Source organism: Urocitellus parryii, chromosome 11 (assembly GCF_045843805.1).
Source record: "Urocitellus parryii isolate mUroPar1 chromosome 11, mUroPar1.hap1, whole genome shotgun sequence".
Lineage (NCBI taxonomy): Eukaryota > Metazoa > Chordata > Mammalia > Rodentia > Sciuridae > Urocitellus > Urocitellus parryii.
The window spans coordinates 8,100,095-8,172,183 of NC_135541.1; the positions used below are offsets into that span (position 1 = coordinate 8,100,095).

The 72,089-nt window shown below is 45.4% G+C and overlaps 1 pseudogene; it reads right to left on the reverse strand.

The window, feature by feature from the left end:
- Positions 1–3,855: 3,855 nt before the first annotated feature.
- On the reverse strand, positions 3,856–48,599 carry LOC144249164 (PRAME family member 12-like; annotated as a pseudogene).
- Between the last annotated feature and the right edge of the window lie 23,490 nt (positions 48,600–72,089).

The window sequence follows — 72,089 nt, forward strand, 5'->3', positions numbered from 1 at the left end:
GTTGTGATTGGGCAGAAAATGGAGGTTTTGAGACAGATGTGAATGGGCTCATGGTGTGAGGTGGTAGAAGGACTGGAAACATCCACCTGAGAAGCGGGTCATGGGAAGGCACTGGCCAACAGAGTAGGGGATGGCCCTAAGGTAAGGGTGAGCGTCAGGGGAGCAGCAGGTGAGTCTGCATGGAAGCAACTATGAGGGGAGAAGGAGAGCATAACCCCCAACTTTGTGAGTATGTCCCTTCCTATAAGGGGAACAGGACACTGTGGATTGACCAAAAAGGAATGAGTAAAAATTAGAGAGCCACAAGCACAAACAAGGCTAGGTGTCTATAAGGGTTGGTAGTTGGCATCCAGAACACCCTGAGGACTGAATATGTAGCCCCAGTGTCTAGGATGAAGGAGACAGGCCTACCTGAAATACACAGTTACCCTGAAGTAATCTCTTCAACACTCACAGTAGTTGAAGAGATCCCTGATAACATTGGGATCTAGAGTGCCCTGAGTTTCTGTGGAGTGATGGTAGTGGTTGGGTGATGAGGACCTGGGTTTTGTCAATCCTCTTCAGCCACTCCAAGAGTTGAAATGGGGAACTAAGAGGGCTGGATGTCTTGGGGCTCCTATGAGCTTGGGGTCAGTCAATGGCCATGTGTCCCTTTTGATGGCATTTAGGACAAAGACCCAGAGGCTTACAACTTTGTGAGGATGTCCCTTCCCATAAGGGGAACAGGACACTGTGGAATGACCAAAAAGTAATGAGTAAAAATTAGAGAGCCACAAGCACAAACAATGCTAGTTGTGTATAAGGGTTGGTAGTTGGCATCCAGAACACCTTGAGGACTGAATATGTAGCCCCAGTGTCTAGGAGGAAGGAGATGAGCCTACCTGAAATAAGCAGAGTTACCCTGAAGTAATCTCTTAAAAACACAGTAGTTGAAGAGATCTCTGATAACATTGGGATCTAGAGTGCCGTGAATTTCCATGGAGTGATGGTAGTGGGGTTGGGTGATGGGGATTTGGGTCTTGTGAATCTTCTGCAGCCACTCCACGAGTTGAAAAGGGGAACCATGAAGGCTGGATGTCTGGGGGCTCCTATGAACTTGGGGACAGTCAATGGCCCAATGTTCCTATTGATGTCATTTAGGACAAAGACCCAGAGACTTACAAGGCTTAGGACATGTACAAGCCTAATGACTCATCTGACCACATTTAAATCAGGGTCTGAGCAGACCTGAGGGACACTTCCTTAGGCCAGTGGAACCAAGCATAGATGCTGAGGCCAGATAGATGGCTTGAGGGAGCATCTGGTATCTCTACTTTCAGGCCTTCTCGTCTCCCTCATTATACACCTTAAAGGGTTCACTTCCAGAACCTCTCTTGGGGAGTCAGGAGCCGCCTCTCAATGTGCCTTAGTTTGGCCTTATTATCAGGGAAAATCTGGGAGAAAAATTATGTCCTCAGTAGTTGTCTCCCATTTGGACCCTCAGGGTCCAGATTAATATAGTGTAATAAAGCCTTGGTCAGGCTATCAAAAAATGCTGAATTTTTAAATTATTATCTTGGAATTCTTCTTGAAGTGTTTCATATTTGAAAATCTTATGGCTGCCTTTCTAAGTCCTGCCATGAGGCAAGTAATGCATTGGTTTCTACTAGTTATTCCTCCAGGAAAATTATAATCCCAGTTGGGATCCCAGTAGGGACTAATTCAATGTCAATCAGATGGGCAGGGGAGGTCTGATGTACCTCATCAGCATAATTTCTAGCTTGCTCCCAAACTCGCCTATGGTCCTCAGGCAGGAGGGTGGTAGACAAGATCATATGGACACATTGGAAGGTCAAATTATATGATTGAGCCAGATATTGAAACACTTTCATATATGTGGTGGGGATTGAAGTATGAACCAACCCACTTTTATGTCTGGGAAGGATCTGACAAATAGAAAGTCACATGAACCCGGGTTATACCATCTACCCCAGCCACCTCGTGTATCAGACACAGAGATGTGGGTTGGGCAGTGGCAGGCTGTGAGCGTGTGGCAGGAGAAGAGAAGGTGGAGGTGCCGAGGGGACAGTTGTTGTGGTAGCTTCATCAGAAAGAGAACTGTGTCATGGTGGGTGTCTCACCAAGTGGGTGAAAGGAGAAGTCCTGGATAGAATCCTCTGTCCCTTTGGAAGAAGGTGTAGGGGAGGTGAGGGCTGAGAGAACTTGTGTGGGAGAGCAAGAGCTGGAGAGAGAGGCATTAGGACATGGAAAGGAGAAGGCCTGAGCATATGACATCTCTTTCCATTTTCCCTGAACACTCACAATAGTTGAAGAGATCCCTGATAACATTGGGCTCTAGAGTGCCCTCAAGTGGCAATTAAGAGTCATCATTCAAAGGATATTGAAGCCAGATCTGATTGCACAAGCAGATAAGTTTTGTGGGGTTTAGATCTGGGGTGAGAGAGATCATAGGTCAGAGAGGAGGCAGCCTAGAGGACTCTGGGAGGGAATAGATGAGGAGCCACCCATGAGACATAGGGTGTGAATTTAAACATGGGCCATCCCCCAGTCTTGAGTATCACCTATTGAGAGCATGGTGATGCTCAAGTGGTTGTCAACCCCGCTGGGTAAGCGTAAGACCAGGATCCCATAGAGGTACTTGGGACCAAGTCAGGACAGTGTAGTTGGGGCAAAAGCCTCTATAAGGTACAGATACCCATAGATGGGAGAAAAGTCCATAGAGAATAACCCAAGGATGAGAGGTAGTCTCACCAGGAACAGCTCCCAATCATCCTGGTGGTGTTTTATCAAAACCCAGGACCCAAATATATGAATATTTATACACTGAGTCGATAGGAGGGATCATCAATAGCTGTGAATGTTGTGCCTCGGGGTGCCCCCAACCACATAAAGTGCCAGATGATCAACCATCACTTCCTGGGAACTGTAGCTCCTTTAGGTTGACTGGAGATGAAATGACTGGCAGTGGGGGCAGAGAGGGCCTTCGGCAGAATGGAGAAGCGGGTTCCATGATGGAATCCAGATTGGGGCCCAGGAAAACTCGGTGAACCTCATAGGGGAGATTTGTCACAGCAGGGGTAATCTGGACACCTGTATTGGTACACATTGCTAGTTTAATTGAGGAAAGACTACCAGCAGGATGGCAGGCAAGGTTTGGTGAGGCCCAGAGGCTCTGGCCTGTTGTCAGTGCAGTCAAAGCCCGGGACCCAAGGCTTCTGTGTCTACACGGAGACCCACAAGGAGGAGCCAGCGCTGAGTGTCTAGATGGCACTGAAGTCCCCTGAGGGATGGTTTTCCTCCAATTTCACTGACCACTTAGAATGTTCCAGGCCTGCTGTGGGCACCTGTATGCCTTAAACCACAGAATAGCTGCCACATATAATGAGCAAATTTCAGTTTGATACCTTGAGTTCCCGGGGCTGAACCTGATTGAACACCAAGAACCCAGGGCCATCTTTCTCCATAAGCACCTGGAGAATCCCAAGGTTTAAATTAGAAATCCAGGTAAATCCATCACAGAGGACATGAGAAGACTAACCTGGAGATTCCGTTCATTTCTGATATTTATTTATTTACCATCCATGAAACAAAATAGCTTCATATGTGTATGAAGCCTAAATCCCATTCTAGAAATCGAGGTCCCTAGTTTTGACCCAATACAGACATATATGGCTCTATACAGAAGGTTCAATCTTCAAGGGTTTTTTTCCAATGTAGCCCCCTGGTTCAGTTTCCTTTCCCCATCCACATTTCAAGCAGTGTCTGAAATGCTGGGCTCTGAGTTTCCCTCACAATCACACTGTATCACGGTTATACCTCCAGTTGCCTAGAAGACAGCTTTTTATACACACCCAACTAGGCAGCTGTTGGACAGGAACAGTGAATGAGGCCCTGGTTGTAGAGGAACATGTGGCCACATTGAGGACATGAGACAGTACAGAACACGAGGACGTTTGGCTGCCTAAAGTCCTTCACTATTGCTGTGAGCTCAGCACAGAGTTGGGAACATCTCCATGGGTGGATGGCACCCTGGGCATCATAGCTCTCCAGAGGGGCAGGGTACAGTTCTATGCTCAACTGACTCAGCCTGGCAGTGTGAAGCAGCAGGTCCCTCAGGGCTGACATGGAGATGCGGTTCCCCAATAAGCACAAGAACCTGAGCTGGGAGCAGCGGCTCAGGGCAGGCAGGATGGTTTGGAGCTGGGAGTCTGTGATCTCACAGGCTTCCAAGTCCAGGCTCCTCAGGGTGGCTGCAACCATCTCCAGAAGAATTTGGAGGCGCTGGACTGAAACTTGTCAGTTTGATACCCCTTAGATCCAGGTGTCTGAGCTGGCTGGTGTTTGGGTATTGGGAAAGATAATTCCAGTTGGAATCTGAGAGCGGGCAGTTGGTTATTGAGAGGGCCTCCAGGGGGGTCTTCAGGTGCCTAAGGAGAAACAAGGCAGTTAGTTCTGAGGTAGAAAATGAATTGGCCCCTATCCAATGTCACCATTAGAACATAGTTGACATTATGCAGAATCTGCCCATTCAGGTAACCCCATTTCCATCTGAGACTTTTACCACCACTTTTTGACCAGGTGGATCCACCATCTCTAAGAACCCCATCCTCAATAACAAGGGGAAAGCCACATCTCTGGTCAGAGGAGGTCAAGGGGAGTCATGTAGGAAGTTCAAATCCAGGCAAGATGTGACAAAATCTACTGAAGTTAACCACCATCAGCAAGGCCTCCATCCCTGCTCCTCACCCTGGACTGCAGAATTATTACCTGGAGCTCAGAACAATCTTCCTTACATGGGTGTAAGAGGTGGGTATCTCTGCTCCCAGCTAGAGAGCACAGAGCTTCCCTGTTGGGGGTACAGGAGTAGGGACTTCTCCTCCTTCACTGCCCTCTCCTCTACCCTGCTTTCCCCCCGTCTGCTACACAGGCCTCTCAGGAAAGGAACCTCAACCAATCTCACTAAAATCTGTCCCCATCAGCTGGTTTCCCAGCATCGTGGCACTTCCCAGACCATGGACCCTGGTTTAGCCCTTTGCTCTAACACAGGTTAGGAGATGGAGCTTCAGGATACAACAGGAAAAGATGATGGGTTATTTACCTTCCAGTGTCTTGTTCACCATGAGACGGTCAGTGGCTGGCACACAGTAGGTGCCCTTTCATATTTACTGATACTGGTCTGCAGAGAAAGCTCATCCCCCTTACTCACCCCAGCATCTGCTCCAGGTAGCCCTGGAGGATGAGAACAGCATCCACACAGAACTTCCGCAGGCAGTCCATCCTGTGGAAATGCGAGGTGAGCATCAAGAGCAGACTCTCCTGCTCCTCTGGGGAGGTGTGGGCAGGCACCCCGACCTGGGAGACAAGCAGCTTCCTCAGGTTCCTCATCTGGCCCAAGAAAGGAGCACAAGCAGCCAAGGTGGAGGGCGCCCAGGTGCAGTGCACTTCCACCTTCTGGACAGAGTTCAGCTGCAGCAGTCTCAGGACCTTCCTGGTGTGGCCAGTGGGTTTCCCAAAGATCTTCAGCCTATTGCAACACAGGTGTACCATGTCCCTTCTCTGTGTGACCCACAGGAACAAGTGGGTCAGGAATTCATCCAGGGGTCTTTGTCTGAGGCTCAAGTCTATGAAAACCTTGAAGGGTGGCTTAGCTGCCATTGTTGGACCAAGTTTCAATGCTTGATTCTTCTTAATGTCCTCTTGTGAGCAGGCATCAACCATGGCTCCAGATCACATCCTCCAGAAGTTCCCATGAACATTCTGCAAATCCAGCACCTGCAGTTTCCACCTCCTGTGGGGACCACAGCAGAGTCTCTGCCCTGAGGTCCCTTCCTTCCCCTCTCAGCTGCTGCTCCCTGCTCCACCTCTTCCTTCTGTCTCACTTTTCTCCACCCACTTCCCTCCAATCCAGCCTGGTTTCCCCCCATTTATAGTCTGAGTCAAGGACTGGTACACCCTCCTGGTTGGGTCAGCACAGTTGCCACAAGCACCTCCACGTCTGGAAGCCTTTCCCAGATGGGGCTCAGCATGGCCAAGGCCTCTCCACCCCTCCTTGCTGGCAGCACAGGAAGCCTGTGGAGCACACTTCAGCACCCACTCTCTCAGCCTATACCCATCCCTTCCCTGGCACCGAGGGTGCTCCCTTCCAGGCCACCTAAGTCCCCCTCACCTGGGGCGATCCTGCTGGGCAAGCAGCATGTCCAGCCCATCCAGGGCCACTCGGATCCTCTCCAGCTGTGACTCCCTCATCAGGGCCCCCAGGGGCAGGCAGGTGAAGGGCCAGGCCTGCACCATTTTCTTCAGGACCTCAGTGTGTCCCCTGCTGAAGGCCTCCACAAAGAGTGGTGGGAAGAGCTCTATGGGCAGGTCCTCCAGATCCAGGTTGGCCCTGGGCTTATCGCTCAGCAGGCTGCCAACTCCAGCAGTATGGGTGGGGAGTGGATGCTCATCCTGGGGAGTCTGAAAGAAGGATACTGTATAATGGTCCAAAGAAAAGGCCACTATCCCATCCATTGTCAGCCACTGGGAAGAGGGTAATGGTGAGTCCAAAAACTCACCCCATCCTTAAAAGGGATAGCCTCTGCTTATTACTTTTTTCCTTATAAAATGGAAATTGGAGTGTCATGTGACTTAATGCAGTAGGATCCTCTGATTCAATAACTACAGTGGCTCAGAAAGGAGTTGCCCTCACATGGGTGATGTTATTTTTGATTTCAAAAAATTAAACGAGCAATTATAAAGCATGTGCCCATATTATAAAACACTTGGAAATTACAAGAGAGTCTCACGGAGGTCTCTCACACATGTGAGATTCTGCCACCCTAGGGGGAAGTTGAAGAGAACAAACAGATCAGAACAGAGTCTGTGAACTGTTACATGAGATAGTTTGAAGCTTTTTGTTTAGTTTGTTTAAAAAATTATAAAATTACAAAACTACATAAGCCATAAAGTATAATCTGGGGCATGAGGCAATATTGGGGATTGAATTCAGGACACTCAACCAGTAAGTCACTGCTCCAGCATATTTTGGATATTAATCATAGACAGGGTCTCACTGATTTGTGTAGCACCTTGTGCTGCTGTGGCTGGCTTCGGACTCTAATTCTCTGGCCTCCTCAAACTCTGGAGTTGTTGGGATTGCAGGTGTGTGCCACCACACCCAGCAAAACAGTATAATTTTAAGGGCACACAAAATAAATATTTTTGTTATCAGAAAATAGAATTCCAATCAATTAGAATAAATAGGATTGCTATCCACTTCCCTGGTTAACTAATTTTAAATTGGCTTTGCCTGGAGCTCAGTGGAAGAGCACTTTCCTAGGACATGTGAGGCACTGGGCTTGGTCCTCAGCAGTAGGTACAAATTATTAAATGACGGGTTGGGGACATACCTCTGTTGATAGAGTGCTTGCCTCACATGCACAAGGCCCTAGTTCAATCACCATAATACCAAATAAATAAATTAATTAATGGATAAATAAATAAGTTATATTGTCCATATAAACATATAAACAACAATTTAGAAAAAGAAAAACTTTGGGGCATGTGTGTACAAGCCTGTAATCCCAGGGTCTCTGGAGACTGATACAGGAGGATCATGGGATCCAAGTAAGCCTCAGCAAGAGCAGGCACTAAGCAACTCAGTGAGACCCTGTCTCTAAATAAAGCACAAAATAGGGCTGGGGATGTGGCTCAGTGTTTGAGTGCCCCTGGGTTCAATAGCCCCAACCAAAGAAAGAGAGAAATAAAGAAAATTGAAAGTGACATAAACCAAGGTGGAAATCCTAGTGTTCAGAATCAAGGTAACACTACACTTAGAGGCAAAATCGTAGTCGTGAATTGGTTCATGAGAAAAGACAGAAACAAAATTGTCCCTGATTTGCACAGGTGAGGAGGAAACAAGGGTGGTGCTCAGGGCAGTGAGGGACTTACAAGTTCTGTCCAGGTGTGCAGGTTTCTTGGAGCCTCAGCAGGCCAGGCTGGTTCTCCTTGGGCTCCAGGACTCTTGTGTTTCTCTTCTGGCTCCACAGAAGTTTTATGGACCTCTCTAACCACGCCCCCACCTCCATCTGGAATCCAATTGACTGGCATCCAATCAGAAAGCAGTATCTGATCAGGTTCTCCAATCTCCACCCACTTAATCCTGATTGGATTTTCTTCCTCCAGAATGATTTATTGAATTTGATGCTCATTCATGAGTGCAGAATCAGGAAGAGGATGAGAGTCAGGGATGCATCCCTCCATGCATTCCAACCGTGGACTGAATTTTGTCCATAAGTGACCCTCCTGTTCCTCCCATGAGACAGAAAAGCACTGAATCCTTTGAGACAAAACAACACCTGAAAATATCTTTCAAAGGGATCTTTGGCCATATCAAAATTATTTGAAATATTTTTCCAAAAATTGCATAGTAAAAACAGCTTTTGAAGACAATAGTGACAACCACGAAGACCACAAAATGGAAACCATGTTTACAACAGTCACACAAGTGTTGAGTTACCTTGCAGCAAATCTGGGAACACTAGTGAGGAAAAGCAGACAAGGAGGGTGGAATCAGTCTTCTAGACTTGGGGCAAGACTTCTCCTGTTTGTCTGTCTGTACTGGGGATTGAACCCATTTGTTCTCTACCACTGAATCACATCCCCTGCCCTTTTTATTTTTTGCTTTTATTTGGAGATAGGGTCTCACTAAAATGTTAGGTCCTCACTAAGTTGCTGAGGCTGGCCTCAAATTTGCCATCCTCCTGCCTCAGTCTCCTGAGTTGCTGTGATTACAGGTGTGGGCCATTGTGCCCCATCAGACATGGAAAAGTCTGAATTCCCCTGAAGATGCAAACTGTGGGCAACTTGGGAATGGGAGGAAAAAACACAGGGTTGGACAGCAGGTGTTCCTGACATCAGGGAGGCCACCCACTGGAGACTCTTCCTGCAGAATCAAGGACCCCCAGGGCACATCTCCCAGGCAGCCTTTGCTCCAGCCAGTCTCCAGGGCTCTTTAGGCTGTGAGAAGTTCACAGGCAAAGGAAAATTTGAAGAGCCTGAGTAAAAAGAGATTCAGGAATTGAGGAAGGAGAGACGGAAAGAGAGGGAGTGCTTGGATGATGAGCCATGTGAGGGGAGGACTTACAGGGAAGATGTAGAAGGAATGGTTTGATTGGCAGCAGTTACAGAATGGCATTTCTGCTTTGTTGTTCTGTCTTTGTGTTAGTCAGCTTTTTCAGGCTGTCACTACAACACCCAACCCCAACAACTACAGAGGAGGAAAAGTTTACCTGGGGACTCATGGTTTCAGAGGTCGAAATGCACCACAGCAGATTCCATTTCCTGGGCCCTCACCTTCAAGGTGAGGCTGACCATTATGGTGGGAGATTGTGGCAGAGGGAAGGTGCTCACATTATTAGAGAACAGAGAGGCAGAGAGATGGCCCTTGCCAGATACAAAATATACACCCCATATTCACACCCCCAATGATCAGCTTCCTCCAGCCACACTCCAGCTGTTCCCTGTTATCACTCAGTTAGTCCCATTGGGAATTAACTTACTGACAAGGTTAAGGCTATAAACCAATCATGTCTCCTCCCAAACCATTGTCTCACAGGTGAGCTGTTGGGAGACACAGCATCTAAACCATGATAGACTTCTTGGGTATCTTCTTGGAAAATATCCCTGCTCACATCACAGTTGGATACTTACAGTTGGCTGAGATGATCTTTGGTTTCTGTTTCACATAATGACTTACACAAATGACCCACATTTAATCTCCTATGTGTGCTGTGAAGTAGGGCTAAGGCTATTTCAGAGGCCTCATTGCTTTTTAGGCTCCACAACATTTGAACTCCAGTCTCTGATTGAGCCCTGGAAACTGCCTGGAACAAAGGGTGCCTGGGAGATGTGCCCTGGGGTCCCTGATTCTGCAGGAAGAGTCTCCAGTGGGTGGCCTCCCTGATGTCAGGAACACCTGCTGTCCAACACTGTGTCTTTCTCTCCCATTCCCAAGTTGCCCACTGTTTCCACTCTTGGTGGATTTCAGACTTTTCCAAGTCCCCATCAGGGGCATGTTGGCCCATGCCTATAATCACAGCAACTCAGGAGACTGAGGCAGGAGGATGGCAAATTTGAGGCCAGCCTCAGCAACTTAGTGAGGACCTAAGCATTTTAGTGAGACGTATCTCCAAATAAAAGCATAAAACATAAAGGGCAGGGGATGTGACTCCGTGGTAGAGAACCAATGGGTTGAATCCCGGTACAGACAGACAAATAAGAGGAGTGTTGCCCTAAGTCTAGAAGACTGATTCCACCCTCCTTGTCTGCTCTTCCTCTCTGAGTGTGCCCAGATTTGCTGCAAGGTAACTCGACATTTGTGTGACTGTAGTAAACATGGTTTCCATTCTGTGGTATTCATGGATGACAATACTGTCTTCAAAAAGCTCTTTTTACTATGGAATTTTTGGAAAAAAAATTTGAAATAATTTTGATATGGCCAAAGACCCCTTTGAAAGATATTTTCAAGTGTTGTTTTTTCTTAGGGACTCAGTGCTTTTCTGTCTCATGGGAGGAACAGGAGGGTCACATATGGACAAAATTGAGTCCATGGTGTGCAGTGCCTGGAAGGACTCATCCCTGACTGTCACACTCTCCCGGATTCTGCGCACTTTCATGAGATGGGATTCAATCAACCAATCTGGAGGAAGAAAATCGGATCAGGATTAAATGGGTGGAGACTGGAGAACCTGATCAGATACTGCTTTCTGATTGGATGCCAGCCAATCAGATGGAGGTGGGGGTGTGGTCAGAGAGGTCCATAAAAGCTTCTGTGGAGCCAGAGGAGAAACACAAGAGTCCTGGAGCCCAAGGAGAACCAGCCTGGCCTGCTGAGGCTCTGAGAACCCTGCACACCTGGACAGATCCGGTAAGTCCCTCACTGCCCTGAGCACCACCCTTGTTCCCGCCTCACCTGTGCGGATTCAGAAACTATGATTTTCCCTATCTTTTCTCATGAGCCAATTTACAATGTCAATTTTGCCTCTCAGTGTAGTTTTATCTTGATCCTGAACTCTAGAATTTCCACTTTGTTTATGTCACTTTCAATTTTCTTTCTTTCTTTCTTTGGTTTGGGCTATTGAACCAAGGGGTACTCAAACACTGAGCCACATCCGCATCCAAGTTTTGTGCTGTATTTAGAGACAGGGTCTCACTGAGTTTCTTAGCACCTGCTCTTGCTGAGGCTGACTTTGATCGCATCATCCCCCGGTCTGAGTCTCTGGAGACCCTGGGATAACAGGCTTGTGCACGCATGCCCCAGCACTTTTTCTTTTTCTCAATTGTTGTTTTCTAAAGTTTATGTGGAAAATATAGTTTATTTATCCATTTATTTATTTTGTGATGTGGTGACTGAACCAGGGCCTTATGCATGTGAGGCAAACACTCTATCAACAGTGGTATGTCCCCAGCCCAACATTTAATAATTTTTTCCTGCTGCTGAGGATCAAGCCCAGTGCCTCACATGTCCTAGGAAAGTGCTCTTCCACTGAACTCCAGGCAAAGTCAATTTAAAATTACTTAACCAAGGAAGTGGATTGCAATCCTATTTCATTCTAATTGATTGGAATTATATTTTCTGATAATAAAAATATTTATTTTGTGTGCCCTTAAAATTATACTGTTTTGCTGGGCATTGTGGCACATACCTGTAATCCCAACACCTCCAGAGTTTGAGGAGGCCAGAGAGTTAGAGTTCAAAGCCAGCCACAACAGTAGGAGGTGCTACACAAATCACTGAGAATCTGTCTCCAACTAAAAACAAAATACAGCTGAGAGCAGCGACTTACTGGTTGAGTGTCCTGAATTCAATCCTCAATATCGGCTCATACCCAAATTGTACTTTATGGCTTATTTAGTTTTGTAATTTTATAGTTTGTGTAAACAAACTAAACAAAAATCTTCAAACTATCTCATGCAACAGTTCACAGACTCTGTTCTGATCTGTTTGTTCTCTTCAACTCCCCCCAAGGTGGCAGAATCTCACATGTGTAACAGACACCCATGAGACTCTCTTGTAATTTCCAAGTTTTTTATAATATGGGCACTTAATTTTTTTTTTAATTTTTATAATTGCCCACTTAATTTTTTGATATTAAAAATAACATCACCCATGTGAGGCCAACTCCTTTCTGAGCCACTGTAGTTATTCAAACAGAGGATCCTACTGCATTAAGTCACATGACACTCCAATTTCCATTTTATAAGGACAAAGTAATAAGCAAAGGCTTTCCCCTTTAAGGATGGGGTGAATTTTTGGACTCCCCAGTACCCCTTTCATAGTGGCTGGCAATGGATGGGATAGTGACCTTTTCTCTGGACTATTTTCCTGGATCCTTCTTCTTTCAGACTCCCCAGGATGAGCATCCACTCCCCAACCATGCTGCTGGAGTTGGCAGGGCGCAGCCTGCTGAGCGACAAGCCCAGGGCCATCCTGGATCTGGAGGACCTGCCCATAGAGCTCTTCCCACCACTCTTTGTGGAGGCCTTCAGCAGGGGACACACTGAGGTCCTGAAGAAAATGGTGCAGGCCTGGCCCTTCACCTGCCTGCCCCTGGGGGCCCTGATGAGGCAACAACAGCCTGAGATGCTCCGAGTGGCCCTGGATGGGCTGGACATGCTGCTTGCCCAGCAGGATCACCCCAGGTGAGGGGGACCCATGTGGCCTGGAAGGGAGCACCCTCGGTGCCAGGGAAGGGATGGGTATAGGCAGGGAGAGTGGGTGCTGAAGTGTGCTCCACAGGCTTCCTGTGCTGCCAGCAAGGAGGGGTGGAGAGGCCTTGGCCATGCTGAGCCCCATCTGGGAAAGGCTTCCAGACGTGGAGGTGCTTGTGGCAGCTGTGCTGACCCAACAAGGAGGGTGTCCTTGTCCCTGACTCAGACTATACATGTGGGGACACCAGGCTGGATTGGAGGGAGGTAGATGGAGAATACTGAGAAAGAAGGAAGAGGTGAATCAGGGAGCAGCAGCTGAGAGGGGAAGGAAGGGGCCTCAGGGCTGAGACTCTGCTGTGGTCCCTGCAGGAGGTGGAAACTGCAGGTGCTGGATTTGCGGAAGGCTCCACGGAACTTCTGGAGGACATGGTCTGGAGCCGTGGTCGATGCCTGCTCACCAAAGGGCATTAAGAAGAATCAAGCATTGAAACTTGGTCCAGCAACTGCAGCTAAGTTTCCCTTGAAGATATTCATAGACTTGTGCCTCACAGAAGGGCCCATGGATGAATTCCTGACTCTCTTGTTCCTGTGGGTCATACAGAGAAGGGACCGGCTGCACCTGTGTTGCAATAGGCTGAAGATCTTTGGGAAACCCATCGGCCACACCAGGAAGGTCCTGAGACTGTTGCAGCTGGACTCTGTCCAGAAGGTGGAAGTGCACTGCACCTGGGTGCCCTCCACCTTGGCTGCTTATGCTCCTTTCTTGGGCCAGATGAGGAACCTGAGGAAGCTGCTTGTCTCCCAGGTCGGGGTGCCTGCCCACACCTCCCCAGAAGAGCAGAAGTGGCTGCTTGCCCAGCTCACCTCGCAGTTCCTCAGGATGGACTGCCTGCAGAAGTTCTGTGTGGATGCTGTCCTCCTCCTCGAGGGCCACCTGGAGCAGGTGCTGAGGTGAGTAAGGGGGGTGAGCTTCCTCTACAGATCAGTTACAGGAAATCTGAAAGGGCACCTACTGTGTGCCAGCCACTGACACTCTCATGGTGAACAAGACCATGGAAGGTAAATAACCCATCATCTGTTCCTATTGTATCCTTAAGCTTTATTTTCTAACCTGTGTTAGAGCAAAGGGCTGAACCAGGGTCCATGATCTGGGAGGTGTCACCATGCTGGGAAACCAGCTGATGGGGACAGGATTTAGTGAGGTTGGTTGAGGTTCATTTTCTGGGAGGCCTGTCTGGCAACAAGGGTGCAAAGCAGGGTAGAGGAGAGGGCAGTGAAGGAGGGGAATTCCTACACCTGTACCCCTAACAGGGAAGCTCTGTGCTCTGCAGCTGGGAGCACAGAGACCCACCTCTAATGCTCATGTAAGGAAGGTTGTTCTGAGCTCCAGGTAGTGATTCTGCAGCCCAGGGTGAGGAGCAGGGATGGAGGCCTTGCTGAGGATGTAGGGTGTGAACTCTGCAGGGGTTAAACCCAGTCGGTTTTGTCACATCTTGCCTGGATTTGTCCTTCATACATGAATTCCCTTGACCTCCTATGATAAGAGATGTGGCTTTCTGCTTGTTTTGAGGATGGGGGTCTTAGAGATGGTGGATCCACCTAGTCACAAAAGCCTGAGACTAAAATGCAGTGACGTGAATGGGCAGATTCTGCAAAATGTCAACCAGGTTCAGATGGCCATGGTGACGTTGGGTTTGGGCCAATTCATTTTCTGCCTCGGAACTAACTGTCTTGTTTCTCCTTAGGCACCTGAAGACCCCCCTGGAGGCCCTCTCAATAACCAACTGCCCGCTCTCAGATTCCGACTGGAATTATCTCTCCCGATGCCCAAACACCAGCCAGCTCAGACACCTGGATCTAAGGGGCATCAAACTGACCAATTTCAGTCCAGAGCCCCTCAAAATTATTCTAGAGACTGTTGCAGCCACCCTGAAGTACCTGGACTTGGAAGCCTGTGAGATCATAGACTCCCAGCTCCAAGCCATCCTGCCTGCCCTGAGCCGCTGCTCCCAGCTCAGGTTCTTGTGCTTATTGGGGAACCGCATCTCCATGTCAGCCCTGAGGGACCTGCTGCTTCACACTGCCAGGCTGAGTCAGTTGAGCATAGAACTGTACCCTGCCCCTCTGGAGAGCTATGATGCCCAGGGTGCCATCCACCCATGGAGATGTTCCCAACTCTGTGCTGAGCTCACAGCAATTGTGAAGGACTTTAGGCAGCCAAACCTCCTTATTTTCCGTACTGTCTCATGTCCTCAATGTGGCTGCATGTTCTTCTACAACCAGGGCCTCATTCACTGTTCCTGTCCAACAGCTGCCTAGTTGGGTGTGTATAAAAAGCTGTCTTCTAGGCAACTGGAGGTATAACCGTGATACAGTGTGATTGTGAGGGAAACTCAGAGCCCAGCATTTCAGACACTGCTTGAAATGTGGATGGGGAAAGGAAACTGAACCAGGGGGCTACATTGGAAAAAAACCCTTGAAGATTGAACCTTCTGTATAGAGCCATATATGTCTGTATTGGGTCAAAACTAGGGACCTCGATTTCTAGAATGGGATTTAGGCTTCATACACATATGAAGCTATTTTGTTTCATGGATGGTCCATAAATAGTCAGAAATGAACGGAATCTCAAGGTTAATCTTCTCATGTCCTGTGTGATGGATTTACCTGGATTTCTAATTTAAACCTTGGGATTCTCCAGGTGCTTATGGAGAAAGATGGCCCTGGGTTCTTGGTGTTCAATCAGGTTCAGCCCCGGGATTTCAATGTATCAAACTGAAATTAGTCATTATGTGTGCCATCTACTCTGTGATTTAAGGCATACAGGTGCCCACAGCAGGCCTGGAACATTCTAAGTGGTCAGTGGAATTGGAAGAAAACCATTCCTCAGGGGACTTCAGTGCCATCCAGACACTCAGCACTGGCTCCTCCTTGGGGGTGTCTGTGTAGACCCAGAAGCCTTGGGTCCCGGGCTTTGACTGCACTGGCAACAGGCCAGAGCCTCTGGGCCTCACCAAACCTTGCCTGCCATCCTGCTGGGTAGTCTTTCCTCAATTAAACTAGCAATGTGTACCAATACAGGTATCCAGATTACCTTTCAGCAAAATAGTAGAATCATATACGTAGATGACACTTGCAAACATTTCTAACTCAAACTGAATAAATTACAACCTCTGGTGAGGTGGGGGCTGCTCATGACTGGCGGATCTTCCTCGAACATTTCTAGTGTCTTCCTACCCAGGGACACAAGATGGCCTCTTTAATCAGCAGATGGTGAGAGGATAAGTAAGGATAGGGTAGCTCTGGGGAAATGCATGACCCTGACTTACTCCCTGGTCTGAGACCAAGATCCCCTAAGTGACGGCTCCTGCTGAGGTCTCATGCTGGTGGGGTTGTGCAGTGACCTTAGCCTTAGCTGCCCATCTGAGGAGAAGTAAGTCACCCAATTTTTATTTGAGGTTTCCTAAAGCTGCCTGTGTGTGTGTTTTAATTTGAACCTGAAGGCTTCTCCACACATAGTGAATGGGAACCCAATTTGATGTGTAAGCAGACTGCAGCTCCCTCTAGGAACAGTCCTGGCCATGCACAGCCAGCCCATCTGGCCCCCACACAGTGATCTTTGTGCTTCACCACTCTTATGACACTTCCTTTCCTAGGGCTCTTAATCTAGCTTGCACGTGGGGCAAGTGGAAGGTTCAACAGCATTCATTCTGCACTGCTGCTGGATTTAAGATCAAATAAAGGCAAGGAAGATCTGCAGTACGAGATTTGTCATCATTTGTTCTTTTAAGGATCTTCATGACCAAAAATGGACTTGAAGATATTCTGGTGTGTGCAGACTCCTTGAATTGTATAAGGACTGTGAGGTCCATGTGTCCCCACACAGCTCTGGGGATAAAGCACCCAGACTGCTCTTTGAGCTCCTCATCATTTGACTCTAGGTTCATGTGTGCTGTGAGAGAGCACATGACTGTAGGATGTCATGAAAAACAGGATGGGTGTTTAAGGGTGGTCGGGTCAGAAGGAGACTGGGTTCCACTCCGTGGAGTGCTACTATAAGGTGCACATTCCTTTGTGCATCTGCATCAAAAGAGTCTAGATCCCCTTCTGGAACACTGGCCAATTTCACCTGTACAATCTGGGAACCCAGAACCCATGCTTTTCTACAGAAATGAGTGAACTTCATAAAAAATAACTGAGGGCCTGGGGACATAGATCAGTGGTGGAGCACTTGCCTAGCATGTGGAAGGGCCTGGGTTCCATCCCCAGAACCACAAAAAATACATGAACAAATAAATGAATAAATAAATTCAATATTGATGTGACTCCAGAGGGAAGTTTTAATTTGAAAAAAATTATGTGTGAGGAGTACTTCAAAAGAAAGAACCAGAACCCACATGAAAACAATCGAATGCATTCTTTAATTAGTATTCACAGGCATGTAAAATTGATGTCCTTAAACATTCTTTTTCAAAACAACAGAAATCCCAGGTTGGGGGTGAAGGGAAAGTGAAGGATGAGAGAAAGATAAGAAAGAAATGAAAGACAGAGACCAGGCAGAGATACACACGAGAGTTGACTTTTCACACTTGACAAGTAAAGGCCATCTCTCTATAGGAGAGGGGGGCAGAACATGCTTTAGTTCTAGGACTTTTATGGGGGAGGATCCGGAATCAGAGCCCAGTGGGTCCTCATGTAGATGTTTAAGATTATGGTTGGTATGGAGGAGTGATGAGCCTTTCTCAGAAATGCCCTTGGGCGGAAATTGAAATATTTTACTTAATATACCATGGTCATTTAAGATGGCCATCTAGGTGCTAAGCAAGGACCTTATACTGAGAAAGTGATGTGACTCCATTTTTGAAATAACCAGCCTCTACCTCAGAGCAGGGCCTGTCCAAAGTAGGTGGGAGGGTTGGATCCAGCATTGCTAGGTGCATAGCTACCCCTAACTGCAGTGACCAGATAGCCTTGTCTCAGCAACTCAAGACCAAAGAATGCTTGAGACCTGATTTTGGACCATAGCAACAACCAATCAGAGTGAGGTAGGGACCATATCTAAAATGCCAGGTGATCCTCACAGTAGTTTTGATGATTGATAACATGTTAGGAAACCATGTAGTTTAGTGCATACACATCTCACAGCTTAAACCAATCAGTTCAAATGTACCCACCTCTTGAACTAACCAATCAACCTTACCCAACTTGTTCCCACCAGAGAATGTGCTAATCAATGTTAAGAGTTTTTGTTTGATTTTCCCACTGTGTGAAATGATTTGCTGTCTAATGTTGAGATATATAGAGTATCCCAAGAAAACCTATAAATTCTCACTGGACTATGGGCCAGGACTCACTCCCTGGGACTGCTGTATCCTAAGCGGATGTGAGTCCAGGCTCGAGAGTCTGATTGTGCAATAAAGAGTCTTGTGTGATTGCATCAGATTTGGCTTCTGGATGTCTATTGGGGTCCCATGAATCTGGTATTATAATAATAGGTACAAAAAAGAAAAGAAAAATTGGAAGGGAGTTGTTAGAGACACAGCAGAGACTCCTAAAACCTTCACTACCCTTGGGGACAGGGACAGAGAAGCAGGCTTTGGTTCCCCTACAAGGCAAAGTGTGTTTGCGGGGGATTGGCTCAGCAAACAGGCTTGAGAAGTATCAGATTCTTGCTTAATATCTGGATGGCCATTTTAAGTGACTGCCGCCATTTTAAGGAAAAACTTTTGCTTTCCCACCCAACCCTAACCACCCATATTAGGACCCACCTGGCTCTGATTCCTGAGCCTCCCAAGATCGGGTTCCTTGGTGTGCCTAATCTCCCCTTTGAGGTTCACTGAGTTTCCCCGGGACCCCAATCTGGATTCCATCATGGAACCTGCTTCTGCATTCTGCCGCAGGCCCTCTCTGCACCCACCACCAGACATTTCATCTCCAGTCAACCTACAGGACCTACAGTTCCTGGAAAATGACAGTTGTTCGTCTGGCACTCTATGTGGTTGGGGGAACCCCAGGCACAACATTTACAGCTACTGCTGATCCCTCCTATCAACTCAGTGTATAAGAAGTCGTTTACTTGGGTCCTGGGTTTTGAGACAAAACCACAGAGGATGATTGGGAGCTGTTCCTGGTGAGACTACCTCTCAGTCTTGGGTTATTGTCTATGGACTTTTCTCCCATCTATGGGTATCTGTACCTTATAGAGGCTTTTGCCCCAACTACACTGTCCTGACTTGGTCCTAAGTACCCCTATGGGATCCTGGTCTTATGCTTACCCAGAGGGGTTGACAACCACTTGAGCATCACCATGTTCTCAACTAGGTGATACTCAAGACTGGGGGATGGCCCATGTTTAAATTCACACCCTATGTCTCATGGGTGGCTCCTCATCTATTCCCTCCCAGAGTCCTCTAGGGTGCCTCCTGGCTAACCTAGGGTCTCTGTCACCCCAGATCTAAACCCTGCAAAACTTATCTGCTTGTGCAATCAGATCTGGCTTCAAGATTCTTTAAATAATAACTCTTAATTGCCACGTGAGGGCACTCTAGAGCCCAATGTTATCAGGTATCCCTTAAGCTATTGTGAGTGTTCGGGAAAATGGAAAGAGATGTCATATGCTCAGGCCTTCTCCTTTCCATGTCCTAATCCCTCTCTCTCTAGCTCTTGCTCTCCCACACAAGTCCTCTCAGCCCTCACCTCCTCTACACCTCCTTTTAAAAGGACAGAGGATTCTACCCAGGACTCCTCCTCCTTTGACCCAGTAAGTGAGACACCCACCATGCCACAGTTCTCTTTCTGATGAAGCTACCACAACAACTGTCCCCTCGGCCCCTCCACCTTCTCTCTTCCTGCCACATGCTAACAGGCTACCACTGCTCAACCCACATCTCTGTGTCTCATACACAAGGGGGCTGTGGTAGATCATATAATCCGGGTTCATGTGCCTTTCTCTTTGTCAGATGTTTCCCAGACAGAAAATGGGCTTGGTTCATACTTCAAGCCCCACCACATGTATCAAAGGGTTTCAATATCTGACTCATATAATTTGACTTTCCATGGTGTCCATATGTTCTTGTCTAACACCCTCTTGCCTGAGGATCACAGGTGAGTTTGGAAGAAACATAGAAATTATGCTGATGAGGTACATCAGACCTCCCCTGCCCATCTGATTGACATTGAATCAGTCCCTACCGGGATCCCAACTGGGATTATAATTTTCCTGGAGGAATAACTAATAGAAACCAATGCATTACTTGCCTCATGGCAGGACTTAGAAAGGCAGCCATAAGGTTATCAACTATGAAACACTCCAAGAAGAATTCCAAGATAATAATGAAAACACTTCAGCATTTTTAGATTGCTGACTAAGGCTTTATTACACTATATTAATCTGGACCCTGAGGCTCCAGACGGGAGACAACTACTGAAGATATAATTGTTCTCCCAAATTTTCCCTGATATTAAGGCCAAACTAAGGCACATTGAGAGGAGGCCCGTAACTCCCCAAGTGAGGTTCTGGAAGTGACCTTTAAGGTGTACAATGAGGGAGATGAGAAGGCCTGAAAGCCGAGATACCAGATGCTCGCTCAAGCCATCTATCTGGCCTCAGCATCTATGCCTGGTTCCATTGGCCCAAGGAAGTGTCCCTTGGGTCTGCTTAGACCATGTTTTAAATGTGGTCAGATGGGTCATTAGGATTGTACATGCCCTAAGCCTTGTACGCCTCTGGGTCTTTGTCCTAAATGCCATCAAGAAGGACACAGGGCCATTGACTGTCTCCAAGCTCATAGGAGACCCTGGACATCCAGCCCTCCTGGAGTGGCTGCAGAGGATTGACATGACCAAGGTCTCCATCACCCAACCACTACCATCACTCCACGGAAACTCAGGGCACTCTAGATCCCAATGTTATCAGGGATCTCTTCAATTACTATGAGTGTTAAAGAGATAAATTCAGGGTAACTCTGCATATGTCAGGTAGGCCCATCTCCTTCCTCCTAGACACTGGGGCTACATATTCAATCCTCAAGGTGTTCTGGGGGCTGACTAGGAATCCTTACAGACACCTAGCCTTATTTGTGCTTGTGGCTTTCTAATTTTTACTCATTCCTTTTTGGTCAATCCACATTGTCCTGTTCCTCTTATGTGAAGGGACATCCTCACAAAGTTGGGGGCTATGCTGTCCTTCTCCATCATAGTCGCTTCCATGCAGACTCACTTAGAACCATCTCCTACTCTGTTGGTCAGTGCCTTCCCATGACCCGCTCCTGAGATGGATGTTTCCAGTCCTTCTCTCACCTCACACCATGAGCCCATTCACATCTTTTTCAAAACCTCCTTCATTTTCTGCCCAATAACAACACCTGCTCTCCCTCCTTGCTGATTCTGTCCCTCTATTTGCAGAGCAGACTTGATCACATCCTTTCAACAGCTTGCTCTTTCATCTGGGTATTTGGGCTGCTTTGGAACCTGGCCTGAGGGCCCAGGACAATGACCACACACCTTCTTCCATTCACCTAGGGCTCTTCTTTACCACACACTGGCCTCCCTTGGGGAAATGACTTTGCCCTTCCTCAACCTTCCTTCTCACAAGTCTACTTCCTAGACATGGCAGTGACAAGTCTCCACTCTAGAGACAAAAGTTAACTTAGATCTTGGCCAACCACCAAGATTCTCGATGTTCCCATCCCTTCCCCTTGGCGAGTTGACTCTTGGGTCGTGGTTCTCAGCTCCTCGGTGGAGCTCATGAAAGCCCTGGCCAGGCACCAAGACTCTCTGTGGTAAATTCTGGAACTAGGGAAGTAGTGGGTGAGGACTCCCTTCTCTCAGTCCCAGGAAGGCTGTGGAGCCTAATCCCCTGGAACCTCTTTCTACAGTATGACTGGAAAATTTATCATGTAGGCTGGGTATTATTAATAACTGTGCTATTCTATCTCCTGGTAAAATTACTGATATACCTCCTGGAGAACTAGCTATAATTTTTATTTCACCTACATAATCAGGAACAATTACCTCAGGACTTACCATAAGTCCTTTTAGTGTAGAAGAACTGCATCCCAATAATTAGTTTACTGCTCCTTGGGGAAGAGGTCCTTTTACTCCTGTGGGAATGATTTGAACTCCCATCTCTGAGTTAGTATTGCTCTGGTGGAGACACAGATGTCCAACCCTGCGCTCCCTCTGGTTTGTCTGATGAGGGATTTAATGGATAATGTGTCCTGGGCACTACCCTGATGGTGTTGCTGGGTTCCTCCATTGCCCCATATATTTGTGCTTGTGGGCCCCGGAGCATTGGACCCCCCAGTCTGTTTTTTGGCAATGGAGCCTGATGCCTTTCTCCATGATATTGTGGGTAAACACCTGGTCCTTGTCCATTTTTTGATAACAGAATACCCTCTATGGTGGTTTGAGAACAGCATTCATTAGCCCAATATCTCCCTCTACCGCATCGTGGGCAAATACCTTGTATTCTAATCCTTTGATATGTAGTTTTGTTAAACCCTCCTCCTATTGGGCAATTCCTTTTAAAATGTCCTGTTTGTTCACAATTGTAGCACGTTTTTGGCCTGGCATCTAAAGCCTGTTGTACTGCAGCTGCCAAGACTTGCCCTTGATCATTAATGTCTCTACATAATTTAATATATGTGTTTAAATCTTCATGTTTCCATGGTCTAATGACCTCTCTGCAGCAATGATTTGCTTGGTCATAAGCCAGTTGTTTTATTAATGGCATTGCTTGTTCTGTATCCCCAAAAACTCTGGTAGCTGTTTGAATAAGCCTATCTACAAATTCAGCATAAGGTTCATTAGCTCTCTGTATTACCTTAGATAAGTGACCTTGTAAATCTCCATGTCCTTGTAAAGTCTTCCATGCCCTAACTGCATCTGCAGCAATTTGTGAATATATAGCAGGATCATATTCAAATTGTTTCCATTGACCCTCATGAGGTCCTTTTCCTAACAACATATCTAGATTTCTTTGAGGGTAACCAGCTGCTGCATTTCACCTAGTGGTATCCGTACAAAATTCCTCATTGGCAACCTTCCATAACAAATATTGTCTTCCATTTAGCACAGATTTACACATGCTAGCCCAATCTGCTGTTGTCCTGTCCAAGTTGGTAATGGATTCGACCATACTTACAGTGAAGGATGCTTGGGGACCATAGGTTGTTACAGCCTCCTTTAACTGCTTCACTGTTTTGAAATCTAAAGCACGTTGAATTCGGTGCCCTCCTGCCTGCTCAAGTACAGGGCATGCTAATCTTTGACGTCCTGTCTCAGGATTCAATCTATCAACGATGGGGGTTGAGGGCCACTCAGCTGTCTCTATAGGTGGAGCTGTTGATTGAATTACGCCCTCTGGTGATAGAACGGAGTTAGTAGTAGCCTCCCATTGTAGCTTCCCCCCTGATAGCTGTTTCTCCTCTAAGCTTTCTTCCTTTAAATTTTCTTCCTCTATCTGACTAGCTGGAGAGACCTTCTCTTTTGCTTGATCTAACATGTTTTCTACCATAATCTAGACCTCTAACAATTTACTTAAAACTTTTTCAGTTTGTTTTTTACTAATTTCTCATCTACTGTAAAGATAACACAACCCAATAAGATAATACAAAACAAAACCAAAACAGAATGAAACAAAAACGGAACAAAAAAAATCATTGTATCAATTTTCTCTTCCTCAGGGCCAAAAAACTTCAAACCTTGAGCCAACCATTTTTCCCAGTTTGCCTGAGAAAATTCTAGGGATAGGCAGCTTGAAACAAAAACAAAATAAATCAAAACCAGAACACATTGTTTTTTTAAATGGTCACCCATTCTCTCGCCTTCCCTCAGGGGCGAGCAATTTCACTTATCTCTGAGCTTCAGGCGTTCCCCTTATGGGCTGCCAGATGCCGCAGTCTAGCTGGGCACAAAATCATGAGCCCCTCAAGCAAGAACAAACTTTATTTCCAAAACTCCCGCGAATGCCACTCACGCAGACTTCTCCCCAGGACACACTCCACAAACAGGAAATCCCTCCTCTGGAATTCCCTCCTACCGAACATCCCCAACCAATGGGAACTGCCCAAAGTAGCAGGCCTAGGCAGACAGCAGGGGTCTAGTCTCCAATTGAGTGCACATCTTAACATAATTATTATCATCTCAAGGGCTTGCAGGGGTCACCTTTCAACCAAAAATGTCATGCATCCTTCCTACTTGGCTATGGCTCTCAGCACAGGGCCATCCTAGCTCTGGAGGTCGTGCCCATACAACTCTTCCCACCATTCTTCATGGAGGCCTTCAACCGGGGTCACACTGAGATTCTGAAGAAAATGGTGCAGGCCTGGCCCTTCACCTGCCTGCCCCTGGGGGCCCTGATGAAAACGCTATAGCTGGGGATGATCCGAGAAGCACTAGATGGACTGGACATGCTGCCTGCCCAGCAGAATCACCCCAGGTGAGGGGACCCTCAAAGGCAGCGCCTGGGCATCCAGGGAAGTGATGGGTGTGGGAAGGGAGAGTAGGTGCTGAATTATGCCCAACAGGCTTCCTGTGCTACCAGCAAGGAGGGTTGGAGAGGCCTTGGCCATGCTGTGCCCCACCTGGGAGGGGCTTCCAGATGTGTAGGTGTTTGTGGGAGCTGCTATGACCCCTGAAGAAGGTTGCACCTGCCCCTCCCTCAGCTGGTACAGGTGGTGGCACCAGGCTAGATTGGAGTGGCAAGGGGTAGAGAAAAGTGAGACAGAAGGAAGAGGTGGAGCAGGGGGCAGCAGCTGAGAGATGAAGGAAGGGGCCTCAGAGTTCAGACTCTGCTGTGGTCCCCGCAGGAGGTGGGAACTACAGGTGCTGGATTTGTGGAAGGTTCATGGGAACTTCTGGAGGTTGTGGTCTGGAGCCCTGGTCGATGCCTGCTCACCAGGAGTCATGAAGGAGAGGCAAACAGTTAAGGCCTCTCCAGACACAGGGCCCACTTTGCCCTTGAAGGTGTTAGTAAACCTGTGCTTTCAACAAAGACCCCTGAATGCATTCCTCTCCTTCCTCTTTCACTGGGTGGATGAGAGGAAGGGTCTGAAACAGCTGTACTGCAAGAAGCTGCAGATGGGCTCTTTGCCTGTCCATACCATTGAGAAAATCTTGGAGAGATTGGATCTGGACTTTATCCAGCAGTTGGATATGCAGTGTTTCTGGAGACTGTCCACCTTGGCTACTTTTGCTACCTATTGGGGCCAGATGAGCAACCTGAGGCAGCTCTTCTTCTCCCACGTCTATGTGTCTGCCTATGCTTCCCAGGAGGAGAGAGATCAGTTGATGGATGACATTACCTCACAGTTTGCCAAGATGGACAGCCTCCGGAGGCTGTACCTGGATAGTGTCTTCCTCCTAGAAGGCCGTCTGTGCCAGGAGCTCAGGTGGGGAAGCAGAGGGAACTGTCCTAGGACATCAGAGCAAACTCTTTGTCACATGAAACTTCAGCGGGCACCTACTGTGTGCCAGCAATGGTGATTTAACATTGATGGAGATGATGGAACCACCTGGTCACTCAATGGGGGTGAAAGACTCAGCATGAGACAGGGTGACGTGAATGAGCAGATTCTGCAACAGGCAGAGTCCTGGGTGGAGACCATCATCAGAAGGTCAGGGTGACCTTGGGCTTGGGCCAATTTGTCTTCTCCCACCATGACATCACTCTTCAGAACTAACTGCTTGATCTTTGCTTAGGCTCCTGAAGAATCCCCTGGAGACCCTCTCAATAAACAACTGTCTGCTCTCAGATCCAGACTGGAATGATCTGTCAGGGTCTTCAAACCTCGACTAGCTAATACACCTGACGCTGTGGGGCAGCAAATTGACGAGTTTCAGTCCTGAGCTCCTAGTAATTCTGCTAGAGAATGCTGCAGCCACCCTTGAGACCCTAAACTTGCAGGACTATGGGATCACCAACTCCCAGCTCCAGGCCATCCTGCCTGTCCTCAGCTGTTGCTCACAGCTCAGGGTCTTGAGCTTCAATGGGAATGACATCTACATGTCGGTCCTGAGCAACCTGCTGCTTCACACTTCCAGGCTGACCCGGTTGAACCTAGAGAAGTACCCTGCCCCTCTGGAGAGCTATGATGCCCAGGGTGCCATCCACCCAGGGAGACTTTTCCAACTCATCGATGAGCTGATGGAGATACTGAGGGATGTGAGAGAGCCAAAGAACATCCTTTTCTATACTAAACCCTGCCATAGATGTGGCAACTGGTTTATCTATAACCTGCCCTCCAGTCCGTGTTGCTGTTGACTGCCTGCCTAGTGGGATGCATATATGAGAAATGTTCTGTGCACTTGAAAATAAAGGTAAGACAAGAGTGTCTCTCCAAGGGGAACTAGAAACAGGATGCCAGGGCACTAATTAACACGAGTGGGAACAGAAAAGCTGATGCAGCAGGCCTGGGTCACAGGGGCTTGGTTCCCGTCGGGAGACTTGGAACCGATGGGGACATGTGTCTGAGGAGTCAGACAGGAATCTGAATTTCTGGAAGTAGATTTGTGCTGAGAGGTACACAGGGCATGACCCCTGCATGGATGGTTGCAAACGAGTGACTTGGGGAACTTGCGGCAGAGCCTCTGCTGTCCTCCAGGGGTTTCAGCTTAAAGGTCAGGAAGCTAACCCAGTGGCTGATCAGTGCTGATCAGTGACACTGGAGCCGAGGACCTCATGGCATCACAACAGTGCAGGGCCATTCTGAGTATACCTTCCATTCTTTATTTCTCTCTGGGTGCCATTCCTTTGGATGGATGTGGATTTTCAGTGGGGTAATGCATCTGTGGTTGCCCACAGAACTGAGAACACTAATCTGCTCAACAAAGGAGTTTATCTGGGGATAGTAGGAGACTTCCATCTGAGTTATTCAGGTCATAGTGAACCACAGACCTCAGCTTTTCCACAATTTCTAAGGTTCAGGGAAAAATAGTCTTGAGTCTTTGTGTGTGTGTGTGTGTGTGTGTGTGTGTGTGTGTGTGTGTGTGTGTTGGGGATTGAACCCAAGGGTGCCCTATTACTGTCTAGAACTTCACAGAATACAACTTATAAATCCTTGTACAATTAACAACCCATCAGTCAAGAAACTTAAAGGGAGGTTGGACATGTACACAAGAGTTAGGTGCAATAAATAAAATTATAAATGCAAGATTTCCTGCAATTCCAAACCCCAGCACCTCTCATCTAATGGGCCTGCGGACTCCAAATGGTTCACAGCAGACATCTTCACTCTGCTGTTTCTGGTACCCAGGTGATAAGCAGAGCCAACACTGATGCCTTCTGAAAAATCAGCAATAAACCCAGACTGGGAATCTACAAGTGTGCCCTGAAACCCCACATCACCCCTCTCAGGCATCACGCCAAGACCTCTCAACCATACAATGTCCTAGAAATGCCTCTCACTCAATTTTCAAATGAATTGTTTTATGGTCTCCTACTGCACAGGATTATCCAGACAGTCTGTCCTTTGTATTTCAATGGTATCTTCAGTATGGCCTTGGCAAGGGACATTGCTGCCCAGGGCTTTTCGATGTTCAAAGCCAATAGAAGAAGGGAGGAGGGTTCTGGTTCCTTGTTTGTCTAGAAGGAGGGTCTCTGGAGGAGTCCAGAGCTTTAGTGGCAAGTAGAACCTGGGCAGTTAAGCAAGAGGAGCCCGGGAAGGCTTAGATTGGGCAGAGGAGAAACCTGTATAGAAGGGATTTCTGTCCATTTTCCTGAGTGCTTTCAAAAGTTATAAAGATTCCATAAAATATTGGGCTCCAAGGTGCCATTAGATGATCATTGTCCAAGTCATAAAAGGGTCAGGACTGAATGGAAAGTTGAATTATTCAGGAGCCAAATGGAGTTAGGCTACATGTGTGAGGAGGCATGCTCAGCTCTCACACAAACCAGAGTGAGAGAGGGGACAGAGTGAAAAGGGGTCACCACCACACAATTCTCTGGCCCCACAGCTGATAGATTGGGCTATGCTGTCTTTAAATTTAGATTCTCACCCAATGCTAAAACTAAGTATTCAAGGACATGAATTTTATGGGCTACTTGATACAGGTGCTGACCTTAGCATAATATCTCATCAAGGATGGCCAAAACATTGTCCATTACAAGAAGCCACTCAAATGCTTCAAGGCCTAGGAGTGGCGACTAATCCCCATAGAAGTGCAATGGTATTAGATTGGAAGGATCCTGAAGGATGTGAAGGAACTATACAGCCATATGTATTGGATTATCTTCCTATAAATTTATGGGGACGAGATTCCTAGATCAATTAGGTTTGACATTAACAAATAACATCAATCCTAATGCACCCACTACTAGGGCTAGGCAAGGTTTTAGGAAAGAAAAAAGATTAGGAGAACAAGTACAAGATATAGCAGCACCAATTCAAACATATCAAGGAATAAATAGACATGGATTGGGTTTTCAGAAGGGGCCACTGAGACAATCAAAATTACTTGGAAATCAGAAAGACTAGTATGGGTTTCTCAGTGGCTTCTTACTAAAGAAAAGATACAAGTAGCCCATGGCCTGGTCAAACAACAATTAGTGGATGAACATATACAACCTTCCATATCTCCCCATAATACTCCCATTTTTGTCATTAAAAAGAAATCTGGTAAATGGAGATTATTGTAAGATTTAAGAGCCATTAATAATGAGATGGTTATTATGGGACCTGCTTAATCAGGGATTCCTCAATTGTCTGCTTTGCCAAAAACCTGGTATGTTTTAGCTATAGATATTAAACATTCTTTTTTTTTCAATTCCAATTCATCCTGAGGATATTTCACCTTTTGCATTTACTTTCCCAGTACTGAATCATGAAATCATGATCAGAGATATGAATGGAAATTACTCCCTCAAGGGATGGCTAACAGCCCAACTATGTGTCAAATTTATGTTAACAAAGCAATCCAGCCACTTAGAAATCAAAATCCCGAACTACAAATATTTCACTATATGGATGATGTATTATTAGCACATAAAGATAAAAACATTGCTAGAATGTTATGCCACACTAAGAAATTTATTTAAAAAATATAATCTAGAGATAGCAATAGATAAAGTACAATTAAATTTTCCAATTAATTATTTAGGAATTCTATTATCCTCAATCATGGTCCATCAACAAAAAATTCAAATACGAGTAGATCAAACCAAATACTGAACGACTTTCAAAACTTATTGGGAGACATAAATTGGATAAGGCCTTATCTAGGCATACCAACAGGAGAGTTGGGACCTTTATTTGATATCCTAAATGTCCGTCAGATCCAAATTCACCCCACATGTTAACGCCTGACGCAAGAAAGGCATTAAAAATTATTGAAAAATATATGGAAAATATGCATTTGGATAGAATTGATATGTTTGCCTTTATTATTTATTGTACTCCCAACAAAAAATATTCCTACAGGAGTATTTTGAAAAGAAGGTCCATTATTGTGGATACATTTATCTTATTCTCCTAACACTATTCTTACTAGGTATCCTGAGGCTGTAGGACAATTAATACTCAAAGGAAAAAAAGCAGCAAAGGGAGTGTTTGGAATTTCTCCCAATAAAATTATTACTCCATATACTATGGATCAAATTGATGAGTTAGCTAATGAGTTAAATACTTGGGCAATAATCATGTGTAAATCTAATGTTTTATTTGATAACCACTTACCATCTAATCCTTGTTGTCTTTTTGGTCTTCGCATCCTGTAGTTTTTCCAAAAATGACAAGAAAAACACCTATCACGAATACTCCAAATATATTCACTGATGGGTCAAATAATGGTACAGCAACAGTAGTTACCACTGATCAAACTTTTACATTTTTAGTACCCAAACAATCAGCTCAAAAGGTAGAGCTTAATGCAGTTTTACAAGCTTTTGTGATGTTTAAAGATTCTGTATTTAATTTATTTTTTGATAGTCAGTATGTAGTTAATGCTAGAGTATCCCTTGAAGATGCTGGTAGGATTTCCCCTTCCTCTACTGTTTTCTCTTTGTTTTCCACTATACAAAGTCTAATCTGGGACAGAAAAGATCCATTCATTATAGGACATATCTGGGCACATACAGGATTGCCTGAAGCCCTTAGTTTGGGCAAAGATTTAGCAGATAAAACTACACATGGCATACATATTTTCTCTACACTAGAAGAAGCTATAAATTTTCATAAAAGGTTCCATGTCAATGCTAATACTTTACAAAAGCGTTTTAAAATAACTAAGGAACAAGCTAGACAAATAATAAAACAATGTCAAAATTGTGTGACCTTTTTACCACAAGTTAATCTTGGAGTCAATCTTAGAGGATTGATACCTAATCATATTTGGCAGATGGACATCAAACAACTGCCAGAATTTGGAAAATTAAAATATTTGCATGTTACAGTTGATACTTCTTCTGGATTTTTGATGGGCTCCCTTCATGCCGGAGAAAAAACTACAGATGTTATAGCTCATTGCTTACAAAATTTTGCCACTGTGGGCGTTCCAAAACAGTTAAAAACAGATAATGCCCCTGGTTATACTTCTAACTCTTTTAAACAATTTTGCTCAACATTTGGCATTACTCATATAACAGGAATCCCATACAATCCACAGGGACAAGGCATAGTTGAAAGAGCTCATCAAACTATTAAAATGTACTTATTAAAGCAAAAAGAAGAAATTGGGTAGGGGTATATATTCCCCAATGATAAACTTAAAATAACCCTTTTTACTCTAAACTTTCTAAATTTGGATTCATCAGGGCTTAGTGCTGCAGAAAGGCATATGTGTCCACAAAATGTACATAAGCCCAAGGTACTTTGGAAGGATATTCTAACAGGACAATGGAAAGGTCTTGACCCAGTAATTGTCTGGAGTCGGAGGTCTGTTTATGTGTTTCCACAGGGAGAACAGCAGCTGATTTGGATTCCAGAAAGATTAACTAAAGCGATTTCTACAGACCAAAAAGAAGATGATTTGGCTCAAATCCATAACAGCTGATATCCAAAACTCCAGTTTGGCTATCCTTACATCTGGCTGAACCAGGATGCTTTTTTCAATATCTATTCTATTATTGCCCAGACCTAGGTTAATGTTTTGCTGATCAGTTCTATTTTTTTTTGACTATAGAGTTTTTAAACATTGCAATGGAGATTTCACCTGTAAAAAGTTATAAGGCCTTTACTATTATGTTATGTGTTGTATGTATTATATTAAGTGTGCACACTTGTGTTTTCTGTTATATGTTTGAATGTATGTATGTCCATATATCATATATGATGAGCGCTCATGAAAAAATGGATCCAAATATTTTTTTTCACGTGATTTAAATGGTTTAATTTAAATTGGGTAAACAGCTGTTGAGGATTGTTTTAATATATGAACAAAAAAGGAGGTTAACAGATCTGTTTGTTTACTTTCACCTTTCCTTTTCATTATATTTAATAATTCTCTTCAAGACAATGTAAATTGTTAAGAAAATTGTTTTCTTTTGGTGCCTTCTGGAATGTTACATAATTTTTTCTTTAGCCTTTATTGCCAGAATTCCTATCTTCATCCCAGTGCCGGTGAAGACAATGTAAATTGGATTCATCAGGACTTAGTGCTGCGGAAAGGCATATGTATCCAAAAAATGTACACAAGCCTAAAGTACTTTGGGAGGATATTCTAACAGGACAATGGAAAGGTCCTGACCCAGTGATTGTCTGGAGGTGGGGTTCTGTTTTTGTGTTTCCACAGGGAGAACAACAGCTGATTTGGATTCCAGAGAACCTAACCAAAGCGATTTCTACAGACCAAAAAGAAGATGATTTGACTCAAATCCATAACAGCTGATATCCAGAGCTCCAGCTTGGCTATTCTTACATCTGTGACAGAGATTAACCAGGATGATTTTTTCAATATCTATTTTATTATTGCCTTTTCCCTCATCATAAAGTTCTATTTCATTTTTTGAGCTCATACAGAACTAGGTTAATGTTTTTCCGATCAGTTTTATTTTTTTTATTTATTTTTTTTTAAATTTATTTATTTATTTATTTTAGTTCTTGGCGGACACAACATCTTTGTTTGTATGTGGTGCTGAGGATCGAACCCGGGCCGCACGCATGCCAGGCAAGCGCGCTACCGCTTGAGCCACATCACCAGCCCCAGTTTTATTTTTTGACTGTGGAGTTTTTAAACATTGCAATGGAGATTTCACCTGTGTAAAGCTACAAGGCCTTTACTATTGTCTTATGTGTTGAACGTTTGTGTGCACACTTGTGTTTCGTGTTGTATGTCTGTGTGTGCATATGTCCATATATCATATATGAGGAGTGCTCATGAAAAATGGATCTGAATTTTTTTTATTCACGTGATTTTAATGGTTTAATTTAAATTGGGTAAACAGCTATTGAAGATTGTTTTAATATGTATATAAATAAGGAGGTTAACAGATCTGTTTGTTTACTTTCACCTTTCCTTTTCATTATATTTAATAATTCTGTTCAGGATAATGTAAATTATTCAGAAAATTGTTTTCTTAGTACATGTTGGAATGTTACATATTTTTTTTAGCATCATTGCCAGAATTCCTTTCTTCATCCCAGTGCCCGTGAAGACAAAGATAAAACCAAAATACAGCTTCTTTGATAGTTATCACAACAAACTGTATAAACTGATGCATCAATGAATAATAACTGAACAAGTAATTCTCAATCAAGGAGTCGATTTACTTTGGGAGGAAATGGACATATTGATGGATTCCTCTGCTTAGAACTGCTTGCAGAACTTGCCTGGACTATGTATCACTTGGGTGCATTGTGAACTATCTGTTGGTGCAGCGAATTGTGGTAGTGCTGGCGTATCTTTCTGATGGTGTCACTGGTGATACAGTTTTTCCAAAGGAGCTGTCAATTGGCTTGGTGTTGTGCCATTTCTGTATCCTCCTCCCTTCTGCTAGTGATGGTCTAAAATTTGGGGGCCAACAGAGGTGAGGCAAAGTACCTCACCCCCCACTGGTACAAAGGCCAAATTTGGGGGCCAACAGAGGTGAGCGTGGAAAGATTAAAATATCTGTTTTTGAAAGATTAAAATATCTGTTTTAGAAGGAGTTTAGAGATCAGAAGGGAAGTAGCTACAAAGGGACAACAGAGACCCCTCAATCTCAGTGCTGTCCTTGAGGTAAGGGACGGAGATGCCTTTTTGATTTTCCAAGAAATAAAAGGGGAGTCTCCATTGGGGATCAGCACAGTCAACCCGCTGGACAAGATTACCTCCAAAATAGTGAACTGACACAGAAAGCCAGAGAGCAGGTTAATGGTCAGAACCAGGGGTTGAGAGTCTAGACAAAAATCCACTGAGAGCCAGGCATAGTGACCCACACCTGTAATTCCAGCAACTCAGGAGGCCGAGACAGGAGAATTGTGTTTGAGGCCAGCCTGGGTAGCTTAGAAATGTTGTGCCTCAAGATAAAAAATGAAAAGAACTGGGCATGGAGCTCAGTGGTAGAGCACTCACCTAGAGATCCTGGGTTCCATGCCCTGTACTGAGACAGACAGGCAGGAAGGAAAGAAAGATAGACCTGAGTGAACACCAGGAGTGAATTTTGGGCTCTTAGGTACAGGAGAGATAGAAACAGGGCCAAAGGCATCTGTCCCTGTGTCCATGGTGGCTGTCACCTGGAGCCTTTTGGTTCCTCCCAAAGTGGGGTATTTCCCAGGCTGCATCAACCCTAATCAGTTTCTATGTCTCTTGAACCCATAAGGGAATTCTCTGTAGCATAATGAAAGGAGAGAGTTTGAGTAAAAACCAATCAGAAATTGGGGAGCATCAGAGTTAAAAAGTTGAGCATGTTCATGCAACCTGTCAGACGCAAGTGCCTATGGGAAAATGCAAAAGGGATCTTTGTTGGTGTGTGTTGGTGTTGCAGCTCCAGGGATTGAACCTAAGGTGCTGTCAACGGAGCTCCACACCTAGCCCTTTTTATCTATCTATCTATCTATCTATCTATCTATCTATCTATCTATCTATATATATCTATCTTCTAATTTATCTATTTATAAATTTTATTCTAAATCTTTGAAAATTGACAAACCATCTCATAGTGTAAAACTCAAATCACCAAAACATTTTTCTTGTTCCCCATATCTCCACTCTCTGTTATCTCAGTTAAATGACAGTCTCTATAATGAACCTCAACTAAGTAGAACGTTCTTTTTTAAGTATCTACCCATTTATTTACTTATTCTCATTAGGCATATATGACAGCAGAATTCATTTTGATTCATTGTACACATTGCAGCACAACTTTTTATTTCTCTGGTTGTACACTATGTATGTTGCAGTCATATGTGTCCCCAGCCCTTTTTAAAATTTGAGATAGCCCTCGATAAGTTGCCAAGGCTGGCCTGGAACTTGGCATCCTCCTGCCTCAGCCTCCTGAGTTGCTGGGATTACAAGTGTGCACCACCACACCCAGATAGTTGCTCTTTTTGTTTTTGTTGGTTTGGGCTGTGCCTTTTTCTTAAGTGTTTAGCAGAAATTACCCATGTTCACTTCACTTATGTTTGCAGTTGAAGCCTGTTTAGGATTATTTTTAAGACATAATGGGGGTTTTTGATGAGAAATATTTGAAGCCCCGCCTTCAAATTTGACGTGTCTTTACCTCTTTCTTGCTTTGGGGCATCTCTTGAGGCAGCTGAGCAAGAGGGCTGAAATGGCAAGGTGTCACTCTCGGCTGCCACCCTTGACTTGGTGCTTGGGACTAGAGACGGGTAGATGTTTCTGCCACCCAGGTAACAATAGAGTGGCTCTCCAAAAACTGACTTTAGAAGAGACAGAAAATGCAGGACCCCAAGTAAAGTCAGGCCCATCCTGGAGGCAAAGGAAGACAGGGTTTCAAAGGCCACATAAGGTGCTTTGAAACCATTATCATTGGCTACAAGGATTCAGGAACAAGGGTGGCCTTGGTCCAGGATGACAGGGACCTGCTGTGTGGGTTTCTCCTCAGAAAAAAATAATTATGAGCAGGACACAGTGGTGCATATCTAAAATCTCAAATTCTTGGGGGGCAGAGGCAGGAGGATTGCAAGTTCAAAGCCAGTCTGAGCAACTTAGTGAGGCCCTAAGATTTTGCATAAGGCTGTGGTTCTGTGTTTGATTCTTTTGTGACAGCTCCTGTTAGCAGGCAGTTGTGGTTCAGGATGCCCACTTCCTAGCATCCTGCCAGCTTTGTTGTGTTGGAATGGTGTCATTTTGATCAAAAACTTTCACCATTAGCTTCATCTGTAACTACACAGTTGTTCACAGTTGATCAACATCATCAGCAAGGACACAACCAGTGTTGATTTCCTTGAGTTGTCTGGAACTGATGGCAGTAGTTTGGAGTGTGTATGGTTGTAGGAAAGTGTTTAAAACTCTTTAAAGCCAGGAAACAAGCATGGGGACTATAAAAGGACCATTGGCCAGTGGCTTAGGGATAGGTATGCTCATTCTGCTTTCTTGCTTATTTATTTATTTTTTATACGAAAGATTGAACCCAGGGGTGCTATACCACTGGATGCCCAAAGCTCTGTCCTTGTCCCTGATAAAAATCCAGTAACAAGGACACAGTTTTGAGAAAAAGGAAAAAGAATGTTTATTACTTTGGTCACAAAGGAGGAACCCAGGGGACCTGTCCTAAAGGCTGTGATTCTGCCCATCAGCAGGAACAGGTTGTTTTTAAAGAGGTTTTTCAGAGATAATGAGATTAGAGAGGAGAAACCAGGAAGGAGATCAGGGAAAAGAAGATCAGGGAGGGAAGGTTAGGGAGGAGATTTGGGGAAAAAAATATAAGTTTCGAATCAAAGCATCAAGGGAACCCCTGTTCCGCACTGAATCACATCCCCAAACCCCACATTTTGGAGGAACTGAGGGTTGGATGCAGGGTTGTTGGACCACTGAGCCACATCCCCAGCCCTTTGCAGGTTTTATTTTCAGACAGTGTCTCACTAAATTGCCCAGGCTGTCCTTGAACTTGCAATCCACCTGCTCAGCCCCTGAGTTGGTGGATTTAGGGTGTGTGCCACCGGGTCCACTACAATCCACATTTTTTTAACCCCCCACAAATTTTGTTCAGTAAAAGAACAAAGTACCACTCATCAGTTTTTCTTTTTTTTTTTTTTTTTTGGTACCAGGTGATGAACCCAGGAACAGTGAACTGCTGAGCCACATTTCCAGCATTTTTCTTTCTTTCTTTCTTTTCATTCAATAAATACAACCTAAAGGAAAAGAATAGTTTAATTATAGAGTGTGATAGGCAATTAGGCCTCTCCTATTATTCAGTCCCCTGATTTCTGAAGCTTATTGCTTTGAGGTAAGATGAAACATTGGACTGATCCTTTGAAAAATTAATAGAGACACAATTCCCTGCATTACTGAAACCTAGGCACCGAATGAACTTTACCAGCTTCATTCTTAAGAACTTATTTCTCAGAAATGTCCTTCGTGGCCCCAGGGGTGTAGGTCTCTCTATGCCGACACCAAGCAAATGGCAGAGCTGTGGTGCTTCTAATTCTCGAGGCTGCTCTTCCTGGTTCTTTGTCGTCTTCTGTAACTGATGTCTCTGTTTGCTTCTGCCTCTGCTCACACTTCTGTGCTACTGCGTCTCTCTTCTGGGCTCTGAGGCTGTAGGGTCTGCATACTTGGACTCAATCAGCCTTGCATTGAACATGGTTGAAAATAAGTGCATCTGGGCTGAATGTGTAGAGACTTTTTCTTGTCATTATTCTCTAAGGAGCACATTGTAAACTGATATGTAATGTGCCCATTGTATGCAGTGACATAAGGAAGGCTGAGGTGACTTAAAGCACACAGGAGCATGTGCATAGGTTAGGTCCATAGCAGGAACCCCCTGGGCAGTTACAAAGCATGGGGATTCTTCAACGTGCTCCCCAACAACCAATGGGTCATTGAAGAAATCAAAAAGAAAGTGTAAAATGCCTGCAGACCAATGAACAGGGCCACACAAGATATCCAAACCTGTGGACACAGCAAAAGTAATTCTAAGTGGGAAGTTTCCAGTAAGAAATACCTACATTAGGAAAAAAATCTCAAATAAATGGCCCAGTGCTGCATGTCAAGGGACTGGAAAAAATAAGCATGGACTATGCCCCCAATTAGTAAAGTTGGGAGAAGATATGAGTTAATTAACTTTACAAGTAGCTGAATTCCAGACATGTGCCACTCGAACCAGATTTTCCTACTTGTTATTGTCTTGGGGACCAGGCATTGCACCCAAGGGTGCTTTGCCACTGAGCCACACCCTCAGAACGCATTTTGAGACAGGGTCTCACAAACTTGCTTACAACCTCACTAAATTGATGAGGCTGGCTTTGAACTCACCACCCTCCTGCCTCAGCCTCCTGGGAATATCGCTGAGTACCACCAAGCCGGCTTTTGCAGTTGTTTTTGGAAAAGAATCTTTGAGGACATCAATTTGACCCACCTGTGCAGACCAATTAAAGAATGCATTCCTTTTTTTTTTTCATGTGGATTCTGGTTCTTTCTTTTTGAATATTTCTACCAGGTGGATAGTTCTATTCCAATTAAACCTTCCCAATGTGGTCACATCATTTTTGGACTTATTTATTTGTTTACTTATTTCTGTGATGCCTTGGATGGAACCCAGGCCTTTTACATGCTAGTAAGTGCTCTACCATGGAGCAATGTTGCCAGCTCTCTGAATTAGCTTTGATGAAGTTCACTCATTTCTCTAGAAAAGCATGGGTTCTGGGTCCCTATACTGTACAGGTGAAATTGGCCAGTGTTCCAGAAGGGGTTCATCTGTTTTGATGCAGATGCACAAAGGACTCTGCATCTTTCAGTAGCCACTCCAAGTGTTATAGTTAAAGCATCCTCCTGGGGTTTCACAGATTGACTTCTAGAACACTCACATGTAATTGAATCAAGGCTTTATTGAAGCACACAGATGGCAACTGACCACGACATAAAGCTGTTCCCCTGATCAGCCCCAAACAATTGCAAGGTTGCTCTTTATAAGCCTGAAAACCACAAAAGGGGTGTTTGGGGGTCCAGCTAATGCAAGCAAGCCAAGTTACAGAAGTGGGAAAGTGCAGTCAGGTGGAGAGATGCTCAGCCAGTCACAATTAGCCCAGTCACCCTAGTTACCGAAACAGAGCCCTGTTCCCCTAGTTACAGAAACAATGCCCCATTAGGTAGTTCCATGTTCTTAAAGGTTTCTATAGCCAAAGGAAAAGAACATCTTGCCTTGGTCATGAGCCTTGTACTTGGCATGGTTGTTTTACAAATGGAGTCACAAAACAATATGGAGTCACTTTGGCTGGACTATCACACAAGGAGTGGAACCCAGTCCCATCTGCCTGACCCGACCACGCTTAAACACCCGGTCCTGTTTGTCATGACGTCCTACATTTGTGTGCTGTCTCACAGCACAAATGAACCTAAAGTCAAAAATGAGCAGCTCAAAGAGAGGTGAGTGCTTTATCCCCAGGGCTCTGGGAAGACTAAGAGCCCTCACAGCCCTTCCAGTGTTCAAGGGGTCTGGAGGCACCAGAATATCTTCAAGTCCCTTTTAAGTCATGCTAATTCTTAAAAGAACAAATGATGACAGATCTCATTTTGCAGATCTTTGGCTTTATTTGAACCTAGAGTCCAGCAGCAGGGCAGAACAAATGCCGCTCAGAACCTTCCTCCCGCCACGTGTGCACGTTAGACTTAGAGCCACAGAAATGGAACTTCCATGAATAGGGGGTGAGGCACATAGTTCGCTGTTTGGGGGACAGATGAGCTGGTGTGCATGGCCCAGACTCTGTTACCAGTTCCAAGAGTGAGCTGCAGTCTGCTTACACATCCAAGTGGGTTCCAGTTCACTATGTGTGGAGAGTTATTCAAGCCATAATTGAAACATGTCCACAGGCAGCTTTAGAACACCTCAAATGAAGACTGGGGGGACCTCGTTCTCATCCTTGGATGGGAAGCTAAGGCCAAGGTCACTGCACAACCCCATCAGCCCAATCCTCAGTGGAGGGAAGTGTTAGGAGAAGGTCTGTCAGTTATGTGCAACCCCCGCCCCACCAGAGCTTGTAATTTACTCAGTTTCATTTTGAAATATTTGCAAGTGTTATCTACCTATATGATTCTACTATTTTGCTGAAAGAGAATTTGGATACCTTCAATGGGCACCAATAGTTTGAGGACAGACTACCTAGGTGGAGGACAGGAAACGTTTGGTGAGGCCCAGAGGCTCTGATCAAAGCACAGCATGGACACCTTCTGCAGGCACTGGGAGCCGGGCACTGGGAGCCGGACACTGGGGCCTGTCGTATGCACAGATGCCCTTGCCCAGTGCATCCAGAGACAGGGACCAGAGGTTTCTGGGTCTACATGAAGATCCACGAGGAAGGGGCAGCGTTGAATGTCTGGGTGGCACTGAGGTCCCGTGAGAAGAGGTTTTCTTGCCTTGGCTCATGGTCAGTGCCTACGTAGAATGTTCCAGGCCACCTGTGTGCACCCGCATGTGTTAAGCCACAGAGTAGCCACACATTATGACCAGATTTCAGTTTGATCCCTTGACTTCCTGGGGCTGAACCTCATTGTTCACCAAGTACCCAGGGCTGTCTTTCTCCATCAGCACCTGGAGAATCCCAAGGTTTCATCAGAAAGCCAGGGAAATCCATCACAGAGGACATCAGAAGACTAACCCTGAGATTCCCTTCATTTCTGACTATTTACGGACCAGCCATGAAACACAATAGCTTCTTCCTGTGCCCATCAAGCCCGAATCCCATTCTAGAGATCCAGGTCCCTATGTATGTGTCTATGTAGACACATGTCCTGAAGGTCCTGTCCTCAGGGGGCTTCCCTCCAATGGAGCCCCCTGCTGCACTTTCCTTTCCCATCCACACTTCAGGGAGTGTCTGAAATGGTGGGCTCTGTGTTCCCTCTAAGGTGACCCTACATCCTGGTTATACCTCCAATTGCCTAGAAGTAAGCTTTTAAAACACACCCAGAGGATCCAATATGGCCGCCGGCGGGGAAGCAGCGATTCCAACGTCTCCACTTTAACGGGATAAGAAAGACCCACCTGGACAGCTGCAGCCTACATACGGAGAAACTCCTAGCATAATTCCCTTTAGAGGAGAGCAGCCGTGATCTGGTAGGTTTATTGGAAGTGACAGTTTGTCCCAAAGAAGTGGATCTTGGGCGGCCACTCGGGCACAGAGGTCTAGTCCGCAGACATTAGCCACTCCGGCAAGGGGCTCCCCCGGGAGGCCTAGCTCTCGCTTTGCGAGCAGCCACCCCACCTGTCCGGTTCCTAACCACGCGGCCACAGCTAACCGGCTCCACAGGTGGCACCGCGGTGGGTGCAGAAGTCAAGTCCTGGAGCCAGCATTCACTTTTGCAAGCGGCGGTCACCCTGAGCGGCTTGGGCCACCCCGCCCGAACCCACAGTTGGCCTCCGCCATCCGGGCTCCCCCGGAAGGCATAGCGCTCGCTCTGGGAGCAGGTGCTTCTCCCGCCCGGTCTGTAACCACGCGGCCAAAGCAACCCGGCTCCATAGGTAGCACCGCGACGGGTGCAGAAGTCAAGTCCTGGACCCAGCAACTGCTTTTACAAGCGGCGGTCACCCTGAGCGGCTTGGGCCGCCCCGCCCGAACCCGCAGTCAGCCTCCGCCATCCGGGCTCCCCCGGAAGGCATAGCACTCGCTCTGGGAGCAGCTGCTTCTCCCGCCCGATCCCTAACCACGCGGCCGCAGCTACCCGGCTCCAGAGGTAGCACCGCGGCGGGTGCAGAAATCAATTCCCGGAGCCAGCAACCGCTTTTGCAAGCGGCGGTCACTCTGAGCGGCTTGGGCCGCCCCGCCCGAACCCGTAGTAGGCCGCCGCCAATTTCCAGCGAAATCGAGGGGCTCCAGACAGATTTCCATTGTGCAAAGTTCGACTGCGGGAGCTCCTTTACTCCGCACGGAGGGGCGCATAGCCTGATAGGCAATCGCCCTGCGGCTGGAGTCTGTGGCGCGCACTGGGGAGCGGCAAGGTGCCGGAGCGGGGGGAGCAAAGATACCTGCGGCCCACTGGAAAGACAGGCCAGGGGGTAAATTTCAAAAACACAACAGTTGCACCAAGCAGAAAGAAATGCAAGCAGTATGAAAAGACAAGGAAAGAAAGGACTACAAGCAATGTTGGTCAACTCAACATTAGAAGAGTTAATAGCTGCAACTGATGCAATGTCAGATAAAGAGTTCAGGATATACATGCTTCAGATTATCTGGAGTCTCAAGGAAGACATGAGACAGCAAAATCAGACAATGAAAGATCACATTGACAAACAAATCCAGGAAGTAAAAGATCAATTTCACAGGGAGATAGAGGTAATAAAAAACAAACAAATAGAAATCCTAGAAATGCAGGAAACAATAAACCAACTTAAAAACTCAATTGAGAATACTACCAGCAGAGTAGATCACTTAGAAGAGAGAACATCAGACAATGAAGCAAAGTATTTCAACTGGAAAAGAACATAGACAACTCAGCAAGTCTGCTAAGAAACCATGAGCAGAACATCCAAGAAATATGGGACAATATCAAAAGACCAAATTTAAGAGTCATTGGGATACAAGAAGGCACAGAGCTCCAAACCAAAGGAATAAACAGTCTATTCAGTGAAATAATACGAGAAAACTTCCCAGACTTGAAGAATGAGACAGAATCCCAAATCCTAGAAGCCTACAGGACGCCGAATATGCAAAATCATAAGAGATCCACACCTAGACACATTATAATGAAGATGTCCAACATACAGAATAAGGAGAGAATTTTAAAAGCTGCAAGAGAAAGAAAGCAGATTACATTTAGGGGTAAACCAATCAGGATAACAGCTGATCTCTCGACACAGACTCTGAAAGCTAGAAGATCCTGGAATAACATATTTCAAAACTGAAAGAAAATGGGTTCCAACCAAGAACGTGTATCCGGCGAAATTAAGCTTCAGGATAGAAGATGAAATTAAAACCTTCCACGATAAACAAAAGTTAAAAGAATTCGCAGCTAGAAAACCATCTCTTCAAAAAATCCTTGGCAAAACATTACAGGAAGAGGAAATGGAAAATAACATTGAAAACCAACAATGGGAGGTAGGACAGTAAAGGGGGGAAAGTAGTGAAAGAGGATAACAAATCAGGTTTAGTAACATCAATAAATAAATATGGCTAGAAGAACAAACTATATCTCAATAATAACCCTAAATGTTAATGGCTTAAACTCACCAATCAAGAGACACAGGCTAGCAGAATGTATCACAAAACAAGACCCAACAATATGCTGCCTACAGGAGACGCATCTGATAGGAAAAGATATTCATAGACTGAAGGTGAAAGGTTGGGAAAAATCATACCACTCATATGGACTGCGGAAACAAGCAGGAGTGGCCATACTCATATCTAATAAAATAGATTTCAAACCAAAGTTAATCAAAAGGGATAAAGAAGGACACTACATACTGCTCAAGGGAACCATACACCAATAAGACATAACAATCATAAATATATATGCCCCAAACAACGGGGCTGCTATGTTCATCAAGCAAACTCTTCTCAAGTTCAAGAGTCTAATAGACCACAATAAAATAATTATGGAAGATTTCAACACACCTCTCTCACCACTGGACAGATCTTCCAAACAAAAGTTGAATAAAGAAACTATAGAACTCAATAATATAATTAATAACCTAGAATTAATCCACATATATAGAATATACCACCAAACATCAAGCAGTTACACTTTTTTCTCTGCAGCACATGGATCCTTCTCAAAAATAGACCATATATTATATCACAGGGCAACTCTTAGAAATTATAAAAGAGTAGAGATAATACCATGCATCATATCTGATCATAATGGAATGAAACTGGAAATCAATGATAAAAGAAGGAAGGAAAAACCCTGCATCACTTGGAGAATGAACAATTTGTTACTGAATGATAAATGGGTTACAGAAAACTTCAAGGAGGAAATTAAAAAATTCTTAGAGATAAATGAAAACACAGACAAAACATATCAGAATCGATGGGGCACAATGAAACCAGTTCTAAGAGGAAAATTCATTGCTTGGAATTCATTCTTTAAAAAAAGAAAAAAAAAAACAAATAAATGATCTCACACTTCATCTCAAACCCTAGAAATAGAAGAGCAAAACAACAGCAAAAGTAGTATAGGGCAAGAAAAAATGAAAATCAGAGGTGAAATCAATGAAATTGAAACAAAAGAAACTATTGAAAAAAATTGACAAAACTAAAAGTTGGTTCTTTGAAAAAATAAATAAGATCAACAGACCCTTAGACATGCTAATGGTGAGAAGAATAGAGAGAACTCAAATTACTAGCATACGGGATGAAAAAAGCAATATCACAACAGATACTACAGAAATACAGAAGATAATTAGGAATTATTTTGAATCCTTATACTCCAATAAAATAGAAGATAATGAAGGCATCCATAAATTTCTTAAATCATATAATAAGCCCAGAATGAGTCAGGAGGATATACTCAACCTAAACAGACCAATATCAATTGAGGAAATAGAAGAAGCCATAAAAAGACTACCAACTAAGAAAAGCCCAGGACCGAATGGGTATACAGCAGAGTTTTACAAAACCTTTAAAGAAGAACTAATATCAATACTTTTCAAGCTATTTCAGGAAATAGAAAAAGAGGTAGAACTTCCAAATTCATTCTACGAGGCCAATATCACCCTGCTTCTTAAACCACACAAAGACACTTCAAAGAAAGAAAACTACAGGCCAATATATCTAATGAACATAGATGCAAAAATCATCAATAAATTTCTGGCAAATCGGATACAGAAACATATCAAAAAGACTGTGCATCATGATCAAGTAGGATTCATCCCTGGGATGCAAGGTTAGTTCAATATATGGAAATCAATAAACGTTTTTAACCACATCAATAGACTTAAAGATAAGAACCATATGGTCATCTCAATAGATGCAGAAAAAGCATTCAACAAAATACAGCATCCCTTTATGTTCAAAACACTAGAAAAACTAGGGATACCAGGAACATACCTCAGTATTTTAAAAGCTATCTATGCTAAGCCTCAGGGAGCTTAATTCTGAACAGAGAAAAATTGAAGGCATTCCCTCTAAAATCTGGAACAAGACAGGGATGCCCTCTCTCACCACTTCTGTTCTACATAGTTCTCGAAACACTGGCCAGAGCAATTAGACAGACACAAGAAATTAAAGGCATAAAAATAGGAAAAGAAGAACTTAAATTATCACTATTTGCAGATGACATGATTCTATACCTAGCAGACCCAAAAGGGTCTACAAAGATGCTATTAGAGCTAATAAATGAATTCAGCAAAGTGGCAGGATATAAGATCAACAAGCATAAATCAAAGGCATTCCTGTATATCAGCGACAAATCCTCTGAAACGGAAATGAGGACAACTACTCCATTCACAATATCCCCCCAAAAAATAAAATACTTGGGAATCAACCTAACAAAAGAGGTGAAAGACTTATACAATGAAAATTACAGAACCCTAAAGAAAGACATAGAAGAAGACCTTAGAAGATGGAAAAATATACCCTGCTCATGAATAGGCAGAACTAACATCATCAAAATGGCGATATTACCAAAAGTCCTATATAAGTTCAATGCAATGCCAATCAAAATCCCAAAAGCATATCTTGTAGAAATTGATAAAAGAATCATGAAATTCATATGGAATAATAAAAGACCCAGAATAGCAAAAACAATACTAAGCAGGAAGTGTGAATCAGGCGGTATAGCGATACCAGACTTCAAACTATACTACAGAGCAATAGTAACAAAAACAGCATGGTACTGGTACCAAAACAGGAGGGTGGACCAATGGTACAGAATAGAGGACACAGTAACCAATCCACAAAACTACAACTATCTTATTTTTGATAAAGGGGCTAAAAGCATGCAATGGAGGAAGGATAGCATCTTCAACAAATGGTGCTGGGAAAACTGGAAATCCATTTGCACCAAAATGAATCTGAATCCATATCTCTCGCCGTGCACAAAAGTTAACTCAAAATGGATCAAGGAGCTTGATATTAAATCAGAGACATGGCATCTGATAGAAGAAAAAGTTGGTTATGATCTACACGCTGTGGGATCGGGCTCCAAATTCCTCAATAGGACACCCATAGCGCTAGAGTTAACAAATAGAATCAACAAATGGGACTTACTCAAACTAAAAAGTTTTTTCTCAGCAAAAGAAACAATAAGAGAGATAAACAGGGAGCCTACATCCTGGGAACAAATCTTTACTCCACACACTTCAGATAGAGCCCTAATAACCAGAATATACAAAGAACTCAAAAAATTAGACAATAAGATAACAACGCAATCAATAAATGGGCCAAGGACCTGAACAGACACTTCTCAGAGGAGGACATACAATCAATCAACAAGTACATGAAAAAATGCTCACCATCGCTAGCAGTCAGAGAAATGCAAATCAAAACTACTCTAAGATACCATCTCACTCCAGTAAGACTGGCAGCCATTAGGAAGTCAAACAACAATAAGTGCTGGAGAGGATGCGGGGAAAAGGGCACTCTTGTTCATTGCTGGTGGGACTGCAAATTGGTGCAGCCAATCTGGAAAGCAGTATGGAGATTTCTTGGAAAGCTGGGAATGGAACCACCATTTGACCCAGGTATTCCCCTTCTCGGTCTATTCCCTAAAGCCCTAACAAGAGCATGCTACAGGGACACTGCTACATCGATGTTCATAGCAGCTCAATTCACGATAGCAAGACTGTGGAACCAGCCTAGATGCCCTTCAATAGATGAATGGATAAAAAAATGTGGCATTTATATACTATGGAGTATTATTCTGCATTAAAAAATGACAAAATCATAGAATTTGGAGGGAAATGGATGTCATTAGAGCAGATTATGCTAAGTGAAGCTAGTCAATCTTTAAAAAACAAATACCAAATGACTCCTTTGATATAAGGGGAGTAAACAAGGACAGGGTAGGGACGAAGAGCTTGAGAAGAAGATTTACATTAAACAGGGATGAGAGGTGGGAGGGAAAGGGAGTGAGAAGGGAAATTGCATGGAAATGGAAGGCGATCCTCAGGGTTATACAAAATGTCATATAAGAGGAAAGGAGGGGTAAGACAAGTTAATACAAATGGAAGAAATGATTTACAGTAGAAGGGGTAGAGAGAGAAAAGGGGAGGGGAGGGGAGGGGAGGGGAGGGGGGATAGTAGAGAATAGGACAGACAGCAGAATACATCAGACACTAGAAAGGCAATATGTCAATCAATGGAAGGGTAACTGATGTGATACAGCAATCTGTATATGGGGTAAAAGCGGGAGTTCATAATCCACTTGAATCAAACCGTGTAATATGATGTATTAAGAACTATGTAATGTTATGAACGACCAATAAAAAATAAAAATAAAAAAATAAATAAATAAAATAAAACACACCCAACTAGGCAGCTGTTGGACAGGAGCAGTGAATGAGGCCCTGGTTGTAGAGGAACATGCTACCACATTGAGGACATGGGACACTACAGAACACAAGGACCTTTGGCTGCCTAAAGTCCCTCACTATTGCTGTGAGCTCGGCACAGAGTTGGGAACATCTCCCTGGGTGGATGGTACCCTGGGCATCATAGCTCTCCAGAGGGACAGGGTACAGCTCTATGCTCAACTGGCTCAGCCTGGCAGTGTGAAGCAGCAGGTCCCTCCGGGCTGACATGGAGATGCAGTTTCCATGGAAGCTCAAAACACTGAGCTGGGAGCAGTGGTTCTGGGCAGGCAGCAGGGCCTGAGTCTGTGATCTCACAGTCTTCCAAGTCCAAGCTCTTCATTGTGGCTGCAACAGTCTCCAGCAGAATTTTGAGGGGCTGTGGACTAAAATTGGTCAGTTTGATGCTCCTCAGTTCCAGGTGTCTGAGCTTTCTGGTGTTTGGAAATCAGGAAAGATAATTCCAGTCGGAATCTGACAGCCGGCAGCTGGTTATTGAGAGAGTCTCCAGGGGGGTCTTCAGGTGCCTAAGGAGAAACCAGACAGTTAGTTCTGAGGAGCAATGTCAAAAGGCAGTTCTGCCTTTTGCAGAATCTGGTCATTCACATCCCCCATGTCAGGGCGAGGTTCACCATCACTCCTGTGACCAGATGGTGCACATCTCTATGGCTCCCCTCCTCACTGCAAAGCAGAAGGGCCCAGCTCTCTCCACAGAAGGTCAGGGGGAGTCATCTACAAAGGATAAACTCAGGCAAGCTGAAGGAAACCCACTGGAATTGTCCACCTGTGAGGCTCGCACCCTGTACCCTCCATCCCTGCTCCTCACCCTCAACCCCAGAATCACCACATGAGGCTCAGAGCAGCCTTCCCCAGGGGGGCATTGGAGGCAGCTCCTCTGCTCCCCTCTGGAGAGCACAGAGCTTCCGTGTTGCAAGGTGCAGGTGAGGGGGCTTCCCTCCTTCAGCGCCCTCTCCTCTACCCCGTCTCCCACCACCTTCGCTGAAAAGGCCTCCCGGAAAAGGAACCTCACCTACCTCACCAGCTCCTGTCCCCTGTCCACCTGTGGCTGGCACACAGTAGGTGCCCTTTCATATTTACTGATACTGGTCTGCAGAGGATGCTCACCCCCCTTACTCACCCCAGCACCTGCTCCAGGTGGCCCTCGAGGAGGAGGACAGCATCCACACAGAACTTCCGCAGGCAGTCCATCCTGAGGAACTGCGAGGTGAGCTGGGCGAGCAGCCTCTCCTGCTCCTCTGGGGAGGTGTGGGCAGGCTGGGAGACAAGCAGCTTCCTCAGGTTCCTCATCTGGCCCAAGAAAGGAGCACAAGCAGCCAAGGTGGAGGGCGCCCAGGTGCAATGCACTTCCACCTTCTGGACAGAGTCCAGCTGCAGCAGTCTCAGGACCTTCCTGGTGTGGCCGGTGGGTTTTCCAAAGATCTTCAGCCTATTGCAACACAGGTGCAGCCTGTCCCTTCTCTGTGTGACCCACAGGAACAAGTGGGTCAGGAATTCATCCAGGGGTCCTTCTGTGAGGCACGAGTCTATGAATATCTTCAAGGGCTGCTTAGCTGCCATTGCTGGACCATATTTCAATTTTCAATTCTTCTTCATGGCCTCTGGTGAGCAGGCATCGACCACGGTTCCAGACCACGTCCTCCAGAAGTTGTGGGGAACATTTCCAAATCCAGCACCTGCAGTTTCCACGTCCTGCAGGGAGGACAGCAGAGTCTCGGCCCTGAGGCCCCTTCCTTCTCCACTCAGCTGCTGCTCCCTGCTCCACCTCTTCCTCTGTCTCACTTTTCTCCACCCACTTCCCTCCAATCCAGCCTGGTGCCCCCACCTGTACCAGCTGACTTAGAAGCAGGTGCAGCCTCCTTCATGGGTTCCCACAGCTGCCACAAGCACCTCCACATCCAGAAGCCACTTGCAGATGGGGCTCAGCATGGCCAAGGCCCCTGCACCCCTCCTTGCTGGCAGCACAGGAAGCCTGTGGAGCACATGTCAGCACCCACTCTCCCTGCCTATACCCATCCCTTCCCTGGCACCGAGGGTGCTCCCTTCCAGGCCACCTGGGTCCCCCTCACCTGGGGCGATCCTGCTGGGCAAGCAGTGTGTCCAGCCCATCTAGGGCCACTCGGAGCATCTCAGGCTATGGCTTCCTCATCAGGGCCCCCAGAGGCAGGCAGGTGAAGGGCCAGGCCTGCACCATTCTCTTCAGGACCTCAGTGTGTCCCCTGCTGAAGGCCTCCACAAAGAGTGGTGGGAAGAGCTCTATGGGAAGGTCCTCCAGATCCAGGATGGCCCTGGACTTGTCGCTCAGCAGGCTGCACTCTGCCAGCTCCAGCAGCGTGAGTGGGGACTGGATGCTCATCCTGGGGAGTCTGAAAGAAGAAGGATCCTGGAAAAAAGTCCAGGGAAAAGGCCACTATCTTATCCATTGCCAGCCACTGGAAAAGGGGTACTAGGGAATCTAAAACTCACCCCAACCTTAATGGGGGAAAGCCTTTGATTATTATTTTGTCCTTATAAAATGGGAATTGGGGTGTCATGTGACTTAATGCAGTAGGCTCCTCAGTTTCAACAACTACAGAGGCTCAGACAGGAGTTGCCCTCACATGGGTGATGTTATTTTTAATTTCAAAAAATTAAATGGGCAATTATAAAGCATGTGCCCATATTATGAAACACTTGGAAATTAGAAGAGTCTCATGGATATCTGTTACATATGTGAGATTCTGCCACATTAGGGTTGAGTTCAAGAGAACAAACAGATCAGAAGAACAGAGTCTGTGAACTGTTGCATGAGATAGATTGAAGTTTTGGGTTTATTTGTTTAAACAAATTATAAAATTACAAAACTATATAAGCCTTAAAGTATAATTTGGGGGATGAGGTGATATTGGCGATTGAATTCAGGACACTCAACCAGCAAGTCACTGCCCCCAGCCATATTTTGTATTTTAGTTGTCGACAGGGTCTCACTGGTTTGTTTAGCACCTGGTGCTGCTGTGACTGGCTTTGAACTCTAATTCTCTGGCCTCCTCAAACTCTAGAGGTCTTGGGATTACAGGTGTGTGTCACCATGCCCAGCAAAACTTTATAACTTTAAGGGTACACAAAATACGTATTTTTATTATAAAAAATAGAATTCCAATCAATTAGAATGAAATAGGGTTGCAATCCACTTCCTTGGTTAAGTAATTTTAAGTTGGCTTTGCCTGGAGCTCAGTGGAAGAGCACTTTCCTAGGACATGTGAGGCACTGGGCTTGATCCTCAGCAGCAGGTACAAATTATTAAATGTTGGGCTGGGGACATACCTCTGTTGATAGATTGCTTGCCTCCCATGCACAAGGCCCTGGTTCAGTCACCATACCACCAAATAAATAAATGGATAAATAAACTATATTGACATATAAACTTTAGAAAACAACAATTGAGAAAAAGAAAAAGTGCTGGGCATGCGTGTACAAGCCTGTAATCCCAGGGTCTCCGGAGACTGAGACAGGAGGATCATGTGATTAAAGTCAGCCTCAGCAAGAGCAGGCACTAAGCAACTCAGTGAGACCCTGTCTCTAAAGACAGCACCAAACAGGGATGCAGATGTGGATCAGTGTTTGAGTACCCCTGGGTTCAATAGCCCAAACCAAAGAAAGAAAGAAAGAAAATTGAAAATGACATAAACCAAAGTGGAAATCCTAGAGTTCAGGATCAAATTAAACTACACTGAGAGGCAAAATTGACGTTGTAATTTGGTTCATGAGAAAAGATAGGGAAAATCATAGTTTCTGAATCCGCACAGGTGAGGCGGGAACAAGGGTGGTGATCAGGGCGGTGAGGGACTTACGGGATCTGTCCAGGTGTGCAGGGTTCTCGGAGCCTCAGCAGGCCAGGCTGGTTCTCCTTGGGCTCCAGGACTCTTGTGTTTCTCCTCTGGCTCCACAGAAGCTTTTATGGACCTCTCTGACCACGCCCCCACCTCCACCTGATCTACTGGCATCCAAACAGAAAGCAGTATCTGATCAGGTTCTCCAGTCTCCACCCATTTAATCCTGATCAGATTGTCTTCCTCCAGATTGGTTGATTGAATCCCATCTCATGAAAGTGCGCAGAATCCGTGAGAGTGTGACTGTCAGGGATGAGTCCTTCCAGGCACTCCACACCATGGACTCAATTTTGTCCATATGTGACCCTCCTGTTCCTCCTGTGAGACAGAAAAGCACTGAGTCCCTAAAAAAAAACAACACTTGAAAATATCTTTCAAAGGGGTCTTTAGCCACATCAAAATTATTTCAAATTTTTTTCCAAAAATTCCATAGTAAAAAGAGCTTTTTGAAGACAGTATTGTCATCCATGAATACCCCAGAATGGAAACCATGTTTACTACAGTCACACAAGTGTCGAGTTACCTTGCAGCAAATCTGGGCACACTCAGAGAGGAAGAGCAGACAAGGAGGGTGGAATCAGTCTTCTAGACTTAGGGCAAGACTCCTCTTGTTTGTCTGTCTGTACCGGGATTGAACCCATTGGTTCTCTACCACGGAGTCACATCCCCTGCCCTTTATGTTTTATGCTTTTATTTGGAGATAGGGTCTCACTAAAATGCTTAGGTCCTCACTAAGTTGCTGAGGCTGGCCTCAAATTTGCCATTCTTCTGCCTCAGTCTCCTGAGTTGCTGTGATTATAGGCATGGGCCAACATGCCCCTGATGGGGACTTGGAAAAGTCTGAAATCCACCAAGGGTGGAAACTGTGGGCAACTTGGGAATGGGAGAGAAAGACACCGGGTTAGACAGCAGGTGTTCCTGACATCAGGGAGGCCACCCACTGGAGACTCTTCCTGCAGAATCAGGGACCCGAGGGCACATCTCCCAGGCAGCATTTGCTCCAGCCAGTCTCCAGGGCTCTTTAGGCTGTGAGAAGTTCACAGGCAAAGGAAAATTTGAAGAGCCTGAGTAAAAAGAGATTCAGGAATTGAGGAAGGAGAGACGGAAAGAGAGGGAGTGCTTGGATGATGAGCCATGTGAGGGGAGGACTTACAGGGAAGATGTAAAAGGAATGGTTTGATTGGCAGCAGTTACAGAATGGCATTTCTGCTTTGTTGTTCTGTCTTTGTGTTAGTCAGCTTTTTCACGCTGTCACTACAACACCCAACCCCAACAACTACAGAGGAGGAAAAGTTTATCTGGGGTCTCATGGTTTCAGAGGCCTCAATGCACACACAGCAGATTCCATTCCTTGGGCCCTCACCTTCAAGGTGAGGCTGACCATTATGGTGGGAGATTGTGGCAGAGGGAAGGTGCTCACATTATTAGAGAACAGAGAGGCAGAGAGATGGCCCTTGCCAGATACAAAATATACACCCCATATTCACACCCCCAATGATCAGCTTCCTCCAGCCACACCCCAGCTGCCCCCTGTTATCACCCAGTTAATCCCATAAGGAATTAACTTACTGACAAGGTTAAGGCAATAAACCAATCATGTCTCCTCCAAAACCATTGTCTCACAGGTGAGCTGTTGGGAGACACAGCATCTAAACCCTGATGGTCTTCTTGGGTATCTTGTTGGAAAATATCCCTGCTCACATCACAGTTGGATACTTACAGTTGGCTGAGGTTATCTTTGGATTCTGTTTCACATAATGACTTACCACAAATGACCCACATTTAATCTCCTATGTGTGCAGTGAAGTAGGGCTAAGGCTATTTCAGAGACCTCATTGCTTTTTAGGCTCCACAACAATTGAAATCTGGTCTCTCAATTGAATTCTAAATCTCTCTGCCATTTGTCTGTGTGTAGCCAGCTGAAAGGGTGACTTCACACCACAGCCCTGCCTTCTCTTACCACCCTTGACTTGGTGCAGGAGGCAGGTAGATGTTACTGTCAACCTAAGTCACAACCGACAGTGGCTCTCCAAAGAACAAGGGTAGTCAGACATAATAGGGCAGGAATGCAGGACTCCCAAAGAAAGATGAGTCATAGCCCCATCCAGGAGGCAAAGGGAGACAGGGTGTCAAAGGCAGCTTTGAGTCAATTACCACTGGCTCCACAGATTCAGTACCAAGGGTGGCCTCAGTTCAAGGACAATAGGCAGCAACTGGCCAGGTGTCCTCCTAGAAAACATGGGGGTACTGGTTGGGGTGGATTTTATGCACAGCTGAGGTTGTGGCTGACTGGTCTGTAATAGTTCCTGCTGCCAGTCAATGCTGCTCAGGTATCTACCCCCATACCCCCCCGGCTCTCCTTCATCAGGATTTGACAAAAGTTACTGCCTGTTGATTTGGACACCATTCATATATCCCAGTTCCGATGAAGATCTTTTCTCCTGAAGTTTCAGGGATACACCATTCTTTCCCGTGGGTTGATTGTATCTCAGTGCCAGGTTGTACTTGTCCTGCTTGGTCCCGTCCCCACTGGAGGTATGAATGAGTAGGAATATTTGTTGAAGCCCGTTGAGCCACATTTGAGCAGAAAGGTGGGTTTACAGGATTCCTTTGAACTGATTGTTTTAAGCCATCAGGGGAGTATATGCTGAACTACATGGTTTCCCAACATGTTATCAACCCCCATAAACTACTGGGGGGTCATCTGACATCCTGAGTATTTTCCCTGTCTCATGCTGATTGGTGGTTGCTAGGGGGTTGCTATCGGTCCTCACCTAGCCTAACTGAGTAGGGACACCTGCTGCTGCAGATCTCTCCTGTTAATTGTCGATAAACCACTCAGCAGATGAGTATGTGCCTAAGAGTGTTCTATGGGTTTTTCCAAGGACAAGGGTCATGCCCCTTTCCTTGGATAGGCCTTGAGGTATAAGCTGCTCTTTTTATTTATTTTCAAAAATGGAGTCACATCAGTTTCTCAGTATCTACATATATTTGGTACTAAGAATATGATTTCATAAATTAAAATTTAAAAAATGGATATTAATATCTTTGGCTCATATGATTTAAAAGGTTTGATTGAAATTGGGTAAATAAATAAAAGTAAAAATGTCTTTAAAGTTACAATGCACAGATTTGTTTCTAGGTGGCCAAACAGTTGTTAATAAAATATTAGTGTCTATAAAGTGTCTAATATCCATTGTCTCTAGGATTTTTCTTCAATGGGAAAAATTTACAAATGCTATTCAATGCATTTGTCTTGTACCTTTTTTTAAAAAAATGTAAATTAGATCTGACATATATGAAATTAATCATGGATATGTTTGTTAGAGACATCTGATTTGTTTAAAAAGTTTAAATGTTAACTGTTAAATATAATTCCAAGTAATTTGAACTTCTTAAATTCCATAAGGTAAAATATTTAAGCACTGTTGGTTATTTCATATATTGGTAAATTTTAAAAATTTAAAATTACTTTACATTATCACAAAAACAAGGTTACTAAAAGTTAAAAGTCCCAGCGGATTTAATTCTATATACAAAATGTCAAGAGGTTTCAACTCATTTCAATTAGAGTACTGTAAATATATTTCCTCTTATTAAAATGAATTAATTTATGTAAATTCAGAAATTGATAAAGGTTATTTTAAGGTATAAACAAAAAGAAGGATCTATGGATTAAAAATTATTAAAAGGTTCTAAATATAAAAATATATTTAGTAAAAACAAGTTTCCAGGTAAGAAAGTCTTTGTGTGGTAAAATATAATTATAATACATCCAAGTAAACAATAGGGTCTAAGTAAGGAATATAAACATCTGTAAGTAAAGGATAAATATTAAAATGTTTCTTTATAATAAGTTGTTTATATATGTAACACAAATAGTTAAAATTATTCAAGGTTATTCCCTAAGAGCAAATATTAATGTGCTGATATAAACCAAAGTTTGATTTACATATTTGTGTCTGTTAAGTTTTATTCTCTAGGGCAACTAACTGGACAAATGAAGGTTTGGACATCTCTGGTGAAACAGCAACTGTTATTTTAGAGCATTGTTCCACCTTACAGAGTCTAAAACTTGGTTAATATAAAAACATCAATAAAATTCTAGTACACTATTCTTTACATATTCAACATGCTTGTTTACATGGGCTAGACCCCAAATTTCACTTTTGTGGTGTTTTGGCTTAAATATGAGGCATCACTGAAGGTGGTGTGCTACTCTGACCATCTCACTTTTAGATAGTAGAGTGTCTGCTGCTGGCCAGCAATAAAGGCTTAATTGGAATGGCAATGTGTGGTCTGAGAGTTATTTGAGGGTCTCCGTATTGGTGTAACATTCATCCAGAGGAATTTTGAGTCTGAGGCTATTATTCTCCTTTTAGTTATGGCACTTGTTCCCCGATGCAATGTAATCTCTTGAGAGTTTTTAATGCTCTATGGCCAGGTACTAATGTGCACACTTACAATCCCAGTAACTTGGGAGGCTGAGGCAGGAGGATGGGTGATTCCAAGCCAGCCTGGGCAACATAGTCAAACCCTGTCTCAAATAAAAATATAAAAAGTTTTGGAGGGTGTAACTCAGTAGTAAAGTGCCCCAAGTACACAATCCCTGGTACTACACACACACACACACATACAGTCCAGCAACCTCATGCATGCCAAGTGTTTGTCATCAGATTTAGACAACTCAAGGGAGCCAATACTGACTATGTAATGGCTTAGAATATTCTGTGGCCACAGTGTCCCAGCTGATGATGCTACTGTGAAAGACTGCAGAATCAAAATGGAATTATTTGTACCAAAACCTCACAAAAGTGGAGGGCAGAAGACCATGCAGGAGAAGGTCCTTGAGATTGATAGTTTGATAATACACTTACAGGAGGACTGACAAAACCACAACATTACACACACACAAAAAAAAATTGCTTCTAAACTGCTTACTCTCCAAACAAGATCATAGGATTTTTATCATTGGCTCTCAAGAGATTAATAAAACACAGAATGGGACCTGCAAATTCCAAGAAACTCCAGGAGAGCCTTTCTTCTGCACTGCAGAGGAGTCTATTATGGTTCCTTCTCAAGCACATTTTGAAACTGGTGGGCAAATGATTCCAAAGACATTTAAAAACAGTAATGGCTTCCACGTGGAATGTTCCAGTTGAACATCTCTCAAACAACTGCTCTTTAAGAAGTACATTTTAAGCCAGGTGAGGTGGGCCATGCCTGTAATTCCAGATTCTCAGGAGCCTGAAGCAGGAGGATGGCAAGATTCAGGCCAGACTTGGCCATTTGACAAGCCTGTTTGAAAATAAAACAAAGAGAACTGGGCAGGTAGCTTAGTGGTAGAGTGCCCCTGGTTCAATGCTCAGTACTGGAGGAGGGGAGAGTAAGTTTTGAGGCTTCAAGTTGTTTTTTATCAAGTTCTCTGATTACATGGGAAAAGGAAAACTGAATCATCTCTGTTAAAAGTTGAAGTATTATTTCATAGGACATAACTTTCCTTATTCACTTTAAATATCTTTGATGATTCTGGTTAAATGACTTATCTTTTATAATGATCTAGGACCCCAAGTTCATGAAGTGATTTAAACCTTTGGAGATTATTTAGTAACTTTTCTAGGATCAAAGTCTACATTGTCACTTGACCTTCAGCTAATATTGGTATATTCTAGTGAATTCCATAGTTGCTCAAGGGATTTCTAGAAGAGAGACATTAAGGCAATTTTCCTAATTTGATGTGATAGGAAGTCCTGTCAAATATGACATAACTTTTTCAAGTTTTATTTATATGGATATTTTATTAATATTTGCTTTAAAATGGCAAAAATTCATAAAATATCTCATATGTTCTCAGACATAATTCTGGACTCTATATTAAAATGAATGCCAATCAAATCACCTTGTTAATAGCTGGTTATAGTAAATTCCCAACAGATTTTTAACCATGTTAAAAATCTAAATTTTTATCATCAAGAGCTATCATTTGGATTTTTTCCCTGAATATAACTAAAATCAGATTAATTGATTAAGAAGAAAAAAACCTCTAACAAGTTTACTTGAACACAGGTCTCTCATCTATCTATCTATGTATTTATTTATTCAATTCTGTATTGATTGTTGCTAGGGATCAAACCCAGGGCCTCATGCATGCTAGGCAAATTGTCTACCTTTTCAAATTATAATTTAAAAAAGGTGTGGTTATGAATACTTGTAATCCCATCTGCTATGGGATACGGGTGTCAGTTATAGGTTCTAGATTAGTAAAAAAATATGGATGATGGATATAAAGTTTTGACAAGTGAGAGAAGACAATTATAAGGCAAGAACTGTCATAGGCAGGCCTGAGACTCCATTTTGCTGCCTCCTATGAACAACTGTTACAAGAGCTGTTTCTGAGAAACTGAAATGACAGCTGTTTTCTTATTAAAAAAAAAAACAATTGCCATTCTGTCCTTTGTACCCCACAGATTGTACCCTACTCAGGAGGCAGTGGTGGTCCTGGAGAGCTACATCCGGGACTTGAATGCTATTGTGGGTCTACATGACTTTGAAGTACATTCTCGCCCCACTGACCCCCACCCAAGTTCAGGGAGTGATGGTCTAGCACCTGCTTGAACCCAGAACCCTGCTCAACTGAACTGAAAGCTAATGTGCTGGCTTGCTGACTGGAAAATTCTGGTCCTGCGAGAGCCCAGAGGCTGCATTTATTCATGTTTTAATTTCTGTGATTGGTACTTACATGATAATAAGCAAGTCACTGAGTTGTGGATTTTGTGCTTATATTATTTTTGGATGGACCAGGAGGCTGCTGTCCTGTCACAGAACTTGAGTCTCTGTGGTGGGTGACAGTCCCTAGTCAGGTAAGTAAAGCTCTGTTTGATTTCAAATTCAGACTTAGAGTGCATTCTGGAGGGACTCCCCATAACACCATCTACTTAGCAGGCTAAGGCAGAAGGATCTCAAATTCAAGGCCTGTCTCAGTAATTTAGTGAGAACCTGTATCAAACTATTTAAAAAAAAATGGGCTGGGAATGTAGCTCAGTGGTATAGTTCCCCTGGGTTCAAACCTTGGTACCCAAACTGAATAAATGAATAATTTAATTAACTAAGTAATGAATTAAAAAACTGAAAAAATGCTGAGGATATAGCTCAGTGGTAAAGCTTTCCTGAGTCCAATCCCCAATGCCAAAATATAAAAAATAAAAATAAATAAATTCTAGGCCTAAATATTGTTTAAAAATGAACACCTGTACTCATAAAATTTCTGCAAAAGTCTAACTCTTCATAGAATAATAAAGGCTGGAGCTTGGAGATGAGATACCCAAGGCCTAATGAACAGGCAAAATTGAATTTAACAGTGACTTCCTGGTGGAGAGCCACTCCCTCCAAACACACCTTGTTCAAATGTGGCTGAATGAGTTTCAACATTGATTCCTACTCATCTATTAATTCCCTCCAATGGGAGACTGGACCAACCAGGAAAAGTTCATCCTGGCACCGAGAGAGAATCAAACCCTAACCACTGTGTGATGCATCCAGAGAAAAAAATCTTCATCCCAAGGGGGAAACATAATGGTGCTGAAATCAACAGGTAGGAACTGTGTCAAACCCTGATGAAGGGGAAGCAGGGTGCTGTGAAGGGAGGGTCCCTGGCAGCCCTGCCTGATGGCAGGAACTATCACAAACCATTCAGCCACAACCTCAGCTTTGCATAAAATCCATCCCAAGCTGTACCCCCATGTTTTCTAGGAGGACTCCTGGCCAGTCCCTGCCCGTTGTCCTTTAACTGAGGCCACCCTTGGTACTGAGTCTGTGGAGCCAGTGGTAATTGACTCAAAGCTGCCTTTGACACCCTGTCTCCCTTTGCCTCCTGGATGGGGCTCTGACTCATCTTTCTTTGGGAGTCCTGCATTCCTGCCCTATTATGTCTGACTACCCTTGTTCTTTGGAGAGCCACTGTCTGTTGTGACTCAGGTTGACAGTAACATCTACCTGCCTCCTGCACCAAGTCAAGGGTGGTAAGAGAAGGCAGGGCTGTGGCGTGAAGTCACCCTTTCAGCTGGCTACACACAGACAAATGGCAGAGAAATTTAGAATTTAGTCAGAAACTAGATTTCAATTGTTGTGGAGCCTAAAAAGCAATGAGTTCTCTGAAATAGCCTTAGCCCTACTTCACTGCACACATAGGAGATTAAATGTGGGTCATTTGTGGTAAGTTATTAGGTGAAACAGAAACCAAAGATCATCTCAGCCAACTGTAAGTATCCAACTGTGATGTGAACAGGGATACTTTCCAACAAGATACCCAAGAAGTCTATCATGGTTTAGATGCTGTGTCTCCCAACAGCTCACCTGTGAGACAATGGTTTTGGAGGAGACATGATTGGTTTATTGCCTTAACCTTGTCAGTGAGTTCATTCCTAATGGGACTAACTGAGTGATAACAGGGAGCAGCTGGGGTGTGGCTGGAGGAAGCTGATCATTGGGGGTGTGAATATGGGGTGTATATTTTGTATCTGGCAAGGGCCATCTCTCTGCCTCTCTGTTCTCTAATAATGTGAGCACCTTCCCTCTGCCACAATCTCCCACCATAATGGTCAGCCTCACCTTGAAGGTGAGGGCCCAAGGAATGGAATCTGCTGTGTGTGCATTGAGGCCTCTGAAACCATGAGTCCCCAGATAAACTTTTCCTCCTTTGTAGTTGTTGGGGTTGGGTGTTGTAGTGACAGCGTGAAAAAGCTGACTAACACAAAGACAGAACAACAAAGCAGAAATGCCATTCTGTAACTGCTGCCAATCAAACCATTCCTTCTACATCTTCCCTGTAAGTCCTCCCCTCACATGGCTCATCATCCAAGCATTCCCTCTCTTTCTGTCTCTCCTTCCTCAATTCCTGAATCTCTTTTTACTCAGGCTCTTCAAATTTTCCTTTGCCTGTGAACTTCTCACAGCCTAAAGAGCCCTGGAGACTGGCTGGAGCAAATGCTGCCTGGGAGATGTGCCCTCGGGTCCCTGATTCTGCAGGAAGAGTCTCCAGTGGGTGGCCTCCCTGATGTCAGGAACACCTGCTGTCTAACCCGGTGTCTTTCTCTCCCATTCCCAAGTTGCCCACAGTTTCCACCCTTGGTGGATTTCAGACTTTTCCAAGTCCCCATCAGGGGCATGTTGGCCCATGCCTATAATCACAGCAACTCAGGAGACTGAGGCAGGAGGATGGCAAATTTGAGGCCAGCCTCAGCAACTTAGTGAGGACCTAAGCAATTTAGTGAGAAGCTATCTCCAAATAAAAGCAAAAAATAAAAAGGGCATGGGATGTGGTACAGTGGTTGAGAACCAATGGGTTTGAAAGGGTAAAGTTTCTAAGCTGGAAAGCTTGAATGTAAAATATTAGGTATTATTAAGTTCCTCTGTTACACCCAGAACCTGAAATTCCTGAGATAGTTAAAACAACACCCTACTGGCCATTTAGCCTAGGTCCCTGTGCAGTTCATCACAGGGTCTGAACCAATCAGTTTGAATGTGTAACCCGCTTAGGAATAACCAATCACCCCTGCCTGACCTGTTTCCACCAATGAATGTGCCAATCACGTCTCAGAGTTGTTGTTCAATTTTCCTCGCCTCATGATGATTTGTTCTGATGTATGCAAAGCCCACCACCATCTCCAGAAAGTGTTCTTAAGCTCTGCTTGACCTCAGCTCGGGGCTCTGCGCTGCTCTCCCTTCTTGAGTGAGCACAGAGCCCCAGCGCGCTGGAATGGATCCCCAATAAATCCCCTTTTGCCAATTGCATGGAGCCAGTCTCTTGTGTGGTCTCTCCCTCTGACGCTCCGCTGGACCCCCCTTACAGGTTCAATCCCCAGTACAGACAGACAAACAGGAGGAGTCTTGCCCTAAGTCTAGAAGACTGATTCCACCCTCCTTGTCTGCTCTCCCTCTCTGAGTGTACCCAGATTTGCTGCAAAGTGACTCGACACTTGTGTCACTGTTGTCAACATGGTTCCCATTCTGTGGTCTTCGTGGGTGACACTAGTGTCCTCAAAAAGCTGTTTTTACTATGGAATTTTTGGAAAAAAAAAATTGAAATAATTTTGATATGGCCAAAGACCCCTTTGAAAGATATTTTCAGGAGTTGTTTTTTCGTAGGGACTCACTGCTTTTCTGTCTCACAGGAGGAACAGGAGGGTCACATATGGACAAAATTGAGTCCATGGTGTGGAGTGCATTGAGGGACACATCCCTGACTGTCACACTCTCCCGGATTCTGCGCACTTTCATGAGATGGGATTCAATCAACCAATCTGGAGGAAGACAATCTGATCAGGATTAAATGGGTGGAGACTGGAGAACCTTATCAGATACTGCTTTCTGATTGGATGCCAGTTGATCAGGTGGAGGTGGGGGCGTGGTCAGAGAGGTCCATAAAAGCTTCTGTGGAGCCAGAAGAGAAACACAAGAGTCCTGGAGCCCAAGGAGAACCAGCCTGGCCTGCTGAAGCTCCCAGAACCCTGCACACCTGGACAGATCCCGTAAGTCCCTCACTGCCCTGAGTACCACCCTTGTTCCCGCCTCACCTGTGGGGATTCAGAAACTATGATTTTCCCTATCCTTTCTCATGAACCAAATTACAACGTCAATTTTGCCTCTCAGTGTAGTTTTATCTTGATCCTGAACACTAGGATTTCCACTTTGGTTTATGTCACTTTCAATTTTCTTTCTTTCTTTCTTTGGTATGGGCTATTGAACCCAGGGGCACTCAAACACTGATCCACATCTGCATCCCTGTTTTGTGCTGTCTTTAGAGACAGGGTCTCACTGAGTTGCTTAGCACCTGCCCTTGCTGAGGCTGACTTTGATCGCATCATCCCCCGGTCTGAGTCTCTGGAGACCCTGGGATTACAGGTTTGTGCACGCACACCCAGCACTTTTTCTTTTTCTCAATTGTTGTTTTCTAAAGTTTATATGGACAATATAATTTATTTATCCATTTATTTATTTGGTGGTATGGTGATTGAACCAGGGCCTTGTGCATGTATGTGAGGCAAGCACTCCATCAATAGAGGTATGTCTCCAGCCCAAATTTAATAATTTTTAGCTGCTGCTGAGGATCAAGCCCAGTGCCTCACATGTCCTAGGAAAGTGCTCTTCCACTGAGCTCCAGGCAAAGCCAATCTAAAAGTACTTAACTGAGGAAGTGAATTGCAATCCTATTTCATCTAATTGATTGGAATTCTATTTCCTGATAATTATAATGTTTGTTTTGTGTGCCCTTAAAATTATACTGTTTTGTTGGGCGTGGTGGCACACACCTGTAATCTCACACCTCCAGAGTTTGAGGAGGCCAGAGAATTAGAGTTCAAAGCCAGCCACAGCAGCACGAGGTGATAACAAACCAGTGAGACCCTGTCTCCAACTAAAATACAAAATATGGCTGGGGGCAGTGACTTACTGGTTGAGTGTCCTGAATTCAATCCCCAATATTGCCTCATCCCCCAAATTATACTTTAAGGCTTATGTAGTTTTGTAATTTTATAATTTGTTTAAACAAATAAACCAAAAGCTTCAAACTATCTCATGAAACACTTCACAGACTCTGTTCTTCTCATCTGTTTGTTCTCTTGACCTCCCCCCTAAGGTGGCAGAATCTCACATGTGTAACAGACATCAGTGAGACTCTGTTGTAATTTCCAAGTGTTTTATAATATGGGCACATGCTTTATAATTGCCCATTTAATTTTTTTGAAATTAAAAATGACATCACCTATGTGAGGGCAACTCCTTTCTGAGCCTCTGTAGTTGTTGAAACTAAGGAGCCTACTGCATCAAGTCACATGACACTCCAATTCCCATCTTATAAGGACAAAATAGTAATCGAAGGCTTTCCCCAATAAGGTTAGGGTGAGTTTTAGACTCCCCAGTACCCCCTTCCCAGTGGCTACCAATGGATGGGATAGTGCCCTTTTCTCTGGGCCATTTTCCAGGATCCTTCTTCTTTCAGACTCCCCAGGATGAGCATCCAGTCCCCACTCACGCTGCTGGAGCTGGCAGAGTGCAGCCTGCTGAGCGACAAGTCCAGGGCCATCCTGGATCTGGAGGACCTTCCCATAGAGCTCTTCCCACCACTCTTTGTGGAGGCCTTCAGCAGGGGACACACTGAGGTCCTGAAGAGAATGGTGCAGGCCTGGCCCTTCACCTGCCTGCCTCTGGGGGCCCTGATGAGGAAGCCATAGCCTGAGATGCTCCGAGTGGCCCTAGATGGGCTGGACACACTGCTTGCCCAGCAGGATCGCCCCAGGTGAGGGGGACCCAGGTGGCCTGGAAGGGAGCACCCTCGGTGCCAGGGAAGGGATGGGTATAGGCAGGGAGAGTGGGTGCTGAAGTGTGCTCCACAGGCGTCCTGTGCTGCCAGCAAGGAGGTGTGGAGAGGCCTTGGCCATGCTGAGCCCCATCTGGGAAAGGCTTCCAGACGTGGAGGTGCTTGTGGCAGCTGTGCTGACCCCTAAATGAGGCTGTACCTGCCCCTGCCTCAGACTGTACAAGTGGGGGCACCAGGCTGGACTGGAGGGAAGTGGGTGGAGAAAAGTGAGACAGAAGGAAGAGGTGGAGCAGGGAGCAGCAGCTGAGAGGGGAAGGAAGGGGCCTCAGGGCTGAGACTCTGCTGTGGTCCCCGCAGGAGGTGGAAACTGCAGGTTCTGGATTTGTGGATGCTTCTACGGAACTTCTGGAGGACGTGGTCTGGAGCCATTGTCGATGCCTGCTCACCAGAGGACATGAAGAAGAATCGAAAATTGAAACTCGGTTCAGCAATGGCAGCTAAGCTGCCCCGGAAGATATTCATAGACTTGTGCCTCACAGAGTGGCCCCTGGAAGAATTCCAAACTCTTTTTTTCCTATGGGTCACACAGAGAAGGGACAGACTGCACCTGTGTTGCAATAGGCTGAAGATCTTTTGGAAACCCACAGGCCACACCAGGAAGGTCCTGAGATTGCTGCAGGTGGACTCTTTCCAGAAGGTGGAAGTGCACTGCACTTGGACGCACTCCACCTTGGCTTCTTATGCTCCTTTCTTGGGCCTGATGAGGAACCTGAGGAAGCTGCTTGTCTCCCATGTCCGCGTGCCTGCCCAGACCTCCACAGAGGAGCAGGAGTTGCTGCTCTCCCAGCTCGCCTCGCAGTTCCGCAGGATGGACTGCCTGAGGAAGTTATGTATGCATGCTGTCCTCCTCCTCGAGGGCCACCTGGAGCAGGTGCTGGGGTGAGTAATAGGGATGAGCTTCCTCTGCCAATCAGTATCAGTAAATATGAAAGGGCACCTACTGTGTGCCAGCTAGTGACAGTCTCATGGTGAACAAGGCACTGGAAGATAAATAACCCATCACCTGTTCCTGTTGTATCCTGAAGCTCCATCTCCTAACCTGTGTGAGAGCAAAGGGCTAAACCAAGGTTCATGGTCTGGGAAGTGACATCATGCTGGGAAGCCAGCTGATGAGGACAGGAGCTAGTGAGGTGGGTGTGAGTTTCCTTCCCTGGGAGCCCTATACAGCGACAGGGGTACAAAGCAGGGTAGAGGTGAGGACTTTGAAGGAGGGACACCCCCACACCTGTACCTGTTCAACAAGGAAGCCCTGTTGTCCTCCCTCTGGGACCAGAGGAGCCCACTTCTAATGCCCTCCTGGGGAAGGCAGGTCTGAGCTCCAGGTGAGGACTCATGGGTTGTGAGTGAAGAGCAGGGAGTGAGACCTTGCTGAGGGGCAGGGAGTTAGCCCTGCAGGGGTTAACCCCAGTGTGTTTTGACACATCTTTCCTGGATTTGCCTTTGGCACATGACTCTTCCCAACTTCCTGGGGCTAGATTTGTGGCTTTCTGCTTGTCATTGAGGGTGACATTCATAGAGATGTAGGACCCACCTGGTCACACAAGTAGTGGTGAAAGTTTCAGTTTGAAAGAGAGTGACCTGAATGAGCAGATTCTACAAAATGTCAACCATGTTCAGATGGTCACAGTGATCTTGGGTTTGGGCCAATTCATCCTCTCCCTCAGAACTAACTGCCTGGTTCCTCCTTAGGCACCTGAAGACACCCCTGGAGACCCTCTCGATAACCAACTGCCTGCTCTCAGATTCTGACTGGAATTATCTCTCCCGCTGCCCAAACACCAGCCAGCTCAGACACCTGGATCTGAGATACATCAAACTGACCAATTTCAGTCCAGAGCCCCTCAAAATTCTGCTGAAGACTGTTGCAGCCACCCTGAAGAGGTTGGACTTGGAAGCCTGTGAGATCACGGAATCCCAGCTCCAAGCCATCCTGCCTGCCCTGAGCCGCTGCTCCCAGCTCAGGACCCTGTGCTTATTCCGGAATAGCATATCCATGTGGGTCCTCAGGGATCTGCTCTGTCACACTGCCAGGATGAGCCAGTTGAGCATAGAGCTATACCCTGCCCCTCTGGAAAGCTACAATGCCCAGGGTGCCATCCACCCAGGGAGATGTTCCCAACTCTGTGCTGAGCTCACAGAACTTTTGAAGGACTTTAGGCAGCCATAGGTCCTTATTTTCTATACTTTGCCCTGTCCTCAATGTGGCCACATGTGCATCTACAACCAGGGCCTCAATCACTGTTTCTGTCGAACAGCTGCCTAATTGGGTGTGTATAAAAAGCTGCCCTCTACGCAATTGGATGTATAACCAGGATGTAGAGGGATCATGAAGGAAACTCAGAGCCCAACATTTCAGACACTGCCTGAAGTGTGGATGGGGAAAGGAATCAGATGCTGGGGGCTACATTTAAGGAAGCCCCTGAAGATTGGACCTTCTGTATAGAGCCATATGTGTCTGTATAGAGTCATCACAAGTGGCCTGGATTTTTAGAATGGAATTTAGGCTTCATGCACATATGAAGAAACTATTTTGTTTCATGGATGGTGCATAAATAAATAGTCTGAAAAGAACGGAATCTCAAGATTAGTCCTCTGACATCTTCCATGATGGTTTTACCTAGTTTTCTGATTTTGACACTGGAATTCTCCAGGGGCGGATGGAGAAATACCACCAAGTACTTGGTGATCAATGAGGTTAATTACAAGAAACTCAAGGCATCCAACTGAAATCAGGTCATTATCTGTTTCTACAGTGGCATGATCCATGTAGGGGAACACAGGAGGCCTGGAGCATTCTAAGTGGACAGTAAAATTTCAAAAAGCTCTTCTCAGTGCCACCCAGACACTCAAGGTTCGCCCACCCTTGTGGGTCTCCACATAGACCTCGAAACTTGGCGACTTGGTCTTTGGATTGAATGAGAGTAAATTGGGGTCTCTGGGCCTCACAAAATCTTGCCCATCATGCTGCTACAAAGTCTTTCCTGAAACAATGTAATCATGGCCAATGAAACCATCCAAATTAGCTTTCATCAAAATAGTAGAATTATATAGGTAGATCACAATTGTGAATGTGTCTAAACTAAACTTAATAAATTACCACCTTCTGGTGGGGGAGAAGGCTGCTCATAACTGACAGATCTTCCTCTAACACTTCCCATCTCTCCCTACCCAGGGACACAAGGCTTTCAATCAGCAGATGATCAGAGGATGAGTAAGGATGAGGTGGCTGTGGGCAAAAAAGTGGCCCAGCCTGTGCTGCCTGGTCTTAGACCAAGATCCCCTAAATGATGACTCCTGCTGAGGACTCAGGCTGGTGGGATTATGCAGTGACCTTAGCCTTAGCTTCCCATCCAAGGAGGAGAAGGAGGTCCAGCCAATCTTCTTTTGAGTCATCCTAAAGCTGCCTGTGTACGTGTTCTAATTTGGGCCTGAAGACTTCTCCATACACAGTGAACTAGAACCCAGTTGGATGTGTAAGCAGACTGCAGCTCACTCTTGGAACAGGTAGCAGAATTCCGGTCCTACACAGCCAGCCCATCTGTCCCCCACACAGGGATCTGTGTGCCTCACCCCTCTTAATGACACTTCCTTTCTTCTGGCTCTATGTCTAACTTGCATTTGTGGTGGGTGGGGTGGGGTGTTCTGAACAGCACTCATTCTGCTCTGCTGCTGGATTCTATGATCAAATAAAGGCAAGGAAGATCTGCAATATGAGATGTGTCAGCACTGGTTGTTTTAAGGGTTTTCATGAACAAAAAGGGACTTGAATATATTCTGGTGTGTCCAGACTCCTTGGTTTGTATAAGGACTGAGAGCCGCATGTGTCCCCACACAGCCCTAGGGATAAAGCACCCAGACTGCTCCTTGAATTCCTCATCTTTTGACTCTAGGTTCATTTGTGCTGTGAGACAGCCCACAACTGTAGGATGTCATGACAAACAGGACCGGGTGTGTAAGCGTGGCTGGGTCAGAAGGGGACTGGGTTCCACTCTCTTGAGTGCTACTGAAAGGTGCACATTCCTTTGTGCATCTGCATCAATACGTCTAGATACCCTTCTGGAACACTGGCCAATTTCACCTGTATAATCTAGGGACCCAGAACCCATGCTTTTCTACAGAAACAGTGAACTTCATAAAAAATAACTGAGGGCCTGGGGACATAGCTCAATGTTAAAGCACTTGCCTAGCATGTGGAAGGGCCTGGGTTCCATCCCCAGAACCACAAATGTATGTGAACAATAAATGAATAAGTAAATGCAATGTTGATGTGACTCCAGGGGGAAGTTTTAATTTGAAGAAAATTATCTAACTGTAAGGAGAATCAGAGCCCATATGAACACAATGAAATGCATTCTTTAATTTGAATGCTGGTGAGCCTTTCTCAGAAACGCCCTTGGTCAGGAAAGTGAAATGTTTTCCTTAAAATGGCAGCTGTCATTTAAGATGGCCATCCAGGTGCTAACCAGGAACCTTATAAGTATTAAAAAGAAAGGAGAAAGTTGGACACAGCAGAGACTTCTAAAACCTACCTGTGAGAATAGGGAGGGAGAAGACTCTTTGGTTCCCCTACAAGATAAAGGGTATTTGGGGGCGGATGGCTCAGCAAGGAGGCTTGAGAAGAATAAGCATGCAGAGGAAATGTCTGTCATTAGCCTCTCATGATTAAGTGTGTTTGCAATGCGTAAAATTAATCTAGAATTGTTTGCTGTGAATTGATTATGTCTATTGGAGTGCCTACCATTAAGGATTGTCATTTTCTTGATTAAGAACCTATAGAGGGCTGGGATTGTGGCTCAGTGGTAGAGTGCTCACCTAGCATGGGTGGGACAGGGGTTCAATCCTCAGCACCACATAAAATAAAGACATGTTGTTTCCATCTACACCTAAAAAATAAATATTAAAAGAAAAAGAACCTGGCTGGGGATGTGGCTCAAGCTGTAGCGTGCTTGCCTAGCGTGCGTGGGGCCCGGGTTCGATCCTCAGCACCACATACAAACGAAGACGTTGTGTCCGCCAAGTACTAAGAAAAAATAAATAAATATTAAAATTCTCTGTCTCTCTCTGTCCCCCTCTCTCTCTCACTCTCTCTTTAAAAAAAAAGAAAGAAAAAGAACCTATAGAGTGAAATTGCATTGAGTAATTTGAGTAAATGAAGCACCAAAAGGGGCAGAAGCACGTGGAAATTCTTTTTTTCTCCCCTGGACTTCATATATTGCAATTTTGTCTCCTTGTTACAGATGCTTTGAGAGGGGGCTTCTAAATCCCAAAGCTGAGGTTCTGGAAGTGACCTTTAAGGTGTATAATGAGAGAGGTGATAAGGCCTGAAAGCAGAGCCATCTGTCCCTGGTGTCACTGGCCCATGGGACGGTTCCTCAGGACCACTCAGACCCTGTATTAAATGTGGTCACATGGGTCACTGGGCTCATACATGTCCCAAGCCTCATAATTTCTGGATTTTTGTCCTAAATGTAATCAAGAGGGACACTGGGCTGCTCACATTCACTGAGCACATGGGGGGCCCCAGCCACCTGGCCCTTTGTGTTGCCCTTTCCAACTCTTAGAACAGGCTGCAGAGGACTGAAAAGATCCAGGTCCCCATCACCCAACCACTGCCATCACTCCATGGAAACTCAGGGTAACGCTGCGTATGTCAGGTAGGCCCGTCTCCTTCCTCCTAGACACCAGGGCTACATATTCAGTCCTCAGGGTGTTCTGGGGCCGACTACCAACCCTTAGAGACACCTAGCCTTGTTTGTGCTTGTGGCTTTCTAATTTTTACTCATTGCTTTTTGGTCATTCCACAGTGTCCTGTTCCTCTTATGGGAAGGGACATCCTCACAAAGTTGGGGGCTATGCTCTGCTTCTCCCCTCATAGTCGCTTCCATGCAGACACACCTGATGCTCCCCTGACCCTCACCCTTACCTTAGGACCATCCCCTATTTTGTTGGCCAGTACCTTCCCATGACCCGCTTCTGAGGTGGACATTTCCAGTCCTTCTATCACCTCACACCATGAGCCCATTCACATCTGTCTCAAAACCTCCTCCATTTTCTGCCCAATCACAACACCTGCTCTCCCTCCTTGCTGATGCTGTCCCTCTCTTTTCAGAGCAGATTTGATCACATTCTTCCAACAGCTTTGCTCTTTCTTCTGGGTATTTGGGCTGCTTTGGTCCCTGGCCTGAGGGCCCCGGACAATGACCACACACCTTCTTCCATTCACCTAGGGCTCTTCTTTACCACACACTGGCCTCCGTTGTGGAAGTGACGTTGCTCTTCCTCAACCTTCCTTCTCACAAGTCTACTTCCTAGAGATGGCATTGACAAGTCTCCACTCTAAAGATGAAAGTTAACTTAGATCTTGGCCCAGCACCAAGATTCTCAATGTTCCCATCCCTTCCCCTTGGAGAGTTCACTCTTGGGTCTTGGTTCTCAGCTCCTCTGTGGAGCTCATGAAAGCCCTGGCCAGGCACCAAGACTCTCTATGGCAAATCCTGGAACTAGGGAAGTAGCGGGTGAGGACTCCCTTCTCTCAGTCCCAGGAAGGCTTCAGCTCTGGGGCCAGAGAATTGTGTGGTGGTGACCCCTTTTCACTCTGTCCCCTCCCTCACTCTGGTTTGTCTGAGGGCTGGGGACACCTCCCTGTAGCCACTCCAGCAATCCAACTTGCCTTGGGAAACTCCCAGTCCAGAATCCCATGTGACTCCCCTCTGGGCTGCCCCCTCACACATGTAGCCCCACTCCATTTGGCTCCTGAATACTTCAACCTTCCATTCAGTCTTGGCCCTTTTATGACTTGGACAATGATCACCTAATGGCACCTTGGAGCCCAATATTTTATGGAATCTTTATAACTTTTGAAATCACTCAGGAAAATGGAAGGAAATCCCTTCTATGCAGGTTTCTCCTCTGTCCAATCTAAGCCTTCCCAGGCTCCTCTTGATTCCCCGCCCAGCTTCTACTTGCCACTAAAGGTCTGGACTCCTCCAGAGACCCTCCTTCTAGACAAACAAAGACCCAGTACCCTCCTCCCTTCTTCTATTGGCATTGAACATTGTAAAGCCCTGGGCAGCAGTGTCCCTGGCCAAGGCCACACTGAAGCTAACATTGAAATACAAAGGACAGACTCAGCTGGATAAGAGGCCTAAGACTAAAAAAAAAAAAAAAAAAAAAAAAAAATGTGTCAATTTAACTTTTCCCTTGGCTACAATACAGAAGAAAACTTTCTCTCTCTCTCCCCATTTCCCTGACCTCACACTCCCTTTTCACCTTTATATGGTTGAAAAGTAGGGGTTTGCTCTACATGTCCTTGGACACATGCTGGGACCAACCTTTGCCCCGGATCAATGGTCTATTGAAGGGTTGTGACCCTACTGTTCGGAGATGGGCCCCTCGTTGCTGCAGCCTCTGGACTCATTAATGAGATAAAGAAACTCAATTTTGGGGCCCCACTCAGCATCCTGGCTCCCCCTAACCTAAAGGAACTTCCCACCTACAAGGGCTGACATTCCTTACCCCCTGAAAGCAGAGATATCTCTATAGGTTTTTCTGGTGGAAGATCCTACTCTTAATTTCCCCACCTGCTCACCCTTAAACTCTGCGACTCTTATTTCCCCTCCTCAGGACTCATCCATGTCTTCTCCTCTTTCCCATTCATGCTTAGAAACTCTGGGGGGAGCTTCCTCCCCACCCCTCACACACACAGGAAGGCCCCTCACTCCAGGCAACATACACATGGTTCCCAGATGGCTCCTTCTTCCTTCAGGAGGGAATTCACGGGCAGGGTAGGCAATAGTCTCTCTAGCCTCAGTTGTGTAGGAGCCTCCACTCCCAATATCAGCAGGATGAACTTGTGGCCCTCATCAGAGCCTTCAATTTGGCAAAGGGAGCTTCCCTCAATGTCTACTGCCCCTTGAATTTCATTTAGACTGGACTAAACTCCTTCCTTGGCTCTTCCTCTGTCACAGCCCCTCCCAAAGAAGCCACTCGACACCTCCCCTTTGAGCTTCTGTATGGACAGCCCACCTCCCTGCTCAGCTCACCACCCTCTGATTCTCCACTACCTCTTGCTCCTCATCTCTTCTGGCCCCTTCTTGTATACACTAGGATCCTTCTTTGGCAACACAGGGATGTTGTTCTGGCAAAGCCAATTCTGCCTCTTCTCTTTCTCCCACTCTGTCTTCTAGTGACCTGGTACTTTTCCCACTCCCAAAAGCCCACCACCTCCTCTCAATTCTCTGCAAAATGGACTGGACCCAGCAGGTCATTCTTACCACATGTTTGGTGGCCCACCTTGAGGGCATCCCATATGGAGTTCCTAACCCCCATTTAAAACAGTCCTCTCTGCCCTCTTATACAGTGAGACCCACAGTCCCTCTCAAGCTGCGTCTCTCCAAGGTTGAAACCCAATCTTCCTTTGGTCTCTGAGGACCATGAGGACACTGCAGAACCATGAGTGCCATCCTTCCCTTTTTCATTTTTGCCTTCCTCATCTAAGTCGAGGGTACGGACAGACATCACCTGCCTGCCACTCTGACCACCTCCTACTTCACTGATGGCAGACGGGGGGACCCCAAGAGAAACAGCTCACCAAAACGGGGGAGTCATCAGAGGTGTCTCTAAACATGTTATGAACTGTTTACCCTGGAAACTGCGTCTCCTATGACCAGATGGCTACCTGATGGCAGCCCTGGGGAGGAAGTGCCAGAGTCTTTTGTTCCCACCCTGCCCTCTCTTCCTGGCTTCTCTCCCTTTCTCTTCCTTTTGGAGGCATAGTGGCTCCAGAGCCAGGTTGCTTGGGTTTGAATCCGGGCTCGGCCACTTACTAGCTGTCCCACTTTGAGAAGTGACTTCACCTGTCTGAGCCCATTCCCCATCTGAAGAGTGGGGCTGATATCGAGGCCTTTCTAGTTGTTGTAAGGATTAAATGAGTTCATCTAAGTCAGGTGCTCAGAACAGAGCCTGGGTGAGTCCAGTGGAGCGATCCTTGTGCAGATGTTGGTGTGGTGGTTATTATTAGCAAGCCCTTACTCAGCTTGGGCTCAGAAGGCTGAGGCAGGAGGACAGGAAGTTCAAAGCCAGCCTCAGTAATTTAGCAAGGCCCTGTCCCTCAGTAAAATGTAAACAAAAGGGCTGGGATGTGCCTCAGTGACTAAGCACCTCTAGTTTCAATGCCCAGTACTGAAAAAAAATGCAGAGAAGCCCCCCTCCCCCCACCTCTGGATGGATCCCTGGGGAGCCTGCATCCAAGCACAGTCTTCTGGTGACTCTTCAGCACATGGAAGCTTCACTCAAGTTCCAAGTACCAAATACTCCATCTGGAGGTGGTGGCACATGCCTGTTGTCCCAGTGATTCACTGAGGAGGCTGAGGCAGGAGAATCCCAAGTTCAAGGCCAGAGTCGGCAGCTTATGAAACCTGTAACTCAGTGGTGGATGACAACCTTGGGTTCAGTCCCCAGTACAAAAAATAAAAAGTACCAGATGCCACAGGAAGGCCCCTTCCAGCTGCCTCCTCTTCCTCCCCTCTCCTGTGTCTGGGCGGTGGGGTTTACACGGTGGCAAGCCTCTCTTCCTGTCTGCCCTGAGGACGGTGGAGAGGAGAGT